This window comes from Podarcis gaigeae (assembly GCF_964106915.1).
Source record: "Podarcis gaigeae genome assembly, chromosome: 1".
Taxonomy (NCBI): Eukaryota; Metazoa; Chordata; class Lepidosauria; order Squamata; family Lacertidae; genus Podarcis; species Podarcis gaigeae.
This window is the reverse complement of record NC_139678.1, coordinates 2,780,074-2,851,522: the sequence shown is the minus strand read 5'-3', so window position 1 is coordinate 2,851,522 and position 71,449 is coordinate 2,780,074. Positions and strand designations below refer to the sequence as shown.

The 71,449-nt window shown below is 46.9% G+C and overlaps 1 protein-coding gene and 1 long non-coding RNA gene across 4 annotated transcripts; both read left to right on the top strand.

The window, feature by feature from the left end:
* The first annotated feature begins 43,247 nt into the window (after positions 1–43,247).
* On the top strand, positions 43,248–43,935 carry LOC310852464. Its single transcript, XR_014568108.1, has 2 exons — positions 43,248–43,499; positions 43,878–43,935. It is a non-coding gene; the product is annotated as an uncharacterized lncRNA (long non-coding RNA).
* A 6,774-nt stretch (positions 43,936–50,709) lies between these two features.
* LOC310846546 (uncharacterized protein) lies at positions 50,710–54,995 on the top strand. Of its 3 annotated transcripts, none has more exons than XM_083743292.1 (2): positions 50,710–52,995; positions 53,041–54,995. In XM_083743292.1, the coding sequence occupies exons 1-2, from the start codon at positions 51,136–51,138 to the stop codon at positions 54,805–54,807; spliced, it is 3,627 nt and encodes a 1,208-aa protein (XP_083599418.1). In that variant the 5' UTR covers positions 50,710–51,135; the 3' UTR covers positions 54,808–54,995. The 3 variants fall into 3 exon arrangements, with proteins under 3 accessions (XP_083599418.1, XP_083599420.1, XP_083599419.1); XM_083743294.1 differs by having other exon boundaries at positions 50,710–53,512; positions 53,594–54,995; XM_083743293.1 differs by having other exon boundaries at positions 50,710–53,512; positions 53,567–54,995.
* Positions 54,996–71,449: the final 16,454 nt, after the last annotated feature.

The window sequence follows — 71,449 nt, the reverse complement described above, 5'->3', positions numbered from 1 at the left end:
TTTGATCCAATACGTCTGAGGAGTCAACAAATGGGAAGGCTGCTAGACAGGAAGCAAAACAAGAGATGCAAGGGGCATCAGTTCAATATATTCTGTAGACACCGGAAGAAGTCTTCAGAAGGGTCATCTTGAGTAATGATGCTGGAGGCTTTGTCAGAGCCATCCGGAGCTATCTCTTCGTTTTTGCAATAAATCCTCCTTTTTAATTACCTACGCTTACTGTGTTATCAAGCTGGGAACCTGGACTCCTGACACCTTCACATGAAAAGTTCGCAAACCCAATTACCCTGCACCAACCTTTTACTCACCTCGGGATTGTTCTCCAATTGAGTACATTAGCGCAACCCAAAGGCTTCCCTTGAAAGCTTCGTGGGTTTCTTTGAGCTCACAGCAGCAGCGTCTTCAGCGACAGCTCCTGACATCTCCTGGTTCCTGAGTGTTGCACCGGCTTGACAGAACAAAAGAACGGCACATGCTGGATCCTGTTCAAAATGGAACACCCAAGTGTGACAGGGCCATTTCATGAGTCGTACACGAAGCAAGACTGACATCCAAAGGGAAGGAGAACGGGAGGCTTCACTGCTTGTGAAATGTGTTTGCCATGCAGGGCAGAAAGCAGTTAAGACACTGCTTGAATGCTTTTACATTTCTTCTCCCTGAGCAGAGAGGTGCTAAAGCAACTGTCACGGGGTGCTGGTATTCAGGTGTTTATTCTTCATCAACTTTGCTTATTCCTTCTGGTAAAAGGTAAAAAAGGTAAAGGACCCCTGGATGGTTAAGTCCAGGCTAAGGTGACTCTGGGGTTGTGGTGCTCATCTCGCTTTCAGGCAAAGGGAGCCGGCGTTTGTCTGCAGACAGCTTTCCGGGTCATGTGGCCAGAAGAACTAAACCACTTCTGGTGCAACAGAACACCGTGACGGAAACCAGAGTGCACGGAAATGCCGTTTACCTTCCCACCACAGTGGTACCTATTTATCTCCTTGCACTGGTGTGTTTTCAAACTGCTAGGTTGGCAGCAGCTGGGACAGAGCAACAGGAGCTCACCCCGTTGTGCTGATTTGAACTGCCAACCTTCCGATTGGTAAGCCCAAGAGGCTCTGAAGTTTAGACCACAGCGCCACCCGCGTCCTTTACCTTTATTCTTTCTGGCAGCTCTGAGGAGTTGACTGAGAAAAAGGATGTGGCCTGAACATCCTGAACATCACAGCGACCGATGCCAACTGACACCAGCACACTTAGGGAGCCGCAGAGTCTTTGCAATTTGTGTGACAGACCTCAGCAACTCAGCATTTTGGCTAATCTACTTTATTTACATATAAACGCACACAGAGCACTGCAACATGGCTCCCTCTCTCTCTAGCATCAGACAGCAAAGAGAAAAAGAACAAAGGACAATAGTCCCACTTCGCAGAACACAGGAACACAAACATCCTGTCTCCATCACTTCCCACTCTGTGGAGTCAAAACATACACCGTCATGTGAAAGACAAAAACCCCATGACTGCAATCACGGAGCAGGAATTCTAACAGCATGGAGCCTGTGTGTGCCCAAGCCACTGCATTTCTCCCAGGAGAGACGCGTGGCTTGGGCGCGCTGCAGGCCCCGCGGTGAGTGCCGCCCGGCATTTTGTCCCCCCCCCTCAGTGGTGACACCTGGGGCGAACCATACCCACCGCACCCTCTTTCCTCCATCCCTGCTGAGCCAATAAACTGAAGCTCAGTCCAGAAAAGACTGAGACGCTGTTAGTTGGGGGGGGGGTTCCCACTGTTGACTGGGAGATTGCCTGCCCTTGATGGGATTGCATTCCACTGAAGGACCAGGGACTTCTTGATCCTTTGCTCAGGTGGCCTTGGTGGCATGGAGGGCCTTCTGTCAGTTTTGGCTGGTGGCCCAGCTATGTCCCTATCTGGACAGGGATAGCCTAACTACTGTTGTCTATGCTCTGGCAACCTGAGGGTTAGATTGCTGCAATGCGTTATACACAGGGCTGCCTCTGAAGACAGTTTGGAAGCCTCAACTGGTGCAGAATTCAGCAGCCAGGTTGGTCACTGGGGAAAAATGGTTTCGGCATATATTGCTAATCTTGGCTACCAGTTACAGCCATACCTCGGGTTACAGACGCTCCAGGTTACGGTTTTTTTGGGTTACAGATCGCCGAAACCCAGAAGTACCGGAACGGGGTACTTCTGGGTTTTGGCGGTCGCGCATGCACAGAAGCGCTAAATCGCACTTTGAGCATGCGCAGAAGCACTGAATTGCAACCCGTGCGTGTGCAGATGCACAGCTGCGGGTTGCGAACGTGCATCCCGCACGGATCATGTTCGCAACCCAAGCATCCACTGTAGTTTCCCAGCCCAACTCAAAGTTCTGGTTTTGACCTTGTTGTTGTTGTTTAGTCGTTTAGTTGTGTCCGACTCTTTGTGTCCCCATGGACCAGAGCACACCAGGCACTTCTGTCTTCCACTGCCTCCCACAGTCTGGTCAAACTCATGCTGGTAGCTTCGAGAACACTGTCCCACCATCTCGTCCTCTGTCGTCCCTTTCTCCTTGTGCCCTCCATCTTTCCCAACATCAGGGTCTTTTCCAGGGAGTCTTCTCTTCTCATGAGGTGGCCAAAGTACTGGAGTAGCTTCAGGATCCATCCTTCCAGTGAGCACTCAGGGCTGATTTCCTTCAGAATGGAGAGGTTTGATCTTCTTGCAGTCCATGGGACTCTCAAGAGTCTCCTCCAGCACCAGAATTCAAAAGCACCAATTCTTCGGTGATCAGCCTTCTTTATGGTCCAGGCTTACAGCCTTATGGTCCAGCCTACAAAGCCTTAAAGGGCTCAAGACCATAATACTGCAAGGACTGCATCTCTCAGTTTGAACCAACCTGGACCCTGCAAGCATCATCTGAGGCCGTTCTTCATGTACCTCTTCTGCGAGAGGACAGAGGGTGGGAACGTGAGGGAGGGCCTTTCCTGCAGCTGCTGCCCATTCATAGGATGCTCTCCCCAGGGAGGCACACCTGGTACCTTCATTAGAAGTCTTTAGGTGCCAGGTGGAAATGTTTCTCTATAGCCAGGCCTTTGGCTGGTTGTGATTTCCATGGCCTATTAAATGTGTTTGTGTGTGTGTGGGGGGGGTGTTATTTGTTTGTTCTTGTTTTTATTATGCGCCTTGTGTTCCCTTTTTGCATTTTTATGTTGTGGGTCTCCCTGCCATCTTCGCACGAAGGGCAGTGTACCGATTTAATAAATATATAAATAAAATCACCAGGGTGAAAACTCTGGGGTAATATGTACCTCTTAGCTAATGAGGCCCTTTAGTTTCTCTGCTGCCTGAGCAACAGGAGAGATTTAAGAGTTGTTTGTGGGTTCAGGCAGACCTGTAAACGCAATTTGCTGGCAATGTGCAACCAGAGAGTGCTTGACACAAAACACATAATTACATTAACAGATGTAGGCAAATTGTAAGGCTTGGCACATTAATAATAAAACTCGCAGCCATTAGCTACCCACAGAACTCCGCCGAGGTCTTCTGCAGGGATTTCAGTCTGGGTCAATGGCTCACTATTAGTGCTTGTTTATCTTTAAGCAAAGCAAAACCGCAACAAAGGGGACATGAAAAGAGCCCTGCTGGATCGAAATGAAGGTCCAGTTCACCATTTGATTTCCAAATGGGAAGCCCACAAACCGAGCAGTCCCAGGCCAGCAGGGTAGCTGACCAAGGAAGTAAAAATTGGACGTCCCCACCTATGAGTTGTGATCTCCCAGGTATGTAATAAACCCTAGTTTTTGCAGTTTTAAGTAGGAAGCACTGCTAGGTTGGTGGGTTACATTTGGCATAATGGATCACCAGTTTGGCAGGCAGGCCTATTATTATTATTATTATTATTATTATTATTATTATTATTATTATATCATCATCATCCTTGGCTTTTATAAGTGGATTCATGTTTCACAGGTAAGGTTAGTAGTACAACTACAGTAAGGTTAGTGCCGTGGTACCTCGGGTTAAGTACGTAATTCGTTCTGGAGGTCCGTTCTTAACCTGAAACTGTTCTTAACCTGAAGCACCACTTTAGCTAATGGGGCCTCCTGCTGCCGCCATGCCACTGGAGAATGATTTCTGTTCTCATCCTGAAGCAAAGTTCTTAACCTGAGGTACTATTTCTGGGTTAGCGGAGTCTGTAACCTGAAGGGTCTGTATCCCGAGGTACCACTGTAGTACAATAGCTTTATAAACAAGCATTTTGGTTTCCCTCTGAATATTCCGTTCCTCAAACATTCTGCATTTCACCACATTGTTAACTATCAGTTTGGCCTTTTGTTCTGAATAGATTGCCTCTATTCCATTTTCAAATCCCCGTCCCACTCCCATCCCTTCCAAATTTTTCTTCATAAATTTCCAAGATATGTTGTCAAAGGCCTTCTCCGCATCTATGAAAATTAACACAGCTTTTGTATTAATATTTGTTTGCAGAAGTTCCAAAATGTCAATAATATTCCTTGTATTTGCAAACAAATGTCTGCCTGGGAGAAAGCCTGCCTGGTCCTTATGAATTACTTCATTTAGAACTTTTTAAAATCTATTTGCTAAAATGTCCGCAAAGATTTTGTAATCCACATTTAAAAGGGAGATGGGTAATTCTTAAGTTGTGTCTTTTTAGTTTCTGATTTAGGTATCAACGTGATGAAAGCCTCTTTCCACGTTTCTGGCGCCCTTTTCCCTTCCAAAATTTCATTGCCTACCTCCAACAATGGTTGTATCAAATAGTCTTTCAATGTCTTATAATACTTGGAGGTAAGGCCGTCAGGTCCTGGGGATTTGCCCAATTGCATGTTCTGGATCGCTTGTTCAATCTCTTGTCTTGTTATTTTGGAGTTCAGGATTGATCTGTTGTCTTGTGGTATGTCTTGTGGTTGTCTTGTGGTAATCCATTCTTTTTCAAAAATTGTTCAATCTCCACCTCATCTTGTGGCCCTTGAGTGTACAGTTGTTTGAAGTATCTCTGGAAACACTTTCTGATCTCCTCGGGGTTCTGTATATTTCTTCCTTCAATCTTTAAATTTGTAACTGTATTCATTTTTTGTCTCTTCTTCAACTGCCAAGCTAGCAGTTTCCCACATTTGTTTGCCGATTCAAATGTTCTCTGTTTCATTAGTTTAATTTTCCACTCTATTTCCTGATTTATCAATTTAGAATATTGCGCCTGATAAAGTTTAATTTCTCTCAGGATCGGCTGTGACTTCGGTTTAACCCTTAATTTCTTCTCACAGTCTTTAATTTTCTCCAAAATTCTGTCTTTTTTCTCATTTTGTGTCCTTTTCTTTACCGCATTCTGCTGTATCAAGAACCCCCTCATCACCACCTTACTTGCGTCCCAGATAATTCTTTTTTCCACCGTAGTGTTCAAATTTATCTCGAAGTAATCTTTCAAAGCTTTTTGGGCCTTCTTAATGATCTCCTGATCCCGAAGCAAATTGTCATTCATCCTCCATCTGAAGGAGCCGGTTGGTAGTAGTCTCATGTCCATCTTTACTGCATTATGGTCGGAGCAGGTCTTTGGGCAGATTTCCACTTTTTTGATCTTAGGTGCCAGACCTCTAGATATCCATATTTGGTCGATTCTTGTCCAAGTCAGTTGGGCTTCAGAAAAGAATGTTCCTTCTCTTCCCAAGGGGTTCTTTGTTCTCCAAATGTCAATCAAGTCCATATTATCAGTTAGTTCAAAAAAAGTCTTTGGTAGTCTGCCATCCTTTGTTACATTTTGACTTTGTGACTTATCCATGTTGGTTGAAACAACCCCATTCATATCTCCCATCATAATGATGTTGTCATAGTCCAGATAATCCAGCATGTTCTCGTGAAGCTTCTTGTAAAATTCCGATTTCCCCTCATTTGGTGCATAAATTCCTAATATCAAAAGCTTCTCTCCTTGGTGTTGTATCTCAATTGCCAAAATTCTTCCTTGTTTATCTTTAAATAAAAATTTTGGTGACAGGCTCTCCTTTGCATATATCACCACTCCTCTTTTCTTAACTTGATCCAAAGAGATAAATTCTTGGCCTAGTCTTTTGTTTATTAACACTTTTCTGTGGAGCCTGGTCACATGTGTTTCTTGCAAGCAAATAATGTCCAATTGTTCTTTTTTCAATATGTGAAATATTCTTCTTCTTTTTTCCGGGGAATTGGCGCCATTAATATTCCAACTCAAAAGTTGCAGAGACATCCTGAATAAATCTGTTATTGTTCTGGTGGGGGTATCTTTTTCTCTGAATCTTCAGCTTCCGAAGGTGGAATTGGTCCAGGTCTCAAGGGTAGTTCAAGCCCTTTTTGAAGATCTTCTCCGTAAGCAGTCAAAAATTTGTCTCTATCTTCAGGTGATTTAATTTTAACCTTCTTCCCTCTAAAAGTAAAGGATAACCCCTGAGGAAATTCCCACCTAAATATAATTGAGTTGCTCCTCAACAGCTTAACTAGTTCCAGATAGGTGGATCTAAGGTCCAAAAGTTGTTTCGGGATATCTTTGTAAATTTCAGCTCTCTTGTCCGAGATGTCCAGTGACTTTCCGTAGTGTAGGCCTAGAATTTTATCTCTTTCCTCCTTCGATCTCAGGGTTATCAAACAGTCTCTGGGCTTGCCTTTGCTCGCAAACTTTCCGAGTCTGAAGGCCGACACAATTTTAAAGTCCTTTCCTTCTTCCAAAGGCCAGAATTTAGAAAATTCTTTAGTCAGGAACTCAATTAAGTTTCCTTGTTCAAGTTCTAGTATCGCCCTCAGTCTCAGATTATTCTCCTGGTTCCGCAATTCAATCATAGACAGATACATCTGCTGCTCCCCAACTTGTTTAGACAGTGGCTTGACCTCTTGTTCCAATTCTTCTACTTTTTGATTAGTTGCCTCAGCCAATTTACGGTTTTCTACGGTGGCATCTGATAACTGTCCAATTGCTTGTACGTTCTGAGCCACTTGGTCATTTATTTTGCTTAAGCTGGCTGCATTTTGGTCAATTTTAGCCGTTTGCTCATCAACTTTCTTGTCCAAAGTTTCCAATTTTTCCAAGATTTTCTCTAAAGTTGAGCCTAATGATCCTGCAGCCATATCTTCCTCTTGTAGTTGCTCAATTTCTTCCTCCCCTGCCACCGGCAAAGTAGGAACAGAAGATCTACGTGCCTGTGAGGCTAAAGTTAGAGTTGTTTGTCTGGTTCTAACTCTAGCGTCTTTTTTTCTTGCGCCACTCATGCCAATTTTATCTAGCAATCAAGGTCAAACCGAGTTGTTCCCATGGGAATACGGCAGCCCAGAGAGCAAACAGTCAAAACAAAGGAAGGGAAAGAGAAAGTAAAATTGAGTCACATCTGTAAGTCCAAAATCCTCTAGAGGGAGCTCGTAATATCTTGAGGGAAGAAGCAAATCAATAAGATTCAATAAATTCCAATATAGTTTCCAATAGCTTTCAGTTAAGTTATGCTTAGCAGAGTTGGTATAAAAAGTATCACTTTGTCTCAGACAAGTGCAACAGTGGTAATTCAAAGTAGCAAGTCCACAAGCACTCAGGTTGTAACAAGTCCCAATAACAAAGTGTCAAAATCTGCAATCTGACAGCTCTATTTCTAAGCAGTTCCAAATGCCTGGGTTTCTCAGAATGGTAAAACTTCAAAGGAAGAAGATTAGCACAGTCCATTAAAAGGATAGATCCTAAGGTTTAATTAAATCTTCACTTCATACAGAAAGCAGCTCCAGTGGATGCATAGATCAGTCTCTCCTTAGCACCCCTTCAAAGGCTCCAAATGCCCCAGTCTTTGCTTTGATGTTTAAGCAGCAGCGGAAGACGGACTTCCTTTTAACGTCAATCCGCTTTCAGCCAAATTTATTTACGAATTTAAGTTCCAATTCCCCTTTTACTCACGGATTGTTGCTTTTTGAATCAGTCTTTCCAGGAAAAAAGGTCAGCGCTCACCGACAGCGGCTGTACGGCTTCACTCCGCAGGAGTAGCGATCGACTCACAGTGCCGCGGACCCCCTCCACGTTCCAGAGCCCCTTATGGGGTTCCCTCTGCGTTTCAGGAGCCGCTTCTGGCACCCGCCGAGTCCCAGGACCACAGGCTCTTGCTGCCTGTGGGTTTCAGACGCGGGTCTCCGCTTCGCCGTAGCGGATGACCCGATCTCCGCGGAGCTTCCTTTTCACTAAAGGAAAAGGACCGCCATTGCCGTTCGCGCCGCCTCCGGAAGTCCCAAACATTCTGCATTTCAGTCAGGAGAAAACTGCACTCACTGAGCTCAGGCGATGCTGGATTTTGGCATCAATGTCTGCCTCCGTCTCTCTCCCCTGCTCCTGACCCTGATGCTGGGAAAGACGGAGGGCACAAGGAGAAGGGGACGACAGAGGACGAGATGGTTGGACAGTGTTCTCAAAGCTACCAGCATGAGTTTGACCAAACTGCGGCAGGCAGTGGAAGACAGGAGTGCCTAGCGTGCTCTGGTCCAGGGGGTCACGAAGAGTTGAAGACAACTAAATGACTAAACAACAACAACAACAGAAGGAGTGAAACGTAAATGGGAAAATGTATAAATGCTATGAAGTAAGAATGAAATATGGAAGCCCTGAGATGGGAGGGAGGGGAGTCGAAGCTCAGTTGAGCAAATATGTAATGAGTATAATAAGGATTTGTTTAAATGTGGTAAAATGGGAACTTAATAAATATTTTTTAAAAAGAGCAAGTGGCCGAAGTGCACTGAGAGTGCGCCCTCATTGCACTCTAGAACTCCCGGTGCATGCAGGTGCTGATCTGTGGATTCTGTTGCTGCTTTTTCACAGGCGGAGAAGTTGCTTGGCCTTCAGGTTTGTGTGAATCGGCCCCCGTGCCGCACTTGAGCTATTCTTGGCTGCAAACATTCCAACAGCGAGGGACATTCGTATATGTAATATATGTGCTTTGGCTTTTAAAGTTCTTGACTTGAATGCCTGCCTTTTATTTCCCAAGAACACGGAGCCAGAAATCTCTCGTCACCTGCAGCCTTTGTGCCTATCTGTACTCCATTAACGCACGATGCGCTCCCTTTTGTCAACACCACGGCAAACTTCGCTTTGAGGTGGAGATCAATGGGATGCGCAGGTACGTTGAAAGACATTTCCATCCTCCCAGCATCCCGGCACAACTTCAGAGATGACGGCTGTCCTTCTGATGAATCGTAAGCTGAGCATTTGCTGCCTGGTGAATCTAGGAGGGGCTTGGCGGTCAAATCTGCTTCCTGGCAGCTTGCAGAGAGGGATGCCACCTGGATGCCATTTTACCTGCCAACCTGTTTTGTCAGTGCCTGGACCGCTTGCCAGGGCAGGCGATGGAGAATCCAGTCAGCCTGGGTACCGCTTTCCTCCCTGCTTAGCAAACTGCCTTTGTGACAGCTAGGGCTGGGTGATATCTGGTTTTGAACTTCATGATATATCACCAGCTGTATATTGCAATATACTAATGTATCACAGTGTCTGAAATAAGGATGGAGCTACGTTGGCTGCAAGTGCAAGTAGATAAATAGGTACCACTCCGGTGGGAAGGTAAACGGCATTTCTGTGCGCTGCTCTGGTTCGGAAGCTGTACGCCGGCTCCCTTGGCCAGTGAAGTGAGATGAGTGCCACAACCCCAGAATCGGTCATGACTGGACCTAACGGTCAGGGGTCCCTTTACCTTTTTAAAGAACTTTAAAGATGTGCCCCCTGTCATTTCCGTAATACTCGAAAACACAGGAGTGGAAAATGTTCTACTTAATCCCTGTGAGAAGAGGATGACAAGATGGGCCATTGGCCTCATCCTGCAGGATCTTCTGACATTCCCTTGTCCCTAAAGCACATTTAGCTGTTGAGCTGAACTGGCAGAGCTGGGTATGCGGGTGAAGAAAAAGCAGAAAATGGTAGTATTGCACACCAGCAGTGAGGAGGGCTGTGTGCACATCCTCGTTTCTACGCAGTAGCACTCGGAGCAGTGAGAACTTTCAGTTCTAGCTGTGGTCCCCTTAAAAGATCTACAGCCACTCAGAACTCACCCCAGTGTCAATTCTGAGGGTGGAGTGGCAGAAATGAGAGCCTTCTCTGGGGACATTTTGGAGGCGGGAGGGGATGGTGGTAAAAAAACAAAACACCACATGGCACTGCAAGCAGCGTTAAAGCTTTCTCGAAAGGTCTGGACCTTCCCCAAGAAAGCTAGAAACTATCAAGGGAAGAGATATCCCCGTAACTGTCAAGGCAGCCAGTGAAACAGACGAGGCTGCAGGCCATTCTGTGGACACGTCAATATGACAGATTAGGGGTGTTAAGTGACAGTGTAGCTGTGGTCTCTCTCTCTCGGAGCTGACAAGTTTTTCAGAAAGTGGAGACAGGCTGCAGGGTGCCTTTGCTGGAGGGGTGGTTAAATCAGGTCACCCGTTTCCACTTTGCTAACACTTTAGCCCGATGATGGGAAAAAACAACACACCAAACCACCCAGCCATCGGCTCCAAATCCTTTCCGGTTGCTCCTGAGTTCATTTGTGTTACCTGCAGGCAAAGAGACCCAGAACTCTTTGAGGCTTGCGCTTATTTACAGAGACAGCCGAGTCTGTGTGCATGGAAGGAGGAGGCGCATCTCGCAGGACTTTTCAAAATCCCATTCCAGAAGTGTTTCTGAAATCAGGAGCATCGCTTCCTCCAGCTATGGAAGCAGAGCGCAGCCAGGCCTGGCTAGGAGCTGTCAATAGCCTCCTCCTCCTGCTCCACCATGAATATCTCACACCCTCTTTTTGCTAAGCGATCAGGGGAGAACTAGAGAACATCTCTCTCAGTAGGGGGAGGCAGTTCAGTCACATCACGATTTCCTATAGCCATGAACTGTTTCTCCCTGCGCCTTTCTCTCTCCTGTTTTAAAAAAACAGCCCAAAGAGAGACAGCCCCACACCAGAATGCTACATTATTCACATAGTCACGAGGGAAAGCAGAGAGAAAAATATGTTCAGATCTCCCACGGATGTGCCCCACTGCAGACAATGAATACTTACTCCAGATGCCTGACGTTCCACATTAGCCTTTAACTTCGCTTAGCTGTTCCTGCAAAGTGTCAAGTAGGAAAGAATGCACACTCACCCACACCAAGACGGCTTGTGCATTTGTTCCCTCTCCTTTTTAATTCCAGTTGTAGCATATTCTACAAGTCTTTTGCATTCTGCTTTCCTGTCCTTGAGGAAATGCCCTAAAGTGACAACTGTCTTCTAGCACCAAGAAGCTGATATTCAGCAGGATAATGTATTCAAGCAATTCCACACAGCTGGGAGTTGTAGCTCCATCTGGTACTCAGGCTGAGACCCTCCATGCCTGCTGTCTGTCTCGCCAGAGTGGTGCATGCTCTGGTTATCTCCCGCTTGGACTACTGCAATGCACTCTACGTGAGGCTACCTTTGAAGGTGACTCGGAAACTGCAACTAATCCAGAATGCAGCAGCTAGACTGGTGACTGGGAGCGGCTGCCGAAACCATATAACACCGGTCTTGAAAGACCTACATTGGCTCCCAGTATGTTTCCAAGTACAATTCAAAGTGTTGGTGCTGATCTTTAAAACCCTAAACGGCCTTAGGTCAGTAAACCTGAAGGAGTGTCTCCACCCACATCGTTCAACCAGGACACTGAGATCCAGCTCTGAGGGCCTTCTGGCGGTTCCCTCACTGCGAGAAGTGAGGTTACAGGGAACCAGGCAGAGGGCCTTCTTGGTGGTGGCGCCCGCCCTGTGGAACGCCCTCCCATCAGATGTCAAGGAAATAAACAACTACCTGACTTTTATAAGACATCTGAAGGCAGCCCTGTTTCGGGAAGTTTTTAATGACTGATGTTTTAATGTATTTTTAATATTTTGTTGGAAGCTGCCCAGAGTTGTTGCCCCAAACATCTGAAAGGTGCCAGGCACCAATGGCTACAAGGCAGCAATGCTTCTGAACACCAGTTGCTGTAAACCACAGGAGGGGAGAGGTCTCTGGTGCTCAAATTCTGTTTGCGGGTTTCCCAGAAGAGGCATCTGGTTGGCCACTGGGAGAATAGGATGCTGGGCTAGATGGACCATTGGCTTGATCCAGCAACACTGTTATTCTATTCTTAGGTTGTGAAAGGCAGACACAAACTTAAGATGAATGAAATATACTCGGAGTCGAGAGTGGATTTCATGCTCTTTATTCAGCTCATAGTGGTGAGGAGGAATGGAAGTTCCCCCGGAATGTCTGCTTTATATACATTATTTACACAATGGGCCCCACGTGATTGGCTAATTCCAGGATTCTCCTGTAGGCCAATCAGGCTGCGGATTTACTTCCACCTGGAGCTGGATTGGGTGGCTCCTTTCGACCAATCAGACTGCTGTATTCTGGATCCTATTGTTCTAGGACCAATCAGACTGCTGCATTCTGAATCCTATGTTCTAGGACCAATCAGACTGCTGCATTCTGAATCCTATGTTCTAGGACCAATCAGACTGCTGTATTTTGGATCCCATTCAGCTCAGTACATAACAATGAAGCAACAAAAGAAGGTAACGCTATTCTAGGCTGCATCAAGAGGAACCTGGTGTCCAGATCAAGGGAAGTAATAGTACCATTCTATTCTGCCACACCTGGAATACTGTGTCCAATTCAGGGCACCACAATTTAAGAAGGATGTTGACAAGCTGGAACATGAGCAGAGGAGGGTGACTAAGATGATCAAAGGTCTGGAAACCAAGCCTGATGAGGAACGGTTGAAGGAGCTGGGTATGTTTAGCCTGGAAAAGAGGAGACTGAGAGGAGATATGAGAGCCATCTTCAAATATCTTAAGGGCTGAAACATGGAAGATGGAGGAAGCTTTTTTGCTTCTGCTCCAGAAACTGAACCAATGGCTTCAAGTTGCAAGAAAGGAGATTCCGACTAAACATCAGAAAGAACTTTCTGACAGTAAGAGCTGTTTGACAGTAGAACAGTGTCCCTTAGGAGGTTGTGGACTCCCCTTCACCAGAAGTTTTTAAGCAGAGAGTGAGTGGCCATCTGTAATAACAATAACAATAACATCATCATCATCATCATCATCATCATCATCATAATACATATTTTATTTATAGCCCGCCCTCCCCAGCCAAAGCTGGGCTCAGAGCGGCTATCAATAATAAAAGTAACACAGCATTCTAAAATCAATTCATTTTAAAATCAATTCTAAATCAAATTAATGCCAACCATTGGGCTAGAGTTCTGTGAGGATTACTAAAGGAGGGGGTCAGGCTGCGCCCTGGCCAAAGGCCTGGTGGAAGAGCTCCGTCTTGCAGGTCCTGCGGAAAGATGTCAAGTCCCGCAGGGCCCTGGTCTCTTGTGACAGAGTGTTCCACCAGATTGGGGCCACGGCCGAAAAGGCCCTGGCTCTGGTTGAGGCCAGCCTAACCTCCCTGTGGCCCGGGATCTCCAAGATGTTTTTGTTGGAAGACCGTAAGGTCCTCCGTGGGACACACCAGGAGAGGTGGTCCCGTAGGTTCAAGGGTCTTAGGCCGTATAGGGCTTTAAAGGATTCTTTGGCTATGATTCCTGCATTGCAGGGGGTTGGACTAGATGACCCCTGGGGAAAAGTTGGAAAGACCCCTTTATCCAGGGACTAACTGACATCTGGGTCATGGGTTTGGGCCTGGAGGAGCTTGAAGCTGTGGGGGCCTATGGACTTGGAGGAATCCTGAAATACGTCCTGAAATACCCCATGGACCTTAGTTTCAAATATGGAAATTTGGCTGAGCTGTTCAGAAGGAATAAAAGTTCTGCTTGGTTGGAGTTTTCCCGAGATTTGCTCCTGAGCATCAAAGAATATGAAGAAGATCCGCAGAAGGGACTTGGAAAAGAATTAAGAGCCTCGGACATAAGATCTCCAGGTTGATGGACTATATGGATTTGACGGAAAGGACTCGCAGAATCCGAAACCAGGGAGAGGAGAGGGTGGAGGAAGATTGGGAGTTTAAGCTTATATTTAGAAATTTTTGTAAAATTAATGACTGTTAGAAAAATCGTGGAATGTTATTATATGAATTTAGTAGAAATGTTAGAAGAAGTTAAGAATAGATAAGTAATTTAGTCTTAAAGGGAAATAAGGTTAAAAAATATGTTATCTACAAGACGATAAAAAAGAGAGAAAGATGGAAAGGATTTGCTGAAACAATTATAAGAATTGGAATACAAAAAGGGAGGTGTGAGGAAGTCGAGGAAACAAGGAAATGAAGGATAGAATATGGAAAAGGAGAGATGTATTTTAAACTGTTTTTGTTTTGATTTATTTATGTGTTTAGTTTAATGGGATTGGGTTGGGGTTTATATTATTTGTATACTGTATTGTATTGTGGTGTTTTTTCACTTTTTTGTTTTCTTTCTTTCTTATTTTGTCTTTAAATTTTCTTTTTCTCTTCTTTTTTTGTAACCTTTAAAGGCAATAAATATTATTATTATTTTTTTGATGACCCCTGGGAGTACCCCTTCCCACTCTACAATTCTACAAATCCTGTCCCCACCCCCCTATTTCTCTCATGTCCATTCAACTTCCCCAGGTCCCACTAGGGTCACAAGGTAAAGTGGGTAACAGCGGGAACCCTCATCCACGGCCCCCTTTGGCCAGACCTGAGTCCAGTGCATCTCACAAAGAGCATGAAGAGCAGGCTGTTACCCAGAATGCACTGCTAACTCTTAGCCATTCTGCAAAGGAAGCTCTAGGGAAAAGATTCAAAGTGCAGCAGCACCTGGTTGCCTCCTAACTTGCCTAAGCAGAACATTGCTAATGATAGCTTCAATTTATCTCATTTACTCCAGTTCCTGAACAATATGACTAGAGCCTCTGAAGCATTAAGTTGGAAGTTAATGTTCATTGAACCTGTGAAGTGCACTCGATGCTTTAATATATTTTTTTTCTTCAAAGAAAAATCTGCATCAGTGGCTCTGGAACAAAAGGGCGCAGGCAGGATGGCAGCTACATCATAGGACAGCCAGCATGAGATTTGCAGAAAATACATATTGTTTGTTGCCAACCTCTAAGTGGAGAGAGACTCTAAGGGTTCCAGGCACTGACCCAGGTTCAGTTTGCCTGGAATGAAGGTCAGCAGAGACTGTGGTGTCTTTGGGATAAATGGGCCTATTTACACATACATATGGACGCGGGTGGCGCTGTGGGTTAAACCACAGAGCCTAGGACTTGCTGATCAGAAAGTTGGCGGTTCGAATCCCCGCGACGGGGTGAGCTCCTGTTGCTCGGTCCCTGCTCCTGCCAACCTAGCAGTTCGAAAGCATGTCAAAGTGCAAGTAGATAAATAGGTAAAAATCCAGCGGGAAGGTAAATTGTGTTTCCGTGCGCTGCTCTGGTTTGCCAGAAGCGGCTTAGTCCTGCTGGCCACATGACCCGGAAGCTGTACGCTGGCTCCCTCGGCCAATAAAGCGAGATGAGCGCCGCAACTCCAGAGTCGGCCACGACTGGACCTAATGGTCAGGGGTCCGTTTACCTTTAGCTTTACACATGCTGAGAATGAGACGGAGGAGCTCACAGCGTCAAAGCCCCAACAGATCTTGCTTTTCCATCATTCATAGATTTGGATCCAGAACCAAACAAGCAGGTCTCTGGGTCTCCAGATTCTAGCCTGCTTCCAGCTCAGCTCTCACAAACTTCACTGGTGATCACACTCCCCTGTTTTGGAATTTAGGATATAAAGAACGATGTGGGGTGTAAATGCTTTGTTTAAGAGATGACTCCTTGTAACTCCATCAAAAAAAGAAACGAGGTTCGGCTGGCATGCCTTATTTTTGAGAAACCCATGTTGGGTTTTAACAATCACAGCATCTTTTTCTATATGCTCACAGACTGACTGTTGAGTTATCTGTTCTAGGACCTTCCCTGGGGTCAGGGTCAAGCTCACCGGTCAGTAGATACCTGGGTCTTCCTTTTTTCTCTTTTTGATTTTTTGATTTATTTATTTTTATTAAAGTTTTTCTTGTTTTACAGAAGTATGTGTAATGTCTCTCGTATTTTCCCCCCCATGTAACATTTTTACAAATCAGTTTCATTTTTTGAGACATTAGGAGAAAAGAAAAAGGGGTGGAGGGGGGGAAGATGGGTGGGGGTGGGGTCTGGTGGCGATATTTCTATTTTGCTTAATGTATGTAGGGTTAAGCAAAGGTTTTCCTGCCAACCTAGCAGTTCGAAAGCACGTCAAAGTGCAAGTAGATAAATAGGTACCACTCTGGTGGGAAGGTAAACGGCATTTCCGTGCGCTGCTCTGGTTTGCCAGAAGCGGCTTAGTCCTGCTGGCCACGTGACCCGGAAGCTGTATGCCGGCTCCCTTGGCCAGTAAAGCGAGATGAGCACCACAACCCCAGAGTTGTCCGTGACTGGACCTAATGGTCAGGGGTCCCTTTACCTTTTTATGTAGGGTTTTGTGTCAGTGTTGCTCGTGCAGGTTCTCTGCTGCTCATTTGTTTCTTTGGTGGTGAGAGAGGTTGGACTTGGCCTACGGTATGGTTGTTTGTTTGTGATTGGCTGTGGTGATCTTTGTTTTCGTGTGTGAGTGGGGTGGGTGGGTGTTTTGGATCAGGTTAGCCATATTGATTTGTATGCTGTTGGTGGATTATTATTATTGTCTTGCTGGGCTGTGTATGTGATAAAGGGGAGCCATACCGGGGTGAAGGCGTCTTCTTCTGTTTGTCCCCGTGTCAGTTTCAGTTTATTGGTTAATTTTTCTAGTAGGGCTGTTTCCCATACTATTTGGTACCATTGGTCCATGCTTACTCCTGACAGGTCTCTCCAGTGTCTTTTCGAAGATGGGGACAGCATTCACACACTTCCAATCTGCAGGCACCTCACCTGCAGGGGCGAACAAAGGCTAACCGACACCTGGGGCAGGGCAAACTGCTGGCTGTGCATGCGTTGCGCTGCTACGTACGACGCATGCATGGCGTTGCTACATAGGGCGCATGTGCATTGTCGCTATGTGCAGCGCATGCACGCAAAACTGCACATGTGTCGTAAGTATTAGTTTGCTGCCACTGCTGCCTGAGCCCCACCCAGACGGTGGTGGGATCCTCTGCTCGCGGCTGCAGCGGCGGTGAAGGGATCTTCGGTTTGTGGCTGTAGCAGTGATGGAGAGATCCCACTGCTGTCTGTACGGCGCTTGAGCAGCGCCAGTAGCAAACCGCTATGTACAGCGCATGTGCGGCATCTCTACATACAGCACATGTGTGTGACACTGCGCATGTGTTGTATGCAGCAGTTTGCTGCCGGTGCCGCTCAAACGCCATATGGATGGTTGGCAGGATCCTCTGCTCGCGGCTGCAGCGGTTCGATGGCTGCCACGCCCAGGGGCAGCAGGGTGAGCACCCTGTGGGGTTCCTTCTTGTCACCCCCCCAGACAGGGCACTGGGGCGCCCGCCCCCACCCCCTTGCGACGGCACTGCTCACCTGTTCTGCAAGAATTCTCAGAGATGGTAGGCAAAGGCTCTGAGGTTACATCATCAAGCTCCTTTAGTGCCATTGATACTGCAGCTGATCAGCCTTCAAGGACACAGAGGAGAAGATGAGGATGAGAACCAGGTGGCTTCAGCCTTCTTAAGAAGAGCTTCCAGCAGCACTCAGATGCTGGTAACAACGCTTGTCATTCCTGGTCCAACCTTGCTGCTTCCTGCTCATCTTGACCCTTGACCTCATGATCATCAGATTCCCTGACACCTGGACTGCTTGACCACAAGGATTACTGTTTGCCCAACCCTAGGACTGGACCTGCCTTCGGATGCTGACTCTGAGTCTGCTTCCAGGCAAGTAGACCTCAGAGGCTCTCCTGGATGACTGGCCTCCAACTCCACTGAGCTCTGCGTGTTGCTGCTCAGCAGCGAGACTACGGTATTAGTGAGCAGGAAGAACCAGTGGCAGGGAATGGTTCAGACTCCGAGGCTGAAGGAGAGGAGGAGGTCACGAGGCTGGTGGAGAATCCAGGGAGTCTCCCTCTCCTGCTGCAACAAGCTCCCCTTCCCTCGGTCTCCCAGAACTCACAGATTAATGGGAAGAGCAGAACAGAGGCCAGAGGTGCACAGATGCAGCTTGAGACTGCTTGGGAAACATCTGGGAGAGGGGAGCCTTAGAAAGGTGGACGGCAGGGACCTTCAGTCCTGGCAACTTCTCCCCAGGGGCAAGACCTACTGGGATGGTGTATGGGCAATCTTTTCCAGAAGATAATTGTAATTTCAAGGGGTTAGTTGATCTAGAATGGTTGCCTCTTCCTGCCTCTGTTTACTTCCCTGCCCTATCTCTTGTTGAAGTTCTTTGATGGCTGAGAGCAGCCTTTAATGTATAATCTGGTAGTAAGGCCTTCTGGGAAATGATTTATAATGAAATGAAAAAGGTATTTAAATATACCTTTTTGAAGAAACCAGAGGCCTTTCTCCTGGGTATGGTTGGCCAATTGGTGTTAAAGAAGGATAGAACTTTTTTTATGTATGCTACAACAGCAGCAAGAATACTCATCGGAAAGTATTGGAAGACAGAAGATTTACCCACCGTGGAAGAATGGCAGATGAAGGTTATAGACTATATGGGACTGGCAGAAATGACTGGCAGAATCCGAGAACAGGGAAAAGAGACAGCGGAAGAAGATTGGAAGAAATTTAAGGACTATCTCAAGAAATATTGTAAGATTATTGAATGTTAGAACGATGTTGATTTAGAAATTAAGGGGTTTCTAGCTGTAATGATTATGTAATTAAGAAAAGAAAGATCAAAAATTAAATAGAAATTAGGGGAAGGATTTGCTGAATTGATTTAATTAGAGATTGGAATACAGAAAGGGGAGGTATGAGGAGGTCGGGAAAGTAAGTTTTATGAATATAAGGGATTGAAATTATACTTGTTATTGTATGCGTTTTGTATGTATGTCTTATTGTTTTTTCTGTTTTTTTCTGCCCCCCCTATTTTATATAATCTTTTGAAAACTTTAATAAATATCTTTTTTAAAAAATGTATAATCTGGTGGAAGGAAGAAGTGAGAATGTTGGGTACCTTCTGACTCTCGTTGATGTGGGAGCATCGGGAAGAGGGTGACTAATGAATGACCTGTGCACTTGCTAATGTATATAATGCTTGCTGTTTAGAATAAAATCTTTAATCTTCCCATTCACTTGTTGTGATGGCCTGGGAATCCAATTCAGAAGCCGAATTGGAGGAACTTCAGCCTGCACAGCAGTCCCCGCCTCCAGGGCCGGCTGAGCTGGGGTAGGGCCTTGACTCTAAGGCGCCTGCACCTGTGCCGGATCCTCAGGAGCAGGCACCAGGTGAATCTACTCTGGCTCCAGAGGGGATTGAAGACACATTGCCTACAGGTGCGCCTCTCCCAGCCCTGTCAGGGGAAGGCGAATCTCCCCCTGGGTCCAGTAACCCTCCAGCCTCTCCTGAGCTGCAGAGGCTCAGGGCAGAGAGGTGGAGGGAACTGGTTTCTCCCAGGAGGAGTGCTCGCCTTAAGGCCAGAAGAGGCAGGTCACCTGGGGGCCGGGACCGCCCCTGGCCTCAGAGAAGATAAAGGCCAGTCAGCGGGACTGACTGGTTGCGGGAGCAACGTCGTTGAAGAGCTGTTTTGGCCAGCACCCAGACCTGTTCCTCCAGAGTTCCCGTCCTTGCCCGGCTCCTTGCCTCGGACCCCGCCTCGCCCGTGGAGGACAGTCTACAGACCCTCGACCCAGGTCCTGGACCTCACCCCATGGTAACCTCCCTCCGAGACCAGCACACTTGTGTTTGCATTGCTTCTGAATCTCGTTAAAAGAACCACCTTCCATTTGGCGAGACAAAAGCGTTGCTGAGCTGTATGCCATTGCCTTGAATGAAGAGTTAACTTTACTGACAACAGAGCCTGGCATCTTTGGTATGGACTTGCAGCTGGTTCTGGCCCTGAAATCTGGTCTACAATGACTGCCAGCAGCTGTCCAGGGTTTTCAGGAAGAAGTTTCTCCAAGCTCCTCTTGGCAATGCCAGAGACTGAAGCGAGGACCTCTTCCATGCAAAGGGTTTCTCTTCCCGGCAACAGAGGTGAGTGTGAGCCTCTCATTTCCAAAAGATCTCCGATTCGCAGGCTGGATCTGGGGCCTAGCAGCTCAGTCAATTAGAGGCAGTGAAACTAATCAAGGTAGCTAAGCACCATTCGCCCTCTCCTTATAAATATGCTCAGGGAGGCAGATGTCTTGGCGTCTGGTTATTACATGGCTGAACGGTGGCTGGCATTTGATTACAAAGCTGCCGTCATGACTGTATCATCCAAATCACTTTTTAATAAATCTTGCACCCAGGAGTCTGAGGCAATCAAATTAACTCCAAAGTAACTATTTTTCTTGGTTTCTTCTTAAATAATTGGGAACATTGTTTTGCCATGTGGGGAGCGGGTGGGGAGAGCTTGGAGGGAACAAAGTGTGCCCACCATCCTTCTCAAGATTATGCTTCAGAGAAAGGGATAGAAAAAGGTGGGTGGTCCTTTCTCCTGGCTCAGGGAAGGTGAGATATTGGACTGCCCCAGACCGTCCAGCTGGCAAAATCATAGAATCAGAGAGTTTTAGAGCTGTAAAGGTCCCCAAGGGTTTTTACTTGAAGCCATCATCATTCAGTGGTTTGGTCCTTTGATGATAGCTATACATTTGAAAACGCATTCCTGTCCCAAAGCACATCTCAGCAGCTGCAGATTTAGACTTCCATCCTTTCCGTCAAGATAAAGAGACATGGCAATGGACCTGACTTATGTGTAAGCCTTTTAGCAAACAGAATTGTCAAACGTTTCAGTAATGAGTAGAAATCCTGGACATCACTGCTCTCAGCACACACAGCTTGCCAATTAGCTGGGTTGCATTAATTAAGTTGTGGAGTGAAGCATTGAACTGTCAAGGCTCACGTCACCTTGCATTAATGTTCAGTGGAAGAAAACGGAGAGAAAGATGCAAATGTGTAGCTAAAGCAACACACCAAACTCATAAACCAATATTGTAATCCTCTTAATTGGGTTCCACTAGATTATTAGGACGGCTTCAGATTCTAGGCCTAGGTAAGGAGGAAGAGAAGCGATGAGGAGCAGGGACAAGGTAGGTTTTCCTTCAGTTTTTTTGGCCCTCCGCTCTGGTGTGAGCCAACAGACTTGTGCCGCAGCGCATAACCGAAAAACACCTGTCGTTGGGTCCTTTGCTCTGGCTCGGACAGCACATGGGAGCAAAGTTGGGGCATTTGGGATTGGGGTCCAAAGTTGGCTTCTGTTGATTTGGGGTGTCCTGGTTAAATTGAGACACTTGAGGGTTATGGGATGCTGGAGATGATGCACTCACTTCCTGGAGTGGCTGTTGGTCCTCAGAGGGGAAGGAAGGCTGTCTGGGAAGCTGGAGGCACCTCCTCCCTGTATGAAGATCCTTAACCTTTCAGACCCAGGGATAAAGCAAAATGACGGCCGTGTGACATCTCATCATGGAGGTGGCATTACCCGGTGGTCCAGCTCTCTCTCCTCTCATGGATTTATGGGGTCACTGCTAAGTGCAGGTATTGAGTGGTCAGGAAATAGATTTCAATGCACAAATCATTTGCCATTTTCCCAAGCACTATCTTAAATGTCTCTGAGCAGGACGGCAGTTTTTGGCAAAAGAACAAGTCATGCTCTTCTTTAGCTGCTCACATAATTCTCCACTTGCTCCTAAGAAAAGTCATACTTCAATGCTTTATGGCTGGACTTTCACAGGTGCCACATAATGTTCATTTCATAAGATATTTATTAAAGATTTTCTTAATAGAATAGAAAACAAACAAACAAAATAACATATAACTTTACAATAGCTATATTTTCTTCGCTTCTTTGGACTTCCTCGCATCTCTCGTTCCTGCGTTCCAAGTTTATCAAACTTTACCCAGCAATTTATCACCTTGTTTCAATTCTTATTTTATAATTTTCCAATATTGTGTCCCTAATTTTAGATATTTTTACCCAAACCTTAAAAGCTTAATTTTAGCATAATATTTATCCAAAATTTATCTTTTCTTATATTTTCACTTATCTTCATATTCCTTTCAACTAACTTAATGGTGCCATATTATTTATAATCTTACATCTTTCTTAACACTCATACAATTTACAATATTTTTGTAAATAGTCCTTAAATTTCTTCCAGTCCTCCTCCGCAGCCTCTTCTCCCAGGTCTCGGATTCTGCCAGTCATTTCTGCTAATTCCATATAGTCTATCAGTTGCATCTGCCATTCTTCCAGTGTGGGCAAATCTTGGGTTTTCCAGTGCTTGGCGAGAAGTATCCTTGCTGCTGTTGTTGCATACATAAAAAATGTTTGGTCCTTCTTTAACACCCTGGCCGACGATGCCTAAAAGAAAGGCCTCTGGTTTCTTAGGGAAGGTATACTTAAATACCTTTTTCAACTCATTATATATCATTTCCCAGAAAGCCTTAACTCTAGGGCAGGTCCACCAGAGGTGAAAGAACGTTTCTTCAGTTTCTTTACATTTCCAACATTTATTATCAGACAAATGGTATATTTTTGCGAGCTTGACTGGAGTCATGTACCACCTATATATCATTTTCATAATATTTTCTTTCAAGGCATTACATGCCATGAATTTCAACCCGGTGGTCCATAACCTTTCCCAGTCAGCAAACATGATATTGTACCCAATGTCCTGTGCCCATTTTATCATAGCCGATTTGACCGTTTCATCTTGTGTATTCCATTTTAACAGCAAGTTATACATTCTTGAAATGTTCATTTCACACTCGCAAAGAATAGATTTTTCTAAAAGGCAGCAGCTTAACGTTGGAACTCCCTGCCCATTGGTGCTAAAAACTTTTTTGTTCAAGCAAGCCTTATCTAGGCATGCACATTCAACATGCACAATTTTATTATGTATTTATTTTTAGAATGGCTGATTTTGGAAAATAATAAGCGAGCTTATTTTGAACATTTGACTAGATCAATAATTTTATATTGTACATAAACTGCTAAAAGGTTGGGATGATTCAGCAGCATCTAGGTCTGATAAATAAATACATTTGTTAAAAACTGGTTAGATGTCATCAGAATCTTCTTCAGCTAGGCTAGTCATGAAGGGTTTGTTATGTGCTATTAATCTTGAGCAAAGCCCGGAGTGCTTTTCAGAGATTATTAACTTGTAAACTACTTAGTTATGCCCATTTATGGATTGCTTCCTATGAAGCATCTCACAAAACCATATAATCATAGAGTTGGAGGGTCATCTAGTCCAAACCCCTGCAATGCAGGAATCTCAACCAAAGCATCACTCTCAAACCAGTTTAACAACAAAAGGCACCAATAGCAGGCAGCTATATGTACCCATACTTATATAAAAATGATTTTGTACATAATGGACTAGAACAGACATCCCCAACCTTCAGCCCTCCAGATGTTTCGGACTACAATTCCCACCATCCCTGACCACTGGTCCTGTTAGCTAGGGATCATGGGAGTTGTAGGCCTAAACATCTGGAGGGCTGCAGGTTGGGGATGCCTGGACTAGGAGGACCATTGGCCTGATCCTGCAGTCTCTTCTGAGGTCCTCATGGTGCTAGCATTTCAGTGGCTAATCTGTTACAAACACACTTGAAAGCCTCCTCATCCCCTCATCCACTTACCAGAGGAAGGAGAGTCCATCAGCTCCTTTGATGCTGTGGCAGATGACATCATTGTGGGATGTGATACGTAAGCAGCAGTCAAGTACAGCATTCCTTGTTTTCCTAGAGTGGACATGCGAGGGAATGTTTGGTCCAGCCAGTCAAAAACTTCCTGTTTCCTCCTGGCTGGGACATACTTCCTTTGTATTACCTGACATTCAGAAGACATCTTAAGGCAGGTATTACCTGAATTACCTGACATTCAGAAGACATCTTAAGGCAGCCCTGTTCAGGGAAGTTTTTAATATGTAATGCTGTACTGTTTTTAACACTGATTGGGAGCCGCCCAGAGTGGCTGGGGAAACTCAGCCAGATGGGCGGGGTATAAATAATAAATTATTATTATTATTATTATTATTATTATTATTATTATTATTATTATTATTGTATGTGCCTAGAGGTGGGCGTGACCTTACCTGCCCAGGTAACAAAAGGACAAGGCACGCAGCACTCTCTCTCTCTTTGACTTCCTCCATCGCTGGAGCAGCAGATTTTAGCTAGAGATGCTTCCAGCCAACAGAGGACACTGGGATCCCCATATGGGATAGCTCCACATGTATATACTTTGTAACTAAGTCTGCCTTCAGGGATCCAACTGTGAACTGAATGTGAGTAAGCAACTTTTATATACTTTACACAAGACTGTAGTGTGTTTATTCTTTTTAAAGGGATATAAAGGAACTTACCAGGAACCTAATAGTGAGAGGCTTACACAAGCCTGCAACCAGCTACCCACTCTGTGTTTAAAAGGGGAATGTGAAATTCTGCTAAGTAAAGGAACTTGCTACCACATGTTAGGAAGGATATTAATAAACAATATATCCTCTCCGGCCTCCCTGAACGTTCCCACAGTCATCACTGCCGCTGGAGCCGTGCTCCCTTCTCCAGTCCCCCCTCTGGCATAACGCTGCTCAGAACAGAGGGACAGCATCGTAAGATTCCACTCACTTATGGCAAGATGGCACCTTCGTTTAGTCAATGCCCCCAAACCACAATTAATATTTCACTGCTAGGAGTCATTATGCATACAAGAAGAGATAGCGAAACTTCCATGTCTCTATAGCCTGAAGTCAAAACGCTGCTGTAAGGCAAGAGGCAGAATAATCAGGAATAAACTGTGCCCTGTTCAGATGCCTCCTGCATGAGAACTGATATCTCATCTGTGCCCTCAGAGCCTTTCCCTCAAAGGATGCTGGGAGCTATAGAATAGCAAATGAGCATCAAGGAAGTTGGGAAGCAGTTCATCGGATGGTAGAATTGTAGAGTTGGAAGGGACCACAAGAGCCAGCTAGCCCACCCCCCACAAACATAGCTATCTGTCTTTCCATGTGCGTATGGAATTATGTTGATGTATCTCAATGTTTTTGAAGGAATTTCTGCGAGTAAAACTTATGGGCATTGACAATGTTTTCTTTTCAAAAGGAGCTTCCAGATGCACATTATTAGTTTCTTCAATACAGCCAGTGCAACTGCCATAAGGTAACACCATGATGGGCAAGGGTTGAACCCACTTTCTGGGCCGTCTTACCCATAGGTGCCAGGGGTGCAGGGCACCCGGGTGCTGGGCTCTCAGGGGCGCCAGGCCGAGCGTCCGGGGTCCGAGAGTTAGAGTCTGGGGAAGAGCCTGCCCGTTGTGAGTTCAGGGGCGAGTGAGCCAGCGAGACGCTGAGTTGGGCGGCCAGCTCTGCCCTCCTGAGCGCCTTTGCACCCTGGTGCCGCATATGCTTAAGACGGCCCTGCCCACTTTGCATCCAGAAAACCTCAGGTTCAATCCCTAGTGTCTCCACAAGGACTCCTGTCCAGAAATGTCACAGCTGTTTGAGCTGAACCAGACCTGCTACACCACATGGCCTGATTCAGGCACCTTCTGAGTGATAGGCAAATCTCCCCTAATCTTCCTGACATTTCAGAGTACTGTAGTTCTCTCAGAATTTATACAGATCATCTGCCTGATTAGGACCTTCAGTATTTACTCAAGTCTGTCACTTCAGGGAAAATTAGGTGGCAACACAAATCACATCCATTTTTCTTCTCCTTTTCGCCTTTTTTTCTCAACCATTTTTTTTTAAATATAAAAAACGGTATACCACCTATTTCTCCAAAGAGACTCAAGGTAGCTGACAAACAGTAATTAAAACAGAAAAAATAATCACAGCCTCTACTCCCCCCCATACAAAATGCACCCATATTAATAAGTTAAGAGTGCCCAAGTTATGAAATCTGGCCTCCAACAAATTTTAACCAACTGATTCCCCTGCTCTGCCTGGCCTACCTCACAGGACTGTTGTGAATAATCAATGGAGGTGGGACTTTAACTCCTTGAAAACAGTAATAATAAATAGCTAGCCAGCTAAGTCAATACCCACACTTCTTCATATTCATTCACTCTCTACTTCCTATCATTTATGGGGTGTTAGGGGATTGGTCGTACCTGTGGTGGGGGACACGCCATGCTCCTCCTGGGGTAGTTTGTCCACCTTTGGTCCCCACCCTGCACTCAGCTCTCACCTGTGGCTCCTAGAAGCTGTCAGCAGGTGACAGCAGCCACACCTGGGGAATGGCTTCCACTGGCTGGCTAAACCAGGTGAAGGTAGCTGACAGGTCTCAAACCCTCGATGCGTTAGGGACTTCCCATGCATGCAAAGAGGGGCTCTGGCAGATTGAGCAGACAAGACCAAGTGTGGGTCCAATGGTCAAGAAAGTGGTTTCTGCCCATCTGTACAGCAGCAGTTCTCAACCTGTGGGTCCCCAGGTGTTGTTGGACTACAACTCCCATCATCCATGAGCTCTGGCCTTGCTAGCTAGGGGTGATGGGAGTTGTAGTTCAACAACATCTGGGGACCCACAGGTTGAGAAAGGCAGCTGCAGAGGGAAGTGGGGGGCAGATGGGGCTCGTCTACCTGGGAAGGTTGCCAGTCTAGAAAAAGAAAGACTCTGACCCTAAACCTCTGCTGCCTTGCAGGATATCTTCAGGAGAAGAAAAGACTCAGGAGTAAACCTCACACAAATCTGGAGCAGAGTCCCTAGGGCGGTTGGATGGCACCTCGTATGTCTTCTTCCAGCAACACCTGCAGCCAAGCTGGTGACAAACGTCTTGCTCTGCTTTCCTTTGGACCACATCAGCCAGGCTGAGAGGTGGGTCTTGTCCTCTGAGCAGCCCAGGACCACCAGACACACTGGCCAGGCTTGTCACTTTGGTGCTGCTAACACAGAAGTTTGACTTCACCCTTGGAGGCACACTCCATTCATTGTCTCTTGAGACAGATGCCAACAATTGTGATGAAGATCCCAGCCTGCAGGTCTCAGGTGGATTTCCTTCCAGCAGTGCTTAGGATCTCACAGCAACCAGTTGAAGCCCATCATATGCAGAAATTCCTGGTTCAATCCTGGCATCTTCAGGTTGGACTAGGGGAGAAATCCAAATCTGGGGGGCGGAGGTCCTGACAGCTCCCTACATTCCTACCTTAGCTTTCGCCATGGGACTTTATCAGATATCTTCAGATCCGGCTGAAATTCTCTTTTTCATCAATGGCTCCGCTGGCTGCCTTATTCATTTATTCACTTGACTCACTTGCTGTTGAACTCTAGGCTGGCATTTCCCATACAGGAATTTCATTCACTTCTAAATTCATTGATTCCAAGTTCTGTAGGTGGAAAGGCTCTCAGAGCAGTCTCTGAATATCAATGGTAAGGCACTCTCTGCTCATAGGCTTGCAATCCACCAGTTCTTAAAGCGGCAGTTCTTTTAATGGCAGCTGGCATGAAAACAATGAAGAAATCCTGGTGGACTGACTGCTCTCAATGGCAGCTGGGATACTGAGTTGCAAAATGATGTAAGTGCAACTTTTGTCTTTTTTTGGAAGACGATAATCAGGCATCCACATAACATGACCAGTCCAACAAAGTTGATGTTGAAGAATCATTGCTTCGACACTGGTGATCTGTGTAAATTTTTTTGGAAACATTCTGTGGTCTAAACCACTGAGCATCTTGGGCTTGCTGATCAGAAGGTCAGCAGTTCGAATCCACACAACAGGGTGAGCTCCCGTTGCTCTGTCCCAGCTCCTGCCAACCTAGCAGTTCAAAAGCATGCCAGCACAAATAGATAAATAGGTACCACTGCGGCAGGAAGGTAAATGGCATTTCCATGCACTCTGGTTTCTGTCATAGTGGTCCGTTGCACCAGAAGCGGCTTAGTCCTGCTGGCCACATGACCCGGAAAGATGTCTGTGGACAAACGCCGGCTCCCTCAGCCTGAAAGCGAGATGAGTGCTGTAACCCCATAGTTGCCTTTGATTGGACTTAACAATCCAGGGGTCCTTTACCTGCCTGTTGCATGAGCAATATGACATTGACATCAAGATCAAGTAGCCATCGGTCTGCCTGCACAAACAGAGGCAGCCAGAGTTCCAAACCATTTCCATCTGCGTAACTCCAAACATAAGGGACGCAGGTGGCGCTGTGGGTTAAAGCCTCAGCGCCTAGGACTTGCCGATCGAAAGGTCGGCGGTTCGAATCCCTGCGGCGGGGTGCGCTCCCACTGCTCGGTCCCAGCGCCTGCCAACCTAGCAGTTCGAAAGCACCTCCGGGTGCAAGTAGATAAATAGGGACCGCTTACCAAGCGGGAAGGTAAACGGCGTTTCCGTGTGCGGCTCTGGCTCGCCAGAGCAGCGATGTCACGCTGGCCACGTGACCCGGAAGTGTCTCCGGACAGCGCTGGCCCCTGGCCTCTTGAGTGAGATGGGCGCACAACCCCAGAGTCTGTCAAGACTGGCCCGTACGGGCAGGGGTACCTTTACCTTTACCTTTAACTCCAAACATGAACAGTTGGTTCTCTAGGAATAACCAGACTTCCCCAGGCAGCCAAACCATTTAGAAAGTCAACTACTAAGCTATATAGAAATGTATTCATGTATGCTACTACAGCAGCAAGAATGCTACTCAGCCCAAAATGGAAAGAAGCAAAACTCCCAGCAAAGGAAGAATGGATACAAAAGCTTATGGAATATGCAGAAATGGCAAAACTCAACAGAAGAATAAGAAATCAAGATAACAAACTTTTTACAAAAGAATGGAAATGGTTTATTGGATATTTGCAGATAAATTGCAAACAGATAAAAGCACTGGCAGGATTATTGTAATAACCTGCAGTTTCATAAGAGTATATATTTAAAGTAGATAAATAAATGAGCAAATTAAACGAATTTGGATATGCAGAAGATATTAAAAAAGAAATTTAAGGAACCACAAAAAAGAATGAAGGAAGCTAAGCTTTGAAATGTTAAAGTGATTGTAAAATTAATGAAATGTAGAAACCTGAAGAGTATGCATAATTTTTTAGAAAAAAGAAAGAAAGTCAAGTTCCGGAATAGTAACTCGTGCAACTTCCCTATGATTCCAAGCAGATGTGCCCATTGCCTGTGATAAAAACAGAGCAGGGATTCTCTGTGGTTTTGCAGGATGGCTCCTCCCCAGTGCTTTGTCTCCGTGCGAAGTGGTATCTGCATTTCTCTGCATCACTCATTCAGCTGCTTGGCGGGATGCCAGTTCCAAACAAGATCCACTTCGAAGGGGTGAAGGAGAACTCATTCCACATTCCAGACTGCAAAGTGCTGGTTTATTTAAGGTGCTTTGCTTCTCTCCCCCACTGCCGCCCCACAAACCAGATACACCTTGCAGTAAGCCCTCCCAGGTCCCCACCCTTAATAGACAGCAGTTGTTCTACATTAATCTGTTTTAATGAAGTGCACGGCCTCCTTTCTCAAAGGGCCGAGGGCTAATTTAGCAAATAAATCTTCCCAGTGTCTTAATTCTATTTCGCAAATAATCCCAGCAGCTCATGTATGAGCACTTCGTATACTTCAGCGCGGGGACAACAGACAGAAAGGAGATAATGCACAAGAAGGAAGCTTTAGCTGTGATTCTTGTCTCTCAGGGCATTGGACTACATGAGCCTTGAGGTACTTTCCAAACCTACAAATCTGTGATTCTATCAAGCTGTGATGGCCTGGGACTTGGACTCGGACTCAGAACCAGAGGAGTCTCAGTCTGCACCAGATCCTTTGCCTCAGGCGGCATCTGAACCAAGTCTGGGGCCTGATCCTGAAGAGCCCCAGTCTGCACAGGTTGCCCTGCAACAAACCCCACCTGGGCCAAGTCAGGGGCCTGAGCCTGCCCTGGCTCCAGATGCGGGGATGACCTCCTTGCCTCCAGCTGGGCCATCACTTACAGCTGCTCCACTACTGATTGGGTTAGGGGAGGCTGAGGCGACCCCTGGGTCTAGTAACCCACCGACGTCTCCCGAGCTGCAGAGACTCAGGGCTGAGAGAAGGAGAGACCTGAGTACTCACAGGAGTGCTTGGGCGAGAGAGGGAGGTGAGTGGCCGGGGGATCAGGACTGGCCGTTACCCCCGTCAGAGATAAAAGGCTGTCGGACCCTGCCCCAGGTTGCGGGAGCAACGTTGCTGTATGCTAGATCCTGCCTGAGATCTTGTCCCTGTCCTTGCCTGGTTTCCTGCCTCGTGTCCTGCCTTGGCCCTGTCGGACTGACTCCTAGAGTCCAGTCCTGGATTGTGTTTCATGGGTTACCCCCGGGCCCAGCACACAAGCTCCTGTAATGTAGAAATCACAGCTAAAGAATGTGGGAATGTACAGGGTGGCAGGAGAGAATATATTGTTTATTAATATCCTTCCTAACTTGCGCTAGCAAGTTCCTTTATGTAGCAGAGTTACATCCCCCTTTTCATGCACAGCAGATAGCTGGTTGCAGGCTCGTGTGAGTCTCTCACTATTATACAATTAAATCTGTCTCGGATTGAATTATACATTCCTGGTAAGTTCCCTTGAATTCCTCTTAAAAGAATAAAGACCCCACTATCTCATTCAAAGTAAATAAAAGAAGTTCACTCACATCAGTTCACAGTTGGATTCCTGAAGGCAGACTTAGTTACAAATATGTACATGTGGATCTACCTCATATGGGGGAATAATCAAAGTGTTTCTGCTAGCTGAGAGCTAGCAGAGCAGACCTAGCTAAAAGCTGGTCAAATGAAGAAGGAAGTCAAAAAGAGAGAGGTGTGCTGCGTGACTTCTCCTTTTTTTTTTTAAATAATAATTTTAATTGAATGATTTTATGTTACAAAAAACAATACAGCCATACAACCATTAAATATAATTAAGAAATAAAAATTACATACATCGAGTTTGTTATTTGTTATTTACCATCTTATTTCCTCCCAAACATTGCATACAACAACACACATATGTGCAGACACCCACACAACCACACCCGCACACAAAATGATAATAATGAAAGTAAATATTTTTCCACTTTTATCATCCAAAATCTTTTCTTCAACTTTGACTTCCTGTCAAGTACCTTTGCATATGTTTTATCTTACATTTGAATGTACACAAAACAATAAACCTTTCTGTATAATTTTTCTAATACATTCTGAAAACATAATAAATCCTTAATTGTTATCCACCTCCTTTTAGTTCCTTTATCACTTGAATGCTAGCACGGAGTCAAAACTATTATTGTATTTTTGAACATATCTTCTATAACCAACCCATTTTTCTGCAAACTTTTGCTTTGAGTTTCCTCTGAGTTTACTAGTCAATTGAGCCGTCTCCACCAATTCCTGTAATTTGATTTGCCAATCTGTTATTTTTGGAGCCTCGTGATCTTTCCATCCCTTGGCCACAAGTATATGAGCTGCTGTGGTTGCATACAAGAATAACTCTCTTAGATTTTTTGGGATCTCTTTATCTAAAATACTTAATAGAAATGTCCTTTTGTTACCTGGACAGGTGAGGTCACGCCCATCTTCTATCACATGCGAAAGGAAGGATGCTCCAGCCAGGAGGAACAGGAAGTTTTGACTGGCTGGACCAAACATTCCTTTGCATGTCCTCTCTAGCATTACAAGGAATGTTGTTCTTGACTGCCTCTCACGGATCACACCCCATAAGGACATCCTCTGAGAGATGGCCACCTAACCTCTGTTTACAAACCTCCGATGATGGAGAGCCCACTACCTTCCAAGGCAGTGAGCTCTTACCCTCAGAAAGTTATTCTTAATGTTTAGTCAGAATCTCCTTTCTTTCGAATCCATTGGTTCAGGTCCTGTCCTTCGGAAAGGAAGCTTGTTCCACCTTCCATGTTATAGTCCTTTAGGTATTAGAAGATGGCTATCAAATCACTGTTGGACTACAATTCCCATCACCCCAAACATTGACCTTCCCGGCTGGGGCTGAGGCCACTTTGCATGCAGATGGTTTCATGGTTCAGCCTCCCAAAATATCACCAGGTTCAGTTCGGTTCAGTAAGTTTATTGTGACTTAGAAGCCTGAGCAATTTCAGATGCAAAATATAAATCAAGAAGTCCACTAAAACAAACAGAACCATACATTTCTAGCAAGACTATAAGCAGGGAGCCTGCAATGCTACACATAATACAAAGTCTATTTCAGATTTAGACCTCTAACTCCCCCTTACAGTTCACAGCTATTTAGTTCAGTTCCTTCTTCCTAATCTTCCTTGCCACCAACGCAAATATGGCCACTCGATATGAGTCAATAACGCTTTGCCCTCACTCTGTAGCCACCGAACCTGCTCTGTTGGGGGAAGACAACTTCCTTGAACAAACAAGGGCTTTTGAAAGCAACTCCCCAGGTCAACATATCTGGGCTGGCATATGTCCAGATTTTCCCAGACATTACTGGGATTTCAAAGGCAGAATTGAGGTACGGGTGGAATTTCCCAAAGGCAGTGCCTTTGTCCTGGGTTTAGGCAAGTCAATTGAGAAATTGTGGCTTATTTTTTGTAAAAATAAAAAATAAAATAAAAAATTAAAAAAGCTCAGCAACTTCTAGGCTTTCCTAAAATAAGCTTAAGAATTTCAGTGGTTTCCTTAAAAAAAGCTCAACAACTTTTCAGGGTGTCCTGTCTACAATATCCCCTACCTGCAGTTGCTCACATATACATTGGCTATCAGCATATGGAATAGCTGGGGGCATTGCTTGAAATCGCAACTCTGTAAAAGTGGATCTTAATGGTCGATGTTTGCAAACATGATATGGAGGCTGGCAGCGTTAACCCCATTGTGTGGGAATCTCTTGCAGACGATGGTGGTGCCTGGAAACAGTTAAGTTGTGCATCCACAACAGTGACCAGAGAAGGAATGACCTCTGAGAGGAACAAAGAGAATCTGTAACAGCACCTGTAACAGCAAAACTGGACGCCTTCAACCAAACATATCTCTCCCATATTGGTCTCTACAGCCACAGCAATGGTTTGACTTCACCCCCAAAGGTCTCCTGAGATAGATGGATGCCAACCAATCTCATGGTACAGGCAGAAGTTTAGATAAGTAACCGGGTCTACAATGCTCCTTTTTCACTACATTTAGATGATTTAGTTGCTTGGAGGTCCCTTCTGGATTCTATCATTTAGAGCCAATCCCTTAGCTGGTGCTTATCCATCTTCAGAACCTCATTCGGCTCCGGCAAATGATAATAATCAAGACTACATTGAATGTTTAATTTTCCCCAATGTGTGTCCCCCAGTTCCAGACAGAAAATGGATGGAAGGCGCTCATTGGGTAAGGATGTACCGACAATTCTTTCCAGGTAATTAAACTGTGCACAGTCTTGCCTTGATTGTTGTCCAACCTACTTTGTAAAAGGGCCATGGATGGTCCGTTGATTAATCTCCAAAGAAATGGACTCAGAACTCTTTCCCAAATTTCACCTCCATACAACATTTGGGGGTCACTTTGCTACCAACAAGGGATGTGGGAAGGTCGGTGGTTCGAGTCCCTGTGACAGGGTGAGCTCCCATTGCTCAGTCCCAGCTCCTGCCAACCTAGCAGTTTGAAAGCACACCAGTACAAGTAGATAAATAGGTACTGCTCCAGAAGGAAGGTAAACGACATTTCCGTGTGCTGCTCTGGTTTGCCAGAAGTGGCTTAGTCATGCTGGCCACATGACCTGGAAGCTGGACGCCAGCTCCCTTGGCCAATAAAGTGAGATGAGCGCTGCAACCCCAGAGTCGGTCACGACTGGACCTATTGGTCAGGGGTCCCTTTACCTTTACCTTGCTACCAACAAATTATTAGTATTTCATTCCTTTGATGGTGCAGATGAGATTGTTGTAAATCACATGCCTGTCTGGGACAAGTCTGGGAAAGGAAGACTGCCTTATCTCTTCTGCTGTGGGTACCATTACAATGTACTTTCGCTTTTATTTCTGTTTGTTTGTTCTCTCGGAGCTGAAGACAACCGGCGCCATTATGCCTTTGTCTGTACATAGTGTGTAAATAAATTGTAGACTAGTTTCTACGATGTCTCAAGCTTCTTGCTGCGATTTGCCAGAAGATTAGTGTGCATAAATCATCTGATGGGAAATGTCTTTTCCAGAGCTGTGCATACTGGAGGATGCTCGGAGTTCCGGGGGCTTGCATGCTCACCCTCCAGGGCAGTTTTCCAACACAAATTTGCTCAATCCTAGAAAGACTGGGCTGGATGAATCCCAAGCCAGAAGAAATATCAACAGCCTCAGATATGCAGATGACACAACACTGATGGCAGAAAGTGAGGAGGAATTAAAGAACCTTTTAATGAGGGTAAAAGAGGAGAGTGCAAAATATGGTCTGAAGCTCAACATCAAAAAAACGAAGATCATGGCCACTCACGAAGATCATGGTCCCATCACCTCCTGGCAAATAGAAGGGGAAGAAATGGAGGCAGTGAGAGATTTTACTTTCTTGGGCTCCATGATCACTGCATTTGGTGACAGCAGCAATGAAATTAAAAGATGCCTGCTTCTTGGGAGAAAAGCAATGACAAACATAGACAGCATCTTAAAAAGTAGAGACATCACCTTGCCAACAAAGGTCCGTATAGTAAAAGCTATGGTTTTCCCAGTAGTGATGTATGGAAGTGAGAGCTGGACCATAAAGAAGGCTGATCACCAAAGAATGCATGCTTTTGAATTCTGGTGCTGGAGGAGACTCTGGAGAGTCCCATGGACTGCAAGAAGATCCAACCTCTCCATTCTGAAGGAAATCAGCCCTGAGTACTCACTGGAAGGACAGATCCTGAAGCTGAGACTCCAAGACTTTGGCCACCTCATGAGAAGAGAAGACTCCCTGGAAAAGACCCTGATGTTGGGAAAGATGGAGGGCACAAGGAGAAGGGGACGACAGAGGACAAGATGCGGTAATCATGGAACCCAAGAAAGTAAATTCTCTCACTGCCTCCATTTCTTCCGCTTCTATTCGCCAGGAGGTGATGGGCCCAGTGGCCATGATCTTCGTTTTTTGATGTTGAGCTTCAGACCATATTTTGCCCTCTCCTCTTTCACCCTCATTAAAAGGTTCTTCGCTTCCAGGCATATCCGCAACTGAGCGTCCTTTCGGCTTTGGCCCAGCCACTTCATCAGCTCTGAATCTACTTGTACTTGTCCTCCGCTCTTCCTCAGTAGCATGTTGGACGCCTTCCGACCTGAGGGGCTCATCTTCCAGCATCATAACTTTTATATGCCTGTTGCCTTTGTCCATGGAGTTTTCTTGGCAGGGATACTGGAGTGGCTTGCTGGTTCTTGCTCCAGGTGGATCACGTTTGGTCAAAACTCTCCACTATGACCTGTCCATCTTGGGTGGCCCTGCATGGCATAGCTCATAGCTTCTCTGAGTTATTCAAGCCCCTTCACCACAGCAAGGCAGTGATCCATGAAGGGGTCGCTGTTATTGCATATAAAAAGAGCTTATATTCCTTTCTATTTATATCACTCCCAACAATGCCCAATAAGAATGCTTCTGGTTTCTTTATAAATGTATATTTCAACATTTTTTTCATCTCATTATATATCATCTCCCAGAAGCATTTCACCTTTTTGCATTCCCACCACATGTGATAAAATGTTCCCTCTTTTTCTTTACATTTCCAACATTTATTACTGACTTTATACATTTTCGCTAACTTAACAGGTGTAATATACCATCTATACATCATTTTCATCACATTTTCTTTTAGGGCGTTGCTTGCAGTAAATTTCAAAGCTTCTTTCCATAAGGTCCTCATTCCTTTCCTGACTTCCACCTGCAGTTAAAAGGATCAGGAGAGCAGAGAGGCAGAGATGTGGAAAAGCACAAAAGGGCCCATCTGGTCCAGCTTCCTGATTCCCACAGCAGACAACCAAAAGCTGAAGGAGAGAAGGAGGTGGCTACTGGTTGCTACTAGCCACAAAGGCTAGAGGGAGCCTCTGGTCACCAGTCGCTGGGAGCTGCTGGGAGCTGAGGTCCTGCTTGCAGGCACTGGACTTGCCACTGTGAGAACAAGACATTGGACTAGAGAGGCAGTGTGCCATAATGGTTAGAGTGCAGGACTAGGACCTGGGAGAAACTATATAAGCTGCACTGGCTCCCGGTGGAGTACAGGATCAGGTTTAAGGTGCTGGTTTTAACCTTCAAAGCCCTATACGGCCTAGGGCCCTCGTACCTACGGGACCGCCTCTCCTGGTATGCCCCACAGAGGAACTTACGGTCTTCAAATAAAAACACCTTGAAGGTCCCAAGCCACAGAGAGCTTAGGCTGGCCTCAACTAGAGCCAGGGCTTTTTTGGCTGCGGCTCCAACCTGGTGGAACGCTCTGTCACAAGAGACAAGGGCCCTGCAGGACTTGACATCTTTCCGCAGGGCCTGCAAGACAGAGCTGTTCCACCTGGCCTTTGGTCAGGGCGCAGCCTGACTCCCTCCTTTGGCAATCCTTACAAGACTTTAGTTTATGGTTGCCATTAATTTTGATTTTAATTCATTTTTATAATGTTTTATAATGTTGTACTGTTTTAGTGTTGTTAGCCGCCCTGAGCCCGGCTTCGGCTGGGGAGGGCGGGATATAAATAAAATTTATTATTATTATTATTATTATTATTAGGGTTCAAATCCCCACTTGGCCCTGATGCTCACTGGGTCCCCTTGGGGGCTAGTCACTCACTTTCAGCCTAGCCCACCTCACAGAGTTGTTGTGAGGATAACACAGGGAGGAGGAAAATTATGTATGCCAGCCTTGAGCTCCTGGGTGGAAAGGTGGAATAAGGAAGGAAGGAAGGAAGGTCTTTGGCCCAATCCAGCAGATTTATTACTTAAATTAATTAATTATATCCCACCCATCTGGCTAGGTATCCCCAGCCACTCTAAGCAGCTTCCAACAAAAGATTAAAAATACATTAAAACATCAGTCATTAAAAACTTCCCTAAACAGGGCTGCCTTCAGCTGTCTTCTAAAGGTCAGGTAGTTGTTTATTTCCTTGACATCTGAAAAACCTAATCAGTTCCCAAAGGCCTGTTGGGGAAAAAATTCTTCACCTGCATAGCCTTCAACATTTTTCTTATGAACATAGGGACATCCTATTTAATAATAATAATAATAATAATAATAATAATAATAATAATAATAGGAAACTGCCCATCTGACTGGATTGCCCTGGCCACTCTGGGCAGCTTCCAGGATATATAAAAGCATAATAAAACATTATTATTATTATTAGCTAATTCTACAACTAGCACACACTAGTTGAGTTTCCGGCTCTAATCCTGTGGTTTGGGATCACAGTACAGTGGTACCTTGGTTGTCAAATGGCTTGGCTCCCGAACAAATTGGCTCCCAGACACTATAAACCCAGAAGTGAGTGTTCCGGCTTGCGAATGTTTTTCGGAAGCTGAACGTCCGACGCTGCTTCCGTGAATTTGTGTTGAGCACACGATGCTCTGCAGCCAATCAGAAGCCACACCTCTGTTTTTGAACTGTTCTGAGAGTTGAATGGACTAAGTTCGACAACCAACGTACCACGGTAATCCATCCATATAAATCCAGGGTCATCACCCAGAGGACGCTCAGCCTGGGGTGGCAACTGTTCCTTGCACCCTTCAGCCACCCACCCACCCAATAATCTCTCAAAGCAAGCAGAAAACAGTCCATACCCTTTGATGTTCATCCTGTAATAGCTGGAGTGGTTTCATTAAAATCATTTGCCGATAGTTTCTTCTTATCGTGTGGCCAGGTTGCTAAGTACCAGGTACAAAATTTGAGAAGCAAAACAAGGAACAAATCTGACTCACTGGCGCACGGCGCATTGGACCACTCTCCCTCAGAAACCCCTTTCTTTTTAATGGGGCTCTGAAGGAGAAATTCTAAAGGCGTCCAAATCTGCCCAAGAACACAGAACAACTCAAAGGGTTCTCGAACCAATCAGGCCCAATTAGGAAACCCTTTTACCTCCCCTAATACAGAAGAGGAAAAAAATCTTAGGATATTTCAGTGGCATATGCTGATAAACGGCATTTGAAATCCACTCTGGCACTCTGAGCTCTGCCAAAGCCTCGAGACTCCATTTATTTTTAAGGGCATGCACACAATTTGCAATGAAATTGCACCAACAGAATGCCCCTGAGGTAGGAGGAAAATACAGTAAATTATCAGTTTATTCTGCAATTTGCCTGCAATCTCTCCACAGCAAGATGAAGGTTTGGAAAATGAGCTCTCTGTCTCCCCCCCCCCCACCCCCTTCTCCTGCCTATAGTGCTTTGGTCGCATTACCCAGAGTGATCTTAGTGTTTTCATCTCTGAGTACAAAAAGAGAGAGAGAGGCTTCTCTCCGGCTCAAGATAAGGAACCTTCTGATGACACAGCCAAATGATCTCTCAGGATTCATCTTCTCATATCTGAGATCAATCGGAATGGCGTGATGCAGGGAGTTAAAAGGGAAATAGATCAGACGGAGGGACACAAAGCCTTCTCTTTCTGGAGTTCTTGGTTCTCCTGCTACTTTTGGTACTCCAATCTAAGACCATAAGGAGAGCCTGCTGGACCCTATACACACACACACACACACACACACACAGAGAGAGAGAGAGAGAGAGAGAGAGAGAGAGAGAGAATGAGAATTAAATTTTCTGTTTCACAATTTGGAATATTCATTTAAACAACTTTAAAATAGCAATGACTTCCCTTCTTCTCTTTCCATGGTTCATTTTGCATAGCAAAAAGGTAAAGGTAAAGGGACCCCTGACCATTAGGTCCAGTCGTGACTGACTCTGGGGTTGCGGCGCTCATCTCACTTTATTGGCCAAGGGAGCCGGCGTACAGCTTCCGGGTCATGTGGCCAGCATGACCAAGCCGCTTCTGGTGAACCAGAGCAGCGCACGGAAACGCCGTTTACCTTCCTGCCAGAGCAGTACCTATTTATCTACTTGCACTTTGACGTGCTTTCAAACTGCTAGGTTGGCAGGGGCAGGGACCGAGAAACGGGAGCTCACCCCATTGCGGGGATTCGAACTGCTAACCTTCTGATCGGCAAGTCCTAGGCTCTGTGGTTTAACCCACAGCGCCACCCACGTCCCTTGTTTTGCATTGCATAGCATAAATCCCTGCATATTTTATATAAACTAAAGCATTCAGTATTCCATTACTGCACCCATCAAAACTTATTTACACTGACCTTGGCTCAGACATTGGGTGTTTATCCTTCTCAATCCCCAGCTGGCGATCTGGGAGACTTCAGGGTTATCCAGAATGTGTGGGGACTGGGCTGACTCTGGAGAACATATGTTCAAGCAGAAAGCCTGCCCCCTGTTTCACCACCGTTGCAGGGGAGAGCAATGACAATCTCTCAGTGTATGGCCAATGCCTCCCCTCAAAACCCCTTTAATGGGGAACCCTGGGATCACCGCCGCAAGGGGGGCGTGGGTCACCACTTCACGCCCCCTCCCCCCCCCGTTTAGGAAGATAGACTAAAGGATTCCGCCCAAGGCCTGAAACCGCCAAAGTTGTGACGTTTTGCAAAACCTGCCAATGCAGGAGAATTCCTTTCCGGCTCTTCAACAGTGACCCTGACGTAGCAGCGCCTGCGTACCTGTGGAGAAGAGGTTAACCTGCAAAAGAAGACTTCACTGAGGGAGGGGAGGGTGGGAGGAGCTCTGGAGCCGACTGCTGCTTCACAGGTAAGATTCACCTTCTGTTGTGTGGGCAGGACGGTCCCTCCCCTTACCTGGCCAATCCCTTGGCAACGCCTCCCCAGGCGGGATTGGGCGATTGGCTGAGATAGGTGGAGACCTCCAGGTATCCAGCCTGGGGAGGATGAATCAAGCCCCAACTACCAGGAGTCGCACTGGGATCCAGGGGGCTGCGCATGACCATACAAAAGACACCCCCCATTTGATGTGGGAGCGGTCATTCTTAACAAAGACAAATCAAGCAAAACCAATGAAGTTTTTACATGTCCCTAGTGTTATGTACTGAGTTGAATAGGATCCAAAATGCAGCAGTCTGATTGGTCCTAGAACAAGCGGATTCAGAATGCAGCAGTCTGATTGGTCCTAGAACAATAGGATCCAGAATGAAGCATTCTGATTGGTCGACAGGAGCCACCCAATCCAGCTCCAGGTGGAAGTGAATCCGCAACCTGATTAGCCTGCAGGAGAATCCTGGAATTAGCCAATCACGTGGGGGCCCATTGTGTAAATAATGTATATAAATCAGACATTCTGGGGGAACGTCTATTCCTCCTCACCGCTATGAGCTGAATAAAGAGCATGAAATCCACTCTCGACTCTGAGTATATTTCACCTGGATATCAGACCCATTCTTTTATCCCTTCTATTAACCAAAGATCACCTGGCTCCAAAATCTGCTCATCTCCATGGATCACTTAACCATTGTTTCCTCGGTAGCTGCAACACCCTCCATGTTCATAATGCCCTTTCTCTGCCTGTCTCCAGCAAATGTCAGGCTTATATCTTTTCATGGAACCAGAGTGAAATGCCACTGGGAGCTGGTCTTAAAACAAGGTGCATCTAAAGTGGCTCTCGTGGTTCATTTTGACATACACATTTCCATTAATTTCCTGTATCGTTTTTCCTGCAGAGATTTCCCCATCGTTTTTATTTTTTTCAAAGAACAAGCTCTGACCCTGTACCATTTCAGGGGACTAGAACCATCTTCTGTACGTGATTTTTATATAAGCTCGGCAAAAAGGAACTTTCTGTTTCATTACTGTATTTATTTCCCAAGACTTATCCAAATAATTATTCTCGGGCATGCCCATCAGTTTCTCATAAAACATATAATTATGCCTTAAGGAAGTCAGTTAGCAGCCGAAAAGCTTTTACAGAGACCATAAAAGGGATACAGAGAGGTGCTTTGCAAAGAGCAAACAAACCGTTAAAATAAGAGAACACGGCGGCTGGGATATTGAGCCCTCCGTGTATTTACCGAGTTAAAATAGTTCCTGCATTATGAACTCTGCTTTACAAAAGATGGAATTTGTTTCAATAAATGCTGCAAGCTCCCTGCTCCGCCCACGCCAGCAATTTCTAGCTGCGGTGAGTTTTGCACTCTGAAAAGCCTAGGTAGGCAGTTGTCTACAATGGCTCTCTGGGGTTTCCAATGGGACTGGCTCCCAGCCCCACCTGAGGATGCTGTTGGGCCAAACGTTTAGATATCTTGGCGTTCTCTTGAGTGAATCCCTGACCTGGAAGTGGCATATTGAGGCGATGAAAGCCAAGGCACAGAAGTTAATTTCAAGGAGGGCAGTTGTGCTGGTCCCGGGGGTAAGGTACCGTGGGCGTAAGCCGAGTCCACACGAAGAGGGGCGAGGTCCGAGGCGGAGAGCCGGGCGGGGAACAGGAACGCTGGAACAGGAGACCGAGCAGGGAACAGGAACACCAGATGATCAGGAACAGGAGGCCGAGCAGGGAACAGGAGCACCGGATGGTCAGGAACAGGAGGCCGGGCAGGGAACAGGAACACAGGAAGGTCCGAAGCCAACAACGACGTTGCTCCCGCAACCTGGGACCGGGCTGACTAGGCTTTTATCCTCTTCTAAGGCCGGGGGCGGTCCCGGCCCCCAGGAGCCCCACCTCTCCTGGCCTTAAGGCGAGCACTCCTCCTGGGAGCAACCAGTTCCCTTCGCCTCTCTGCCCTAAGCCTCTGCAGATCAGGAGAGGCCGAAGGGTTACTGGGCCCTGGAGGAGGCTCACCTGACGCCACTGAGTCCTCAAGCACCTCTGGGGCCAGAAGGGTTTCACCTGGGGCCAGCTCCTGGTGCTCTGCGACAGGTGCAGGCTCTTCAGCATCTAGGCCTTGCCCCAGTTCAGCCGGCCCTGGAGGCGGGGACTCCTGTGCAGGCTGGGATTCCTCTGGTTCAGCCTCTGAATCGGAATCCCAGGCCATCACAGCAGTCAGTTGTTTGCTCTTGTTGTTTTTGTTTAGTCATTTAGTCGTATCCGTGACCCCATGGACCAGAGCATGTATGGAAGTGAGAGCTGGACCATAAAGAAGGCTAATCGCCAAAGAATGGATGCTTTTGAATTATGGTGCTGGAGGAGACTCTTGAGAGTCCCATGGACTGCAAGAAGATCCAACCTCTCCATTCTGAAGGAAATCAGCCCTGAGTGCTCACTGGAAGGACAGATCGTGAAGCTGAGGCTCCAGTACTTTGGCCACCTCATGAGAAGAGAAGACTCTCTGGAAAAGACCCTGATGTTGGGAAAGATGGAGGGCACAAGGAGAAGGGGACGACAGAGGACGAGATGGTTGGACGGTGTCCTCGAAGCTACAAACATGAGTCTGACCAAACTGCAGGAGGCAGTGGAAGACTGGAGTGCCTGGTGTGCTCTGGGCATGGGGCCACGAAGAGTCGGACATGCCTAAACAACTAAACAACAACAACAACAACAGCAGCAAGAATATTATTGGCCCAAAAATGGAAGCAAGAAGAATTACCGATGATTGAAGAATGGAGGATGAAGTTAATGGACTATGCAGAACTAGATAAACTAACAGGAAGGATTCGAAACCGGCGGGACCAGAAATTCACAGAAGACTGGAGTAAATTTACGGACTACTTGAAAAGTAATTGTGAAGATCAGTCAACGTTTGTAGGTTTGCAAGAAGTTTTGTGAGGAGTATTGTTGGAAGTACAGTGGTGCCCCGCAAGACGAACGCCTTGCAAGACGGAAAACCCGCTAGACGAAAGGGTTTTACCGTTTTGGAGGCGCTTTGCAAAACGAATTTCCCTATGGGGTTGCTTCGCACGATGAAAATGTCTTGCGAGTTCCCGCAGTTTCCCCCCGCTTTTTCCGCCCTTTTCCTAAGCCGCTAAGCCGCTTAACAGCTGATCCGCTGATAAGCCGCTTCTCGGCTGATCGCTAAAAGCCGCTAGACCGCTAATAGCGCTAATCCGCTAAGCCGTCAATGGGCTTGCTTCGCAAGACGAAAAAATAATAGCAACAGCAAAGTGTGCTTCTGGTTCTGCTTGCCTCCCATCAAAAGGGACATTGTAGAGTTGGAACAGGTTCGGAAAAGGGCAAGGGATGGAGCGACTGCTCTATGGAGAACAGTTGTAACTTGGGGGACTCCTTGGCTCAGTGAAGAAGAGGTAACATACCGTATTGCCCCAAATATAAGCCACACCCGCAAATAAGTTGACCTTTAAAATTCAAGGGTGGGGGGGGGAGAGAAAATACCCGAATATAAGCTGCTCCCTTAAAATTGGAGTCCTTTTTTTGCACTTAATTTATTTATTATTAATGTTGCAATACACATATGAAATCTTTACATTTCGATACATATACATTATATTTGTAAATTCACATTTTCACATTTCATTATGTACCAATATTTATCCATTTCTTATTTCTTGCCCTGTGTCTTCCTTCCACCTGTGGGTGACTTCCTTGTTATTATTTTGTAACTTTATTATTGAGATTGTAATTTTGTATCTTAATAATTAAACATTAAATCTTATATATCTGCTTAGGTAAAGGTAAAGGTACCCCTGCCCGTACGGGCCAGTCTTGCCAGACTCTAGGGTTGTGCGCTCATCTCACTCTATAGGCCGGGAGCCAGCACTGTCCGAAGACACTTCCGGGTCACGTGGCCAGCGTGACAAGCTGCATCTGGCGAGCCAGCGCAGCACACGGAACGCCGTTTACCTTCCCGCTAGTAAGCAGTCCCTATCTATCTACTTGCACCCGGGGGTGCTTTCGAACTGCTAGGTTGGCAGGCGCTGGGACCGAGCGACGGGAGCGCACCCCGCCACGGGGATTCGAACCACCGACCTTTCGATCGGCAAGTCCTAGGCGCTGAGGCTTTTACCCACAGCGCCACCCACGTCCCTTATATCTGCTTATCTTAGCTTAATTTAACTTTGTGAAATCAGTGTATACATATCAATAAATTCTTGTTGGAGCATCTTTTGGTCATGTATTCTTCTACACATTTCCATTCCTGTTTGAGATTTTGATCAGATTGCATTCTAATTGTTGCCATCATTTTTGCTAACTCAGTCATTTCAAAAAAATTATTTTGCCAGTTTCTTGGAGTCAATTTTTTCCTGCAGCTATCTCCAGGAAAAGAGCAGTGACGAAGTGACAAAGTCAGTGAGAAATAAGAGAATGACCAAACGGCAGGCAACAGCAGGAGATGCAGCCAAGATCTGGCGAGGAGGCCACCCCCCCCGGCCGCGCCGCAATTTAAAGAGTCCTGCAGCCACGACTCTGGCCGCCCAATTGGACGGCCAGGAGCATGACGCGGCCAGAATCCCTATGACGTGGGAGGCATCCCTCAATCCCCAATCTGGAGAGTGGACATATCATAAAAGCTAACTTTTGTAAGGTCACAAATTTAAGCCACACTTTTACTTTTAATGGTCAGTATTTGGGGGATAAGTGTGCGGCTTATATTCGGGCCAATACGGTAAAGCGTGTTCTCCTTCATGGGGTGGGGGCCGCCAGGACACTCCAAAGTTGGGGGGCGGGCTAACTGATCGTTGGCCACTGATGTGATTGGGGCTTCCCTTGTTGTTGGGAAGAAGTTAATGTTGCCATTTATTGATTGACAGCCAGAAATAGTAAAACTCCTTGCACGAGGCTAGGGCTTCCTCTTTTCGCCCGTGCATTGGATTGCCCGTCCCCCCCCCCTAGAATAGCGTTGTTCGCTTTGACCTTGCTATGCCTGTCATGGGGTTGTCTGCTTTGGAGCGGGGGCCTGGTAGGAATTTTGTCCATCTGGCTGATTGGCTGGGGCCATTTGGTTTTTGCCTACTGCGTAGCAAATCGTCACAACTTGTAAGGTTCGCGGTTAGGCATTGGTTTATGGTTTGGTTGGTTGAGGGGCACGGATTGGCTGTGCCTGCCCCTCTAATGCTGCTGCTGCAAGGGATTCCGTTAAAGGAATTGGGAGCTAACTATTGCTTGTCCACTCTGTCAAGGGGGCTCGGGCCATAGCAATGAGCTCCTGGTTGCATTTGGGCTGAGGGCAGGTTCCCTGCTCCGCGTAACCCCCAAGTGTATTCCCCCAAGTGTATTCCCCCATTCTGACTTTCGCATCATGCGGAATGTCAGTCTGTCCCCCATGGTGGGGGCAGATAGTCGCAACCAATGCCTATGCAATCACTCACAAATTTGTATTTTAATAAATTGTGGCCAAAATTATGCCAAAAAAAAAATTCTGTGTGATGTGTGAGTTATATAACCTCAGAGACATCTGCGACTGGACCTAATGGTCAGGGGTCTCTTTACCTTTATTTTAATGGAAAGCGTAATGCTGGTGGTCAACAAAAGAGGTTTAAAGATTGTCTCCAGTGGTGGAGCAAGCCAATTGGGTGCCTGGGGCAGCGCGTGTGCCCTGTGCCCAGGGGCGGGGCCAGCTGCCCGTGGGGGTGGGGCCAAGCACCCATGGGGCGGGGCGAGCCGGGGCAGGACGCTCCGCGGGGCCTCCAAGGAGTCTGCCTGCCTCCTCCCACTTAGCCACCCTACAGCTGGGGGGCGGGAGGCAGTGGGCGGACAGTTTGGGCAGAGCGGAGCCTGCAGGCGCCCAAGCCACCATTGTCATTCACAGGAGAGATGCGTGACTTGGGCGCACTGCAGGCCCCGCAGTGAGTGCCACCCAGCATTTTGTCACCCCCCTCAGTGGTGACACCCAGGGCAGACCGCCCACACCACACACCCCTTCTTCCGCCCCTGACTGCCTCAAGGCAAATTTCAATGCAATTCTGGGCTGCATCAATAGGAGTATAGCATCTAGATCAAGGGAAGTAATAGTGCCACTGTATTCTGCTCTGGTCAGACCTCACCTGGAGTACTGTGTCCAGTTCTGGGCACCACAGTTCAAGAAGGACACTGACAAACTGGAACATGTCCAGAGGAGGGCAACCAAAATGGTCAAAGGCCTGGAAACGATGCCCTATGAGGAACGGCTAAGGGAGCTGGGCATGTTTAGCCTGGAGAAGAGGAGGTTAAGGGGTGATATGATAGCCATGTTCAAATATATAAAAGGATGTCACATAGAGGAGGGAGAAAGGTTGTTTTCTGCTGCTCCAGAGAAGCGGACATGGAGCAATGGATCCAAACTACAAGAAAGAAGATTCCACCTAAACATTAGGAAGAACTTCCTGACAGTAAGAGCTGTTCGACAGTGGAATTTGCTGCCAAGGAGTGTGGTGGAGTCTCCTTCTTTGGAGGTCTTTAAGCAGAGGCTTGACAACCATATGTCAGGAGTGCTCTGATGGTGTTTCCTGCTTGGCAGGGGGTTGGACTCGATGGCCCTTGGGGTCTCTTCCAACTCTAGGATTCTATGATTCAAAAAATGTAGTATTAACACCAACAATTGGGAAACACTTGTCTTTTTTTAAAAAAATAATAATATTTATTAGCAGTTTAACAAACAAAAACAAAAACAAAAACAAAAACAAAAACACAACCCAAACCCTAAAACATTAAACCAACCAAACAAAACAAAAACAATTTAAAAACACAACACATCCAATAATTTCGCAATTGGGAAACACTTGTCTGCGAGCGCTCCAGTTGGAGAGCAGCCTTGACCAAAGGTGTCATGGGCTTTGAAGACACTCAAATTCAGGACGCAAGGGAGAAACGTGCTAGGAGGAAGGCACGCTTGGCAAATCCACACCGGGATCAACTCCCGTCCAGAAACCAATGTCCCCACTGTGGAAGGACGTGAGGATCCAGAATTGGCCTCCACAGTCACCTACGGACTCACTCTTAAGACCGTGTTTATGGAAGACAATCTTGCTCGGCTATGAGTGATCGCCAAAGAAGACGAGAGAAGATTTTATCTGCTTTCCACACTTAGATGATGCACCAGCTGAGGAGACACTTGGATCCAGAAATCTGTGTCTGCATACAAACAGATGCTTCTTGCACATCGAACTCTGTACGGAAAGGCTGTTGAAATGCACAGAGGTTTTCTGTATCTGTAAGTCAAGGAGGACTGACTGCCACAACGCTGCTCCCTTTATCTACCCACTTGCAGCAGACCCAGCTGGTTATGTGACCCGGCTTTGAGTGTGTGTGGTTGTGCATGTGGGATTTGGGTTTTTTGAAATACCAGTTTGGTGTGATTTGTAACGTATTTGCAAATCAGAATTGGGAGGGCATCTTCTGATCTGCAGTTGTCACAGGATCACCTGTCAGTTAAAAAGCAGCAATACCACGTAGATCTGAAACATTTTAAATAAGAAAGATTTGCATTAATTGGAGTAAGTTTTCCTTACAAACAAAAATAAAAATAAAGAATTTGTGACACTGGGTGATATTCAACTGCATTCAGACTCAGAACAGATGCACCCTTTCTCACCCTTTAAAACTCAGTGCCCCGCCCCCACATCCCGCTGGAAAACTGGCTCTTTAGTGCTGAATCAGAACAAATGGAAATTTGGGTTTTCCACAGATGCTAGAAGCAGGTTAACATGAGGAAAGTACAGGGGCCAAAAAGTGCTCAGAAATGGAGCTTCAAAATGTGGACTTGTGTCTACAAACACAGTTCAAAAGGAAGTCTGGGTGAGCCTTTAGTTGGAAATGGTTAATTAAAATGTCAGTTAAAACAGAAGTGGATGTTTATGGTATTTTGAAATGGCAAAGCTTACATTGGATATGTTGTCATGGACCTTTGTTAAGGGTTTGCAAAAATTATTCCCCAACTATTTCTTATTTGGGATACTTATTTGGGTGTGTATGTGAAGGAAATCGGGGGCATTCCTGACTTCCTGACATCTATATTTACCTAAAATGCGGCTTTGGGACTTATATTTCCAAGCATCTGCAAAGATGCCCAGCAGGCATTTCAGCACTCGAGAAATAGCTACAAAGGCCCAAGATGGGAGAAAGTGAGCTGGAGGCTGGCTGTGTGCTGGTGATGGCAAAGCAGAAGAAGCTGCTGAACCGAGAAAGGGAGGAGGGAATTCCGCAGGGAGGCTTTCGATCGAGTGGGAGAGGACAAGCTCCGTTCTTTGTCCCTAAAATGTTGAAAAGGAGACTAATGGGGTGGAACCGGAGGCACCGTTCCAGAGATTGGCACTCTTTGCAACAGAGACAAAGAAACTCCATTAGTTGGGAAATGTACGCGGGCGCAGTCCCTGCCAGACGGGAAAGGCAGTTCTTGGAACACATCAGACAAGACTCCATGTGCTGGTCCCGAGGGTTACCCGTGTGGCGAGGTCCGAGTCCAGTCCGAGGTCGAGGTCGAGGGTGTGGTATGGAGGCTGTCCGTCAAAGCTGTAGCTGAACCCAAGGCAGGGAGTCGGGTGAGGTCAGGAGTTCCGGCAGGACAGGGTGCAGGCAGGAACAGGCTACCAACAATGTTGCTCCCACAACTTGGGACTGGGGCTGGCTGGCTTTTATCTGCCCCGAGGCACAGGGCGGCCCCTATCCTCTGGTGACTTGCCTTTCCTGGCCTGGAGGCGAGCCCTCCTCCTGCGGGAACTTACTTCCCTCCACCTCCACCTCTCTAACCCTGAGCCTCTGCAGTTCAGGAGAGGCTGGAGGGCTACCAGACCCAGAGGCAACCTCAGCTTCCCCTGACGGGGCTGAGAGTGGAGCACCTGCAGGCAATGGGTCCTCCATCACCTCAGGAGCCAGAGCAGACTCAGCTGGTGCCTGCACCTGAGGATCCAGCACAGGTGAGGACCCTTCGAGCTCAAGCCCCAGCCCTGGCTCAGCTGGTTCTGGAGACGGGGAATCCTGTGCAGGCTGGGATTCCGAATCCCAGGCCATCACACCCCATCTCCACAGACAGGGATATCTTCCAGTGCCATGGTGGGGGCTGATGTCGCCCCTGCAGAATTTGGAAGCATAATGATATTGTTACATGTCACCCAATTGGCACCTGCTTTTTGTGCTAAGTGCCTGAGGTCTTCCGGAGTCCACAAAGTCTTGGGTGGGTTTGAGAACTTGCTTCGTGATACTGTTTGGAGTGCGAGTTTTGTGGTTGCTGTATTTGTCAGGGGTTCAGCTTTACCCAACAATGCCGTCTTGGGTGCAGGGTGACTCATTATTGTTGCATTCACCCCAATCTCACAGCGGAGAGAGAATCTGGGGGTTCCAGGCACTAACCCCAAGCTCAGCTTCCTTGAAATGAAGGTCAGCAGAAACTGCAATGTTTTCAGGATATATGGTTTTATTTACACATATACCGTATTTACTCAAGTGTAATACGCACCTTTTGGGGCCAAATTATGTCGTGAAAATTAGGGTGTGTATTAGATTTAATGGCGCCAGCACATACTTACTTGGTTTCAAGGTTTTGAAAATTGAGATGCGCATTAGATTCGAAGGCGCATTAGATTCGTGTAAATATGGTACGTAACAACAACAGTTTTATTATTTGTACTCCACCCATCTGACTGTGTTGCCCCAGCCACTCTGGGCTGCTTCCAACACATATAAAAACATAATAAAACATTGCACATTAAAAAGCTTTCCTACACTGATCATAAGACGAAGCTCACAGCATCAACACCACAACAGATCTTGATCTCTATTGTTGTTGTTGTTGTTGTTGTTGTTGTTGTTGTTGTTGTTGTTGTTTAGTCATGTCCGACTCTTCGTGACCCCCTGGACCAGAGTACGCCAGGCACTCCTGTCTTCCACTGCCTCTCGCAGTTTGGTCAAACTCATGCTGGTAGCTTCGAGAATACTGTCCAACCATCTCGTCCTCTGCCGTTCCCTTCTCCTTGTGCCCTCCATCTTTCCCAACATCAGGGTCTTCTCTTCTCCTGAGGTGGCCAAAGTCTTGGGGCCTCAGCTTCAGGATCTGTCCTTCCAGTGAGCACTCAGGGCTGATTTCCTTCAGAATGGATAGGTTTGATCTTCTTGCAGTCCATGGGACTCTCAAGAGTCTCCTGATCTCTATTAGTCACAGCTTTGGATCCAGAACAGATCAAGCAGGTCTCTGTGACTCCAGCTTCCAGCCTGCTCCCAGTCCAGCTCATACACACTGGCTGCTCTTCTTCTTCTTCTTCTTCTTCTTCTTCTTCTTCTTCTTCTTCTTCTTCTTCTTCTTCTTCTTCTATCACTCGCAGCTAGGTGAGGGGATGTTGGAGGAGAAAAGGTCCACCCATTCCCCTGGAGGCCAGCATCAATCTTCTGGGATGCAGATGAGGAAGCTTAAGGAGCTAAGGTCATTGTCTTAAAAAGAAACTTGTCTGAGTTGCTCAGCAACTTCCTCTCTGGAGAAAGTCGTTGAGCTTTGCCCAAAATTCTTGAGCCATTTTTTAATGAAAGTTGCCAAAATCTAGACTTGGGTTGCCACATGTCTGGATTTTCGGTGATTTCTGTCTGCCATATACTGCTTCCGACTGCCCTATTCTGGCTGTGTGCAGGAAATTCCAGGTGTATGGCAGCCATATTCTAACCCTGGCTCGTTTTCGAAAGAAAAGTCACTTGCCTATGTGGGGATTGAGTGAGGAGGGGAAAACAAAGAAGGCCCCTAAAAATTCCTGCTCAGCTCCCAAGCAGGCAACTAGCAAAGCCAAGGCTGTGTACAGAGGGAGGGAATTTCAGAGGGAAGAATGGAGTGCTTGGGGTGGAGCCAGTTTATACAGCTTCCTTTCTGGGTCCCTAAAACCATTGCGAACCTTCTTCCCAGGAGAGCTGGGGCATGGCAAATTCAACCTCCCCCCCGTGTTTCAGAATACACAGTGATGTCACAGATGCACAGTCTTTGGAAGCTTCTAGAATGCACGGCAGTTGAAGGAAGAGCAAGGAGAGCACCGCAGGGGGAGGGCAAGTCCAGAGTGCCAAGGGCTACTGTGACGACTCAAGGGCCATGATTCCAGCTGGCTGCCAGTAGAAAGGAAACAACAGCAACCACCACCCAACATCTTCCCCTCTGGACAATGACACAACCTACATGCCACCTGCAGCCCCAATGAGAAAAAGGAAAAGGAGGAGGAGGAGGAGAGACCTTGAAGTGAAATCCTATGCGAGGGGAAAAGGGACTTTCCATCTGTTTCAAGAGCGGTGAGTTTAGCCCCCACAAAGAGCACCGAGCGAGAGGGCTGGGAGACGTTTGCCAGTGGTCCAGGCCTACCCAACGGACAGAGGAACTGTGCATTAATCTGCCCCACCGAGGTGTCATAGCAGAGAAGCAGGATGGATGACGACCCAGAGCCCGGTCTCGACGAAGCCGTCCTGGGCAGCTGCGAAGTGAGCGAGCAATCGTTCAGCGTTGCCGAGTTGCAGAAATGCACCCTTGAGGAAGAGGTGAACATCCACCAGGAAGGTGGGGACAATGGCCCTTTCATGGATCAAGAACCCACCAAGAAACCCCTTTTGGGCAAAGATGTGCCAAACCAAGCCTTGCAGACAGAGAACAAAGGGGGCGTTTTCAGAAGGAAAGACCAAAGTCAGGCACCAGATGTGTCCGGGAACATCAAGAGCAGCGCGTCGAGTCTACGGAAGCCATCCCGCCGCAGCATCCCACGACTTCCTGGTCAGGAGTCCCGCCGGAGCAGCCAGCAATCTGTTGGTGTGCAGTCCCCGCTGAGCCTGAACCCTTCCCGAACACAGTCCATCAGTGAGTCGGATGCGAAAGACATCACGTGGGTGAGCAAAAGGACCGGGAAGCTGATGAAGTGTCGGACCCAGCAAACGAGCCTCATATGGGAGCAGAAGAGCTTTTCCGATATCCTCAGTCCTTCCAGTGACGAATCCGACAGGAGCAGAGAGGGATCAATGGAAACCCTGACTACAGTAGACGAGTCGGAGATGATGTATTCGGAGGAAGCATCACTGCAAGAGTCTTTGGGGAGCAAAGGGTGCCACAGCAGCCAGCAGCTGGAAGGGAAGGGGTCAAAGCGCAACAGCCTAAAGAGGGACTCTCGCAGGAACAGCCAGCGGTCCATGGAGATACCTCTACTGCTCCCAAAGGGGATTTGCCTCGAAGAGGACATATCCTGGATCAGCCCAAAGACTGGCAAGGAAATGAAATGCAAAGCTCAACAGACAAGCATTGTTTGGGAACTGAAAACTCTCTCAGAAATCCTGCATACTTCCAGCCAGGAATCTTTCCCCAATGCCTTAGAAACGGATACAACCGAGTTGTCTTCTGAGACCGAGGCTGAACAGCGAGCCAGACGAGGGTCACAGCGCACTGTCCAACGACCAGAGAGCAGGCCGCCCATGGGTCAAGAATCTCGCCGAGGCAGCCTAGTTCCAGAAGCTGTAAAATCCTGGCAGGATACCCAGAAACTGGAGGAGCAAAAGCCAACGCCGTACAGGAACACTAAAATGGACACCTTTATGTCCGAGCAGGCCCAACAGACAGACAGCTGTGAGAGTCTAAAGGAAGAATTGTTGCCCCACAGTCAACAGAGGGATGCCTTGGTTGGAGCCCAAGTTGTTTCTCACCGTAGCAGCTTGCGAGAAGATGCCCAAATACCCCAGCCTGCCAATCAAGACCTTGTGTGGGAAGAGTCACAGCCGAGCATACCAACAGCAGTGGATTTCCAGAGGGGTCACCCAATGCCATCCCAGGGCATTGGGAAGGATGTTGGTGTTGGGAAGGAGTCTAATATACCAGCTGGTCTTCAAAGCAGGGTGAATGAAGCCACCCAAGAACCTCCTCTTGAGCAAGGCACCTGGATCAGCAAAAGGACGGGCAAAGTTGTGAAGAACAGGAGCCAGCAGACGGACAAGAGTTGGCTTCAGTACTGTGCAGCCAAAAGGCAGAAGGTCAAGAAGTGCACCAGCCAACAGACCGACGAGAGTTTCCTCCAGAGCTATGCAGAGAGGAAGATGAAGAAAGCGAGCAGGGAATCCATGCCTGCTGCCAGGGATCAGCAGGAACAGCCCAGGACTGGGGACGCCAGCACTAAGTGCAGAAATGAAGATCCCAGAGGCTTCCTGCCCCATGGTTCACATTCATTGTCACCGCAGAATGAGCTATGTGGTGCAGAAATAGTGAAGGAAGGTAACCGTGCAGAGGCGGTGAGAGAAGGTAGCCGTGCAGAGGTAATGAAGGAAGTTGGCCGTGCAGAGGAAGGTAGCCATGCAGAGATGGTGAAGGAAGGTAGCCATGCAGAGATGGTGAAGGAAGGTGGCCCTGTAGACGTGGTGAAGGACGGTGGCCTTTCAGAGATGGTGAAGGAAGGTAGCCGTGCAGAGGTGGTGAAGGAAGCTGGCCCTGCAGAGGTGGTGAAGGATGGTGGCCGTGAAGATGTGGTGAAGGACGGTGGCCGTGCAGAGATGGTGAAGGAAGGTAGCTGTGCAGAGATGGTGAAGGACGGTGGCCTTGCAGATGTGGTGAAGGATGGTGGCCAGGCAGAGATGATGAAGGAAGGTAGCCGTGCAGATGTGGTGAAGGAAGCTGGCCCTGCAGAGGTGGTGAAGGATGGTGGCCAGGCAGAGATGGTGAAGGAAGGTAACCATGCAGAGATGGTGAAGGAAGGTAGCCGTGCAGAGATGGTGAAGGATGGTGGCCTTGCAGAGATGGTGAAGGACGGTGGCCTTGCAGATGTGGTGAAGGACGGTGGCCTTGCAGAGATGGTGAAGGACGGTGGCCTTGCAGATGTGGTGAAGGAAGGTGGCCATGCAGGGATGGTGAAGGAAGGTAGCCGGCAAAGCTCTCATGAAGATGGTAAGGGACCACTGCTGCTCCACCCTGTAAAGGACCCCCCAATCAGCAAGCTTGTCAGAAGCTCTCTCCAGTGGCCAGATGATTCTGAACCCAAGTCGTATATGGAGAACGGCATGCCATACTCATACTATATGGAAGGGGAAGATGACCAGATCTACAGCATCATTTCTCTGGAAGATGGAATCTGGATGAACAGGAGAACTGGGAAATTAGTGGTGAGTCACTTTCAGCAAACAGGTAAGACTGCTGTCCAAACCATCAGCAGGACATCTCTCCTGGGAAAGGGAGGCAACTCAGGAAGAGCCTTTGGGGCTCCTGGAAGTGGGTCGGATGGAGCCAGGAGTGATCAGGAGGAATCTGAAAGAGAAGAAGCCCCATCAGGTCAGGAAAGCCACCGTGGCAGTCATCAAGATTCTGACCGAGATGCCAGCCTTATCATAGTGAAGCCTACAGGGGGGGAATCTCAGTGTGCAGACGATGTTGAGAAGCTCCTGAGCCGTCGCCTGAGTGAGGCTATGCTCTTGAGCGTAGAGTCTCCAGACGTGGGGGACGAAACTGCATTGTACACCGCTGTCTCTGTGGAGAAAGGGAGTTGGGTGAACCTGAAAACAGGCCAGCTGCTGGAATCTCAGAGTCAGCAGACAGAGGAGGAGCACATCGATCAAGTCCTTGTAGAGGATGTGGAGCTGTCATCGGAAGGTGTTAGCCAGCAACAAGCACCTGGAGAAGGCCCAGTGGGATTTCCAGATCCAAGCCACAATAAAACGCAAGGATTGGGTAGAGATGGCCCTGTGGGATTTCCAGAGCCAAGCCACCATAACATGCAAGGATTGGGTAGAGATGGCCCTGTGGGATTTCCAGAGCCAAGCCACCATAACATGCAAGGATTGGGTAGAGATGGCCCTGTGGGATTTCCAGAGCCAAGCCACCATAAAACGCAAGGATTGGGTAGAGATGGCCCTGTGGGATTTCCAGAGCCAAGCCACCATAACATGCAAAGGTTTGGAAGAGAAGGCCCTGTGGGATTTCCAGAGCCAAGCCACCATAAAACGCAAGGATTGGGAAGCGATGGCCCTGTGGGATTTCCAGATTCAAGCCACGATAACACACAAGGATATGGAGCAGAAGGCATGGATGATGATCCCATCAGCAGAGACGAACAACCAAGTCCTGCGGGTCGCGGGTAGTTTATAGATCCACCAACCCTTGATGGGCAAGGGCTGCTGGCACCTCAAGGAGATGGGGAGCACCAGAGGTGCAGACTCTAGGGATGGAGAACATGGAGGTCGAGAATGAAGTCTTGAAGATCAAAAGAGTAATCCTCCCAGGGACAAGGAAGGAAACACAAAATAAAAAAAAGATGACGAAACCAAAATACCGTCTTGTTTGTCTGACTGCGATGGCTGGGATTCCTGCACTGGTCCTGGGGTTGGACCAGATTTGGGTTCCTTCCAATTCTACAATTTCATGATTCAATGACTGAATCATCCCATCATTTGCTCTTCCACATCCTACCTCTCCCCAAGGAGAGAAAGAGTATAGGGATGACGGAGCAGGTCTTTCCTTTGCATTTGTACCAAGCTGAGATTTTTCCACCCCCCCAAAAAAATGATGGCTCCATTATGAACATTTGCCAAATGAGAGGTGAGCCCAGAGAACATTTCATTTGAAAGCGAGGGGCTCTTGCTGGGGAGGTGGGGGTGGGGGTCTTGCAGGGCCTCCTCCCACCTTGCAGGGCCTTTTCACCATCATGACTTCTCCGTAGCCCAGTGTGCTGGGCCTGGGGGCTAACCTGAGCAACATAGTCCTGGTCCGGTCCCGAATCCAAGGGTTCCGTGAGGAGTCAGTCCAACAGGGCCAAGGCAGGTCACAAGGCAGGAAACCAGGCTAGGTCAGCCACAGGGAGCTCCTAGCAAACAGCAATGTTCCTCCCACAACCTGGGGTGGTGGTGGTAGTCCAACAGCCTTTTCTCTCTGGTGGGATAACAGCCAGTCCTGATCCCCCGGTGACTCACCTCCCTGTCTCGCCCGAAGGCGAGCACTCCTCCTGCAAGTACTCAGGTCTCTCCTTCTCGCAGACCTTAGTCTCTGCAGCTTGGGAGACGTCGATGGGTTACTCGACCCAGAGGCCGCCTCAGCCTCCCCTCACCCAACCAGTAGTGGGGCAGCTGTAAGTGAAGGCCCAGCTGAAGGCAACGGGGTAATCCCCACATCTGGAGCCAGGGCAGGCTCAGGCCCCTGACTCAGCCCAGATGGTTTTTGTTGCAGGGGAACCTGTACAGACTGGGACTCTTCAGGATCAGGCCCCAGACTTGGTTCAGGTGCCACCTGAGGCGGAGGATCCAGTCCGGACTGAGACACCTCTGGTTCCGAGTCCGAGCCCGAGTCCCAGGCCATCACACCCAGGCAGCCGTGACGCACCGGCTCATGATAGCTGCCCAGTGTTATCCCCACCACCAAACACCAGGCTTAAGAGTGAGGGCATGAAGCCTCACCCTCACTCTGAGTTGGCTTCAGCCCATAAGGTCATCATCACAAAGCAATCAGGAAGAAGGCAATTCTCCCTGTCCTCACGCTGGAGCCCTGGAGAAAGAGGGGGGGGGGAGAGCATCTGTCGTTTATTTTACCCCTTTAAACAAGGCTGGTATAGGCACCTGGTTCCACATGCCTCGCTTCCACGGGTAACAAGTTGACAGTGCCAGCCATTCAAAGATGGCGTCATAATTTGGCAAAGTGAAACAGTCATGCAGTCAGGGTGCAGCCAATGGGGGCATGGGGTGGGTAGCAATCTGTCAGGGATTCTTTAGTGGGGATTTCTGTATTGCAATGGGTTGGACATCCTCATCATCATAATTATTATTATTTATTATTTATACCCCTCCCATCAGGCTGGGTTTCCCCAGCGACTCTGGGTGGTTTCCAACAGAATATTAAAATACATTAACCTATTAAACATTAAAAGCTTCCCTAAACAGGGCTGCCTTCAGATATCTTCTAAAAGTCTGGTAGTTGTTTTTCTCTTTGACATTTGGTGGGAGGGCGTTCCACATGGCGGGTGCCACTACAGAGAAGGCCCTCTTCCTGGTTTCCTGTAACTTGGCTTCTTGCAGTGAGGGAACCACCAGAAGGCCCTCGGAGCTGGACCTCAGTGTCTGGGCAGAATGATGGGGGTGGAGACGGTCCTTTAGGTATACTGGACCGAGGCCATTTAGGGCTTTAAAGGTCAGCACCAACACTTTGAATTGTGCTCGGAAACATACTGGGAGCCAGTGTAGGTCTTTCAATGTAGGTCTCGGCGGCCACTCCCAGTCACCAGTCTAGCTGCTGCATTCTGGATTAGTTGCAGTTTCCAGGTCACCTTCAAAGGTAGCCCCACATAGAGCACATGGCAGTAGTCCAAGCGGGAGATAACCAGAGCATGCACCACTCTGGCAAGACAGTCCGCGGGCAGGGAGGGTCTCAGCCTGCGTACCAGATGGAGCTGGTAAACAGCTGCCCTGGACACAGAACTGACCTGCGCCTCCATGGACAGCTGTGAGTCCAGAATGACTCCCAGGCTGTGCACCTGGTCCTTCAGGGTCACAGTTGCCCCATTCAGGACCAGAGAGTCCTCCACACCCACCCGTCTCCTGTCCCCCAAGAACAGTACTTCTGTCTTGTCCCTAGAGTTGGGGTCAACTCTACAGTTATATGATTCCATGGGTTAGTATGCACCCAGCTGTTGGGGGAATGGGTTTGGAATTCCACATCCGATGGGTGACCCTCAGGATTCCTTCTCCACCTTTCTACGAGTCTATGATTCCCTTTATATCAACACAGCTCAGTCCCTTCCTGATGCCGTCACTGAAAGTACACCTGGAGAACGGTAACAAAAAAGCCCTGCAAATTCCTTTTCCTCAACAACACGCAGTCCTTCAGTCCTAAAGCCTTTTGCTTTTCCTCTTGGCCTTTGAACACTTCAGTCATTAGGAGATACCTGGTGACGTTCCGCCTGGATGAGAAGATTGATTCTGACCCGAACTATTATTAAAATCCAATAAGGGCTGCAATGCAAAGTGAGTGAATGATGATCTGCTTAAGTGAATAATGATATTGTGTTTTCCTGCTTGCTTGAAATAGCTATAGCTTCCCCTGAATTTCAGTCAGCACCTTGAACTGACATATAATCCTACCTGATTACTGGCAATTATTATGCTGAAAGGAAGGCAATTGGATTCTGGAATATCCCACTGTCCACAAGAGAAGCATTTCTCTGATCCTAGCAGACACTGCCCAGGAGCAGAGCGGTGGTTTTGTAGATGTGGGTGGAGTCAGAACGGAGCATGCCAGGAATCTGAGATCAGCTGCTTGCAGGATCTCACCATCCTTCTCAAGTGTGTTCAATGTATGAGGAACTTTATTAGGGGGCTGGTTGTAGCTCAATCGTCCAGCAACAATGCTGCATGTACGAGGTCCTTGGCTCAGTCCCCAACTTCAGATGGGCTCCTGTGCAGGAGAGTAAGATCTCCCAGCAGAATCACAGCATTCCATGCAGAAGGTTCACTGTTCCGTCTCCAGGACAGGGGTCAGCAAACTTTTCCAGCAGGGGGCTGGTCCACTGTCCCTCAGACCTTGTGGGGGGCCGGACTATATTGGGGGGAGGAATGAACAAATTCCTATGCCCCACAAATAACCCATAGGTAAAAGGTAAAGGGACCCCTGACCATTAGGTCCAGTCGTGACCGACTCTGGGGTTGCGGTGCTCATCTCGCTTTATTGGCTGAGGGAGCCGGCGTACAGCTTCTGGCTCATGTGGCCAGCATGACTAAGTCGCTTCTGGCGAACCAGAGCAGCGCACAGAAACGCCGTTTACCTTTCTGTTGCGGCGGTACCTATTTATCTACTTGCACTTTAATGAGCTTTTGAACTGCTAGGTTGGCAGGAGCAGGGACCGAGCAACAGGAGCTCACCCCATCATGGGGATTCGAACCGCCAACCTTCTGATCGACCTTCTGACCTTGTAGATTAGATGAGCCACTGACCTGATTCAGCAGGCTCTTCTGATGTTAGGCTAATTGCCTGATTTAGTATAAGGCAGTTTCCTGTGTCTCGTATCTTCAGAGTGGGATGGGGGTAAAGTAAAAGGAGAAGAACCGGGCAGTTTGGGAGCCCACCACAGATGAGCAGCTCCTGGGGAAAGATCATGCTCCTAATTTATATCGGCCTTTGCTGGACTTGCCTTTCCACAGCTCTGAGCCCGACTCTCATTCCTGCAGGACTTTGATCTCTCTTGCTACAAGCCACAAGTGCAGCCCTGACATCTAGTCCTAATTGAACACCTTTGTCCGATGAAGCTGGCATCTTGCGCCTCTCAGCACATCAGGACTCACAAACCATTTGCTCTCTGATGTGCAGCCAGGGGGAGGGAGGAATGCAAAGCAGGAAGAGAGCAGCGCCATTGTTTTGAATCCTGCCTGTGTTCTCGTTTTTTATCCGATGAAGAAAACCAGCCCTTGCATTTTGTTTTCCTTTCCTCGGCCCATCAAAGGTTTTCCTGTGGCAAAGATGGATCTAAACAGATGTGCTGTGAGAGGAATGTCTCCCTCTGAATTTCTCAACACCCCTCCCCAGTTCCTTTCATGCCCTCAAATGTTTAATGCAAGAGCACCTTGCAAGCTTGCAAGAGAGGGAGGTGAGGGGAATGTCTGCCAATTAGTAAAACAATATTTTCCTTGCAAGATGAGGCTATGACAGGGGGCGGGGGGAGGAGGAACTTACCCATTTGTAATTGGGCTTATGTGGAACACCAGAGGAACTAATGGAATGTGAACCTGGAAGATTAAAATCCTGAATAACCTTGATAATGTGCAGCCCTGGGAGGTGAGTAAGAACACAGGAAGGAAAAAAAACAAAATACATAAATGCAACATTTGAAAACCAGGTTTCTTCCTAGTCATTTGGGATTGCCATTACTGAAAACTAGAGGAATAGTTTTCCCCCGCTGTGTTGTGAAGAGGTCTAGGCCAGGCAGCTGTTCCACAGGGGCAACTTCCCTTGGCATGGAGCTTCCGCTGTTGGATTTCTGCCTGCAAGGCAGTGGTTAAATGCACTGAAGCCCTTCCAGAAAATTGGTGGCTTGAAAACCCAGTGCTTTAGCATTTCCAACAAATGTCCGTCAAGTCTCTGCTAAAAATGGAAAGCCGAATCTCCCTGCCTCTCTGATCATCCACTTGCTCTCACCCTTAAGACTTTTCTCTTAATGTTCAACTCAAAACAACACTCCTGCCACATCAACCTATTAGTTCCCTCGAGGGCAGCAGAGAACAAGGTCACATCTACATCACAGGTTTAAAGTTAATTGTCATAGCTTCCCTTCCAAAGAATTCTGGTGACTGGAACTGGTTAAGGGTGAAGAAGAAGAGAAGAGTTTGGATTTGATATCCTGCCTTTCACTCTCTTTAAGGAGTCTCAAAGCAGCTAACATTCTCCTTTCCCTTCCTCCCCCACAGCAAACACTCTGCGAGGTGAGTGGGGCTGAGAGATTTCAAGAAGTGTGACTGGCCCAAGGTTACCCAACAGCTGCATGTGGAGGAGCGGAGACGCGAACCCGGTTCCCCAGATTACGAGACTACCGCTCTTAACCACTACACCACACTGGCTCTCGCTGACGTCACAGAACTACAATTCCCAGCACTATTAAATTACAGTTCCCAGGATTCTCCATGAGTGCTGGAATGGTATAAGAGTGCTTTAAATGTCGGTGTTGTGGTCTTTACTGTCTTCTGTGTGACGCAGCCCCTTTAGGTGACCTGCCTCATGAAATCATGGAACAGAATCATAGAATCATAGAATCATAGAGTTGGAAGAGACCACAAGGGCCATCGAGTCCAACCCCCTGCCAAGCAGGAAACACCATCAGAGCACTCCTGGCATATGGTTGTCAAGCCTCTGCTTAAAGACCTCCAAAGAAGGAGACTCCACCACACTCCTTGGCAGCAAATTCCACTGTCGAACAGCTCTTACTGTCAGCAAGTTCTTCCTAATGTTTAGGTGGAATCTTCTTTCTTGTAGTTTGGATCCATTGCTCCGTGTCCGCTTCTCTGGAGCAGCAGAAAACAACCTTTCTCCCTCCTCTATGTGACATCCTTTTATATATTTGAACATGGCTATCATATCACCCTTTAACCTCCTCTTCTCCAGGCTAAACATGCCCAGCTCCCTTAGCCGTTCCTTATAAGGCATCGTTTCCAAAACGATGTAAAGTCATAGATCATAGAACTGTAAAGTCGGGAGGGACCTCAAGGGTCATCTAGTCCAGCCCCCTGCGATGCAGGATTCTCAGCTAAAGAACCCTGACAGATGGCCACCCAACGTCGGTTTAAAATCCTCCAGTGAAGGAGAGTTCACCACCTTCCATGGTCATCTGTTCCACTGTCAAACAGTTCTTACTCTCAGAAAGTGCTTCCTAACATCTACTGTATGTTTTGCTCTATAAGACCATAAGACGCACCTAGTTTTTGGAAGAGGAAAACAAGAAAAAAAATATCTGAATCTCAGAAGCCACATACACTGCTGCTTAGTCTTTGCCCTCCCAGCAGCTTCCCATTCTGTTGCTTTTCGGAGGTGGTTTCGCAGCAACAGAGATCACGCATCAGCAAATGGAAACCTGGCACCAAATAAATCAAACAAACTTCTGAAACTGTATTGCTGCAGCTCCATTAAGCATTAAAACGTGTTTGTGTATATCTGTCTGCCTTTTGGTTTCCCATTGTTTAAAGGAGGAGGCAAATTCTTAGCATCAGCACTCTCCTTCATTATATCGCCATCACAGCAATAAATAACATTTTCCTGACCAGAGATTTCCAGTTTTCTTTGAAGTTTCTAAAAAGCTTAGCCAGTGTAAATATCCCCCCCACCCCCGTGCTTTAATTTATCTTACTTGCAGAATAAGGGAGGGTTGACAAAGTGGGGTGGAGGTTTGAAGATGAGCACCATTTTTAAAAATTACGTAGCATTAACAGTGTCCCCCCCCCCCAGAGACTAAAGAATAAGGTGCTGGTATTCATAGATTGATAAATGTGTCATGGGTGCCAGCACTGAATGGCTTACATGAGTACGGTCTCTCTCTCTCTCTCACACACAAAGCCCCCCAGTGGATATTAGTATTAAGTTCTTGTCCTATTGAAGACAGAGGCAGGACCCTCAGCCCAGAAGACACAGAGGCAAAGCATGGAATGTTTCCAGATCTAGGTTATTTCTGGTAAGAAGAATAACTGAACAAATCAAGCCCGGCTTTCCTCCCAATGGCAAGGTGCATTTGGTGAGCCCTTTCAAACCTTTCATGCATTCATTTTTTTTTAAAAAAAAAAAAATCCCGCACAAAATGGGATGGGATGAATATGTGATTGGGCACCAGTGAAAACCGAACAAGACAGATCATGGGATGAAATGGCCAGCCTACCTGGGGATGGTCCCCTACGAAGCCAAGAAGCTTGGAGGCAAGATGGAAGAAATGGGTGTTTTTCCTTCTGAAGGGAAATGGCAACCAAAATGATAAAGGAGATGGAGAGACTTCCCCATGGGGAAATTTTGCAGCATTTAGGACTCTTTAGTTTAGAGAAAAGGCAAGTAAGAGGCAACAGGATAGGATTTTATAAAATCCAGCCGGTTTTATCCCCTCCAAAAAATCTCAACAACTTTGGGGTAAAATCGCAGAAAAAGCTCAACAACTTCAATCCTAAAAAAAGCTCATCAACTTTGGTTGGCCATTACGCTTGTTCACTTCATCAAATCTGGCCCTCTTTGGAAAAAATTTGGGCACCCCTGGGCTAGAGAAATGGTTTTCTCTCTTTCTCATAAGATTCAGGCCACATAAAACAAAGTCCTTATTCAGACAGAGTTAAACTGTTATGTACTGAGTTGAATAGGATACAAAATGCAGCAGTCTGATTGGTCCTAGAACAATAGGATTCAGAATGCAGCAGTCTGATTGGTCCTAGAACATTAGGATCCAGAATGCAGCAGTTTGATTGGTCCTAGAACAATAGGATCCAGAATGCAGCGGTCTGATTGGTCTGCAGGAGCCACCCAATCCAGCTCCAGGTGGAAGTGAATCTGCAACCTGATTGGCCTACAGGAGAATCCCAGAATTAGCCAATCACGTGGGGCCCATTGTGTAAATAATGTATATAAGGCAGACATTCTGGAGGAACTTCCATTCCTACTCACTACTATGAGCTGAATAAAGAGCATGAAACCCACTCTCGATTCCGAGTATATTTCATAAACTGTGGAACTCTTTCCCACCGGAGGCAGGGATGGCCACCAATCTAGGTGGCTTTAAAAGAGGATTAAACAAAGGCACCCTTAACCCTACTGGATTCCTACCAATCCAAATGGAAAGCTATACAGCATGAAAAGCTAAGAGGCTTTGGGTTTTCCCCACAGGCCCTGATAGCTTTAGGTTATGAGAAAGCAAGCGCAATAATCCGCCAATGAATTTGGGATGTGGAACTGCAATGCCACGTGAGCGAGGTGAATAAACACCAAGCAATAAAAGAGAATGGGAGAGGATTTACCCCAGCAAATTATTGGTCAAAATTACAAATACCCAAATACAGACGGTCATTTACCCTCGCTAGATTCAACGTGCTGCCATCTGCCTTATTGCAGGGCAGATTCGAGGGTAAACCGTACGCGGAACGAGTCTGCCCCTGCAACTTGATGGAGGTAGAACCTGTCTCTCATGCCTTGTTACACCGCCGTTTCTACGGGGATATACGCTCAGTATTTATTCCCCCTGCTATGCAAAAATCTCCAAATGAATCCGAACTTCAGTGTCTAAAATCCCTGGTAGAGGAGAAGGATCCTGAGATCACGTTAAGGGTAGCCAAATTCTGTGAGTTTGCCATAAAACTCAGGGAACAAGCTGTGTTATCATAATGATTAAGGCCTTAAATGATAATTTTAGGTTATACGTTAGTGACTAAGTTTTAATTTATATATTTTTAAACTGTTGCTGTATCTGTAGTGTCCCTGTTCTTTGTTGTTTAGTCGTTTAGTCGTGTCTGCCTCTTCATGACCCCATGGACAAGAGCACGCCAGGCCCTCCTGTCTTCCACTGCCTCCCGCAGTTTGGTCAAACTCATGCTGGTAGCTTCAAGACACTGTCCCACCATCTCGTCCTCTGTCGTCCCCTTCTCCTTGTGCCCTCCATCTTTCCCAACATCAGGGTCTTTTCCAGGGAGTCTTCTCTTCCCATGAGGTGGCCAAAGTATTGGAGCCTCAGCTTCAGGATCTGTCCTTCCAGGGAGCATTCAGGGCTGATTTCCTTCAGAATGGAGAGGTTTGATCTTCTTGCAGTCCATGGGACTCTCCAGAGTCTCCTCCAGCACCATAATACAAAAGCATCAATTCTTCGGCAATCAGCCTTTTTGATGGTCCAGCTCTCACTTCCATGTCCCTGTTATACCTAATTGCAAATTCAAATGTATCCCTATCCTGTTTTATGACTTCCTTGATATTGTATGTGGGCTGGAACTGGTCTGTGGCCGAAATAATAAATTCAGTTGCTTTCAGGATTAAAGAAATTCAGGGAGGAGGGGACTCTGCAGTTGGAGGCAGCGATGCTTCTGAATACCAGTTGCTGGAAACCACAGTGTGTGGACTAGATGGGCCATTAGCCTGATCCAGCAACCTCTTCTTGGGTTCTTATGTGGGGCCACACAAGATGGAGCCATTTGTGTGCCCCCGGGAATCCTGAACCTTCAAATCACCATGAAGTCCACGGTTTGGATCCCACCCCTTCCAGTAGCATCACCAAGGATGTTCCACTTCACTTCTCCATGATGCTCTCGCTTCTTTGATTTCTGCTGCTGTCATTGTTTTGACAAATGCAGTCTGGAGAAGTGCCTGCATGGACTCCAGCCAAAGCAATCCAGAGTGTCTGCAGGCTGGGCATAATTACTACACATCCCTGGGCCCTTATTGGGGTTAACAGGCGAGCAAGAGGAGCCAGGAGAGCTTGTCCAATGCTTTAGCCTTGAATGAACTCCATCCTCTGCTCCATCCCTCCCTTGCTCTGGTCCAAACCTCACCTGTCCAGAGACAGAGAAATGAGAGTCTCAAAACACAGCAATGTCGGGAAGTGAAAGACGTATTTCATTATTTTTTTTAGCATTTTTTAAAAGGCAATTTATACTTAATATCCCCCCGATGTCTATGCACAAACACACAGATCAGAGTGATCCAGTGGGCAGCCTGAGGCTTTGGGGGCAGGCCTAGGCAACATTTGACACCCCCCCCCACACACATACTGCCTTCCCAAAGCCAGTTGAGGTGCTGAGCTTTGGGAAAGAGGCATGAGGGCTCTGGTGGGGTCCTAGAGCCCTCCCAGCTCCTTTCCAAAGCTTAGTTAGCAATTTCCCAGCTTTGGGAAGGTACAGTGGTACCTCGGGTTAAATACGTAATTCATTCTGGAGGTCCGTTCTTAACCTGAAACTGTTCTTAACCTGAAGCACCACTTTAGCTAATGGTGCCTCCTGCTGTCGCCAGGCCTCCGGAGCACGATTTCTGTTCTTATCCTGAAGCAAAGTTCTTAACCTGAAGCACTATTTCTGGGTTAACGGAGTCTGTAACCTGAAGCGTATGTAACCCGAGGTGCCACTGTATTGAGAAGACGCTAGGACTCTGTCTAAGCCTTGCATTCCTTCCCAAAGCCCCACACCCTGTTTGCTGGGCTCTGGGAAGGCAGAGTGGGGTCTGGGTGGGGTGGGGGTGTCAAATTTTGGACTTGCTCACCTCTGTGCAACAAAGTTAGTTCTGCGTCAAAAGACTATTGCGGCCCACTTGGTGTGAAAAATTGGACCGCCCTGTTCTAGATGCATCTCTGGGAAATGCACAAACAGGATCTCCCCTCCTGTGTTTTCCAGCTGAAGCAGTGCTGCCTCCAACTGTAGAGGAAGAACATGGCTAGTAGCCATCCAGTAATTTGTTTATAATAATAATAATTTATTATTTATACCCCGCCCATCTGGCTCGGCTTCCCCAGCCGCTCTGGGCGGCTTCCAACAAAATATTAAAATACATTGATGCATCAAACATTAAAAGCTTCCCTAAACAGGGCTGCCTTCAGATGTCTTCTAAAAGTCTGGTAGTTGTTGTTCTCTTTGACATCTGGTGGGAGGGCGTTCCACAGGGCAGGCGCCACTACCGAGAAGGCCCTCTGCCTGGTTCCCTGTAACTTGGCTTCTCGCAGTGAGGAAACTGCCAGACGGCCCTTGGTGCTGGACCTCAGTGTCCGGGCTGAACGATGGGGGTGGAGACGCTCCTTCAGGTATACTGGACCGATGCCGTTTAAGGCTTTCAAGGTCAGCACCAACACTTTGAATTGTTCTCGGAAACGTACTGGGAGCCAGTGTAGGTCTTTCAGGACCGGTGTTATGTGGGCTCAGCGGCCGCTCCCAGTCACCAGTCTAGCTGCCACATTCTGGTTTAGTTGTAGTTTCCAGGTCACCTTCAAAGGTAGCCCCATGTAGGGCGCGTTGCAGTAGTTCAAGAGGAAGATAACTAGAGCATGCTTTGCTTCTCGTAATGAGGGAACCGCCAGAAGGCCCTCAGAGCTGGACCTCAGCATCCAGGCAGAATGATGGGGGTGGAGACGCTCCTTCAGGTATACTGGACCGATGCCATTTAAGGCTTTCAAGGTCAGCACCAACACTTTGAATTGTTCTCGGAAACATACTGGGAGCCAATGGAGGTCTTTCAAGACCGGTGTTATATGGTCTTGGCGGCTGCTCCCAGTCACCAGTCTGGCTGCCGCATTCTGGATTAGTTTTGATGCTTTTACCATCACTCTCTCCTGTGGGAAGCAGTTCTATAGCTTAGCCACGTGCTGCATGCAGAAATAATTTCTTTTTAAATTTCTTATTTCTCTTTGCTCTGTTCTGAATCTTCCAACACCTTCTTTGGACATCCATGAGTTCTAGTGTTATGAGAGAGGGAGGAAACTTTCCACTTTCTCTGTGCCAGGCATAATTTTATAAACTTCTATCATGCCGCTTTAAATTGCTTTTCCTCTAAAGTCCCAACCTTTCTTCACAGTTAGGGATGTGATACATAAGTAGCAGTCAAGTACAACATTCCTTGTTTTCCTAGAGTGGACATGCAAGGGGATGTTTGGACCAGCCAGTCGAAAACTTCCTGTTTCCTCCTGGGCTGGGACATACTTCCTCTTGCATGTGACTAGAGGTGGGCGTGACCTTACCTGTGCAGGTAACAAAAGCACAAGGCACGCAGCCTGTCAGCATCGCCCTTGAGCCAGTGTCACCAACTGGACTCATCCACTTCAGCCCCGACTGGGCCAGGCGAGCTGGGTAGCACTTCCAGAGACCACCTTCTGGACAGGAACAGGTCAAAGTGCTGTGGACTCACAGCTTACAGTTGTGAGCACCAGATTCACTTCCACAAGAAGACAGTCGTCACACAGCAGAGTACAGCAGAGTATAGCAGAGCATAAACGACTCGGAGCGCAGCTCTGTAGAATATCTTCTTTATTCTATCTACAACTATAATACAACTATATACAGAGCTAAATGAGGTCTAAGCATAAATGAATGCTGAACTGCACTGAGTGTCTGCAGTTGCTCTTAGCAGCAACCTTATCTATACACACGATCTCTAACACTCAGTCTCTCTCTCTTTGACTTCCTTTCTTCGTTGGAGCAACTTTTCAGCTTTTTTAGCTTTTAGCCAACAAAGGGACTATCTCCATATGGGATAGACTCACATGTATATATATCTGCAACTAAGTCTGCTTTCAGGGATCCAACTGTGAACTGATGATGTGAGTAAATGACTTTTATATATCTTAAATAAGATTGTGGCATGTTTATTCTTTTAAGAGGGAAATAAAGAGGGAAATAAAAAATTAAGAGGGAAATAAAGGGATCTTACCAGGAATCTATATTGAGAAGCTTAAACAAGCCTGCAACCAGCTACCCTCTGTGCTTTTAAAAGGGGAATGTTCAAACTCTGCTAAGTTCTAGAACTTGCTAGCACAAGTTAGGAAGGATATTAATAAACAATATATCCTTTCCTGCCTCCCTGAACATTCCCACACACAGGGCTTGCTTCATCCTCTTCATCATTTTGCTTGCCCTTTCCCAAACCTTTTACATCTCTACAGTAGCCTTCTTTAGGCAAGGCAACCAGAACCATACACCATATGGTGTGCTTGCACCATAGATTTGTATAACGGCACTATGCTCCTGTCTCTTTCTTTCCTGTGGTTCTCCATTCTGCTTCCCAGAAGGCATATTCGCAGGTCCTGCCTGGAAATTTCGGCCGCTTTGACACATTGGCTTCCTGACACGAGGCTGGAGCATTTGCAGCATCTATAAAAGGCCCCACTCAGTAGCAGGGCTGGCAGCTCCCTGTTGCAGCTCAAGATTGCTTGTTAGATTTCCATCCTGGCGGTGACAAGTCATGCACAAAAGGACTCTCCCAGAGGTGCTGAGTTGAACTGCAGACTTGTTGCAGTGGGGAATGAAGGAATCAGTGGACAGGAGAGGCTGAGAGAATGACTGATGGATTGCACAGGGCATTCATTTACAGCTGGAAAGAGACAGCTTTTCACTGAGCAAACGGATCATTGGTTTTCTGTGTGCACAGCGAGCCCTCTGAGCAAAGGATAGCAATCATTTTAAACATTTCTGCAAATTTATTTTCAGCGATAGACCACTTGTTGGGAAGACCTCCTGCTGAAAGCATGGACATTTTATTTTTATTTTATTATTTTGGCAAGGAGCCTCACTAACAGTGAATACAGATGTTACATTTTTAAAAGGGTTGAGCTCATCCTCTTTCTTGGAGGTTGGAGCTGATTTCTTGGAGCTGATTGAGATCAACCTCTTCCCTGGAGTAAGATCTGAATGGGGAAAAAAAAAAACACACACACACACACACAGACGGAGTATTGTGCAGGTTTTTACTTATGGTTCAATTTGAACAGCTGAGCTGTACCTATTGGCTAGCAACTGTGAAGTCACTAACATCCACCCCAACAGACTCTCAAGAGTGCATTGCAGGGGGTTGGACGAGATGACCCTTTGGTGCCTTCCAATTCCAAGATTTTATGAGTGGTTTTGCAACCATGCTAAAATGTTGCATATTCTTTTTTGAATTAAGGCGACGTATGAACCCCTATATAGATTAAGGTATCAGCCTCCCTACACAAAAGGAAGAGAAATATTGAGGGCTTTCGACACTGTAAATCGTAATGCCCTGTGGACTCTCCTTCTGAAAATTGGCTGCCCAGATAAAGCAATGATTCTTTAACATCAACTTCGTTGGACTGGTCATGTTTTTCAGATGCCTGATGATTGTCTTCCAAAGCAACTACTGTATTCTGAACTTAAAAATGGAAAGCGTAATGCTGGTGGTCGACAAAAGAGGTTTAAAGACTCTCAAGGCAAATGTAAAAAAAATGTAGTATAAGCACTGACAAGTGGGAAACACTGGACTGTGAGTGCTCCAGTTGGAGAACAGCCTTGACCAAAGGTGTCATGGCCTTTGAAGACGCTCAAACTCAGGACACAAGGGAGAAACGTGCTAAGAGGAAGGCACGCTTAGCAAATCCACACTGGGATCAACTCCTGCCCGGAAACCTATGTCCCCACTGTGGAAGAACGTGTGTATCCAGAATTGGCCTCCACAGTCACTTATGGACTCATTGTTAAAACTGTGTTTATGGAAGACAATCTTACTCGGCTATGAAGGATTGCCAAAGGAGAAGGAGAAGAAGAAGAAGAAGAAGAAGAAGAAGAAACTTGGAATGAGAAGGATCTGGTCCAATAAATTGCTTCCAGGTTTTGGAAGGTCACGTGCAGGGGATCAAGGTGACTGCCATCCTGGTATCTTGTATTCAGTGATACACTTCCACTGAACAGGGAGGCTCTATTTACTTTCCACCATTTGACACGTGCTTGTGTCCATTCGTAATATGAATTGTGAAGTTGGGTTCATTCATGAGTCTTCTTAAAATGTACCATCTGTCTTTATCTGAACATCACAGTGCAACAGTTCCATAGATTGTAAAAGAGTTTCTGACTTCGGTCTAACTACTGCAAGTCTCCCTTTGTCCCCAAGTGTGACAGTGTTCTCCTCGTTTGTGACTACCAACAACTGTTATCCGGTAACAAACCTTTTATAAAAGAATGGAAATGGCTTATTGAATATTTACAGATAAATTGTAAACAGATAAGAACATTGGCAGGAATATTGTAATAACCTGCAGTTTGGTACGAGTATATATTTAAAGTAGATGAATAAATGAGAAAATTGAGTTAATTTGGATATGCAGAAGATATCAAAAATAAATTTAAGGAACCACAGAAAGAGGGGGAAGGAAGTCAAGTTCTGAAATGTCAAAATGATTGTAAAATTAGTGAAATTTGTGAACCTGGAAAGCATAAATAAAATTTAAAAACAACAATTGTTATCCGGAGGCATGCTTCTACTGCCTCACGCAGCTTGGTCAAACTCATGCTGGTAGCTTCGAGAACACTGTCCCACCATCTCATCCTCTGTCGTCCCCTTCTCCTTGTGCCCTCCATCTTTCCCAACATAAGGGACTTTTCCAGGGAATCTTCTCTTCTCATGTGGTGGCCAAAGTCTTGGAGCCTCAGCTTCAGGATCTGTCCTTCCAGTGAGCACTCAGGGCTGATTTCCTTCAGAATGGATAGAATGTATAAGAATGGGGGCATGTTACAAGCTGTCAAAATGCTGTTCTTCTTCCGCCTCTGAATTATGTCTCTGCTGGGAATCGCAGGGTGGCCGAATGCTGTTGCACTCACCTCTGGCTTGCAGGCTTTCTGCAGGGATCTTGGTTGGCTATGGGGAGAGCAGGATGCTGGACTAGATGGCCCTTGGCCTCATCCAGCCAGCTCGTTTTATGTTCACCTCCATGAAAAGAACCATCTCGCTTCATCAGAATCATTGCAGCAGTTGGCAGTCTGCGCTTGGTCCTCCTAGCGATCTCTTCTTGGTGTTTCCACCTTTCTGAAGCCACAGTCTTCCGATTTGTGTGGGTTTTCTTTTCCAATTATCGAGGGCTACTCTTTACTTTTTTGCAATACTCTCGTGGTGCAACAAGCCTCCTGGAGCCTGTCCACTGATATTGTGAAGTTAATGAATTTCTGAGCAGATCTTTTTTAAAAGGCCTCCTTCAGAAAACGCTGTAGAGCTCGAAATTAATTGGTAACATTCACAAAAGGGTCCATGCTCAGCCTCTACGGAAGTCAAGAATGCAGGGAGAGCCGAACACAGAGAGGTTTATGAGGTGAGCGTTGCGTGGCTTTCATTTCTCAGTACGTCTCTAACTCTCAGCCGCGTATGACTCTGCTTTATATTGGGAATTTAAGCAGGCACTCGGAACCAATTTAGGAAAAGGGAAGAGGGACTGCAGGGTTGGGAGCAGCTAGACATGGCTCAATTTGAGGGGAAGCCGCTGCATCAGCCCAGCAACATCAAATAGCTGGAGCTTGTTAAGATGGAATATTTATTCAGGTTGTTGTTTTTTAAAGATTTCTTTAATTCTGAAGGTTGGACTGTTGGTTTTAGCATGTGCTCTGGTGAAATCAACTTAAAAAGAGAGAGCAAATGCAACCAGAGTCTAGAAGTTTCTCCAAGAAGGTCAAGGAAAGGCCAGCATGGGCTTGTTCATCATCATCATCACCACCACCACCACCATCATTTTATTATTTATACCCCACCCATCTGGTTGGGTTTCCCCAGCCGCTCTGGGCGGCTCCCAACAGAACACTAAAAACAGAATCAAACTTCAAACATTAA

Bases quoted from the DNA above. Each gene is read 5' to 3' on its own strand.
- LOC310846546 (XM_083743292.1), top strand. From the start codon at position 51,136: ATGGATGACGACCCAGAGCCCGGTCTCGACGAAGCCGTCCTGGGCAGC. The intron at 52,996-53,040 runs GTAATGAAGGAA...AGCCATGCAGAG, and splicing joins GAGAAGGTAGCCGTGCAGAG to ATGGTGAAGGAAGGTAGCCA.